The sequence below is a fragment of the Crassostrea angulata genome, chromosome 4 (genome assembly GCF_025612915.1).
Source record: "Crassostrea angulata isolate pt1a10 chromosome 4, ASM2561291v2, whole genome shotgun sequence".
Taxonomy (NCBI): domain Eukaryota; kingdom Metazoa; phylum Mollusca; class Bivalvia; order Ostreida; family Ostreidae; genus Magallana; species Magallana angulata.
Genome location: NC_069114.1, coordinates 33,017,850 through 33,081,466, shown reverse-complemented (window position 1 = coordinate 33,081,466; position 63,617 = coordinate 33,017,850). Strand labels below are relative to the sequence as shown.

The window sequence follows — 63,617 nt, the reverse complement described above, 5'->3', positions numbered from 1 at the left end:
TGAAACAATAAAATATACATGTGTTTATGTCATTAATGATATTTCATGCAAAACATTTATATGAAACCTTTAAAAACTAATGAAAAAAGATGACTTTTTATTAAAAAAACAAACAACAACAAAAATACATTATAATACATCTGTAAAATAAAAATAACTTTATTTTTTCAATACACTTGAGTAAAAAAACTAAAGGCATTAAATAAAGTTTATTTAAAAAATCTTTCAAATGAAATTTGTTGAGGGTATTTATCAAAATTCATTTTTTTTTGTTCATAGAAAATTTTCCATAATGAAGAGATTTATTTTGATCTTTTTACTTACTTAAAAGTATTTTTATGTCATTAATGATATTTCAAGCAAAGTATTTATAAGAAACCTTTAAAAAGTAATGAAGAAAGATGATTTTGTATTTTAAAAAAAAAAACAACAACAAATATACTATTCTTAACAAAAAATATATATGCACCTATTATACCGTCACATCATTGTAAACCCTCCAAAAACTTTCTTATAAATATTTTTTTAGCAAAATGTAGATCGTTAAATAATTGTTCTTAATTATTTTTTTAATCAATCAAAGTAAATGGTTACACTTTCATATCGATGTAACAGAAAAACATCTTTTCGAAAAAGTTCGTAATTGTTTAAACAAACGGACATAGTTTTTAGTCTACACTCACTTTTTATATTCTTCCATCCTCTCTTGAAAAAAAGAGTCAAAGTAAACTTTATATATCAAATCAATACGCGTCAGATTTTACAGTCGAAAAGTTTCACTAAAATAAACATTTTTTTTTTATCTAAGTTCAGTTGACCTTTTATAACTTCATTTGATATCGGTAAAAAAGATTATTTTTCTGTTGAACTCTTTTCCTAAAATGGGCTCTATCAATGGCATAATTCATCCATTCACCTTTCCTATCTTCGTATGGAACTAACAGAGTGTGAACATTATTGTCAATATGAACTTTTTTTTCCATTGATAACTCTCTCTGCCTTGCATTCATCGTGTTTCATATCAGGCGCTCACTGAGCCATAACTGTACGTTTTAATAAAATTTCTAAGTTCCCAGCTGTCGGCAAAATCGTAACCGTTTCGGGTCACTTTTCTAAAATCTCCTTTACCGACTTGTCAAACCAACGTCAAACCAATGACTTTGATTCAATTTTCCACATCAATGAATAAACTAAAAATCTTTTGCGCATGCTCATTATCTTGTATAATTATCAACTCTATAATGAATATATTTCTATGCGAACTCTATAACAATACCTTTCTAAATATAACGATAACAAAAAAGCTGTGTACAGAACCTTTTCTATAAATAGCTATATCATCACCTCTATATTCAATCCTCCAATGAGAACACAACCTCTATAAATTTACTGTTCTAAAAAGTCCCCCTCTATAAGGCCTCAATAGTAACTACGTCATCACCTCTATATTAAATCCTCTAATGAAAACACGGCCTCTATATTGCTACCTTTTTCTAAAAATAGTGATGAAAAATCACCTCTATAATACAACCTCTCTAAAACCACCAATCAGAAACAACCTCTATAATTGCACTGTTCTTAAAATACCCTCTAGGAGACCCTATCAATTACGTCATCACTTAAAACCTCACCTCTTTATCACGGTACATGCTGCCCATCTCTTAAATATATGTATGCATAAAATTAAATATATATAAGCATAAACATAACCAAAAAAGTTACAGTTTGAGCAATGAAAAAAAAAGTAACTAAACATCATCCTCATTTGCTTGTTTTGAGCCTTATCTACATATAAGCTAAAAAGGAGAATTATACTAATACACACTGTTGATAATGAAAAAAAAATATCCTCTTGCAGTTCACATTTGAACAAAAAACACCCTTCATGTCGTCCTGTTTTTTGATTATTAGAGTTGGGTGGACATAGTTTATAATACCAGAAGTTTTAATTAAAGGCGATTTTAAGTGAGGAAAGATATTTGTTGGATTCATTTTGAGTTGACGAAGAAAAGATCAATTTGTGGTGTTTCTAGTAAGTGATATAATTTTATTGCTGCTAAAACAAACCCATCCCATTTTTTATTTAAAGTGTTACCTTTTTCGATTCATCTATATGTATGCATCAAAATAACCAAAAAAGTCACAGTTTGAACAATAAAGTAAAAAGTTACTAAATATCATCCTCATTTGCTTGTTGAGTAAGTGATATAATTTATTGCTGCTAAAACCTTTCCCTTTTTAATTTAAAGTGTTACCTTTTTGATTCATCTCTTAAATATATGTATGCATCAAAATAACCAAAAAAGTCACAGTTTGAGCAATGAAAGAAAAAGTTACAAAATATCCTCATTTGCTTGTTTTGAGCCTTATCTTCGTCAACTCAAAATGAATCCAACAAATATCTTTCCTCACTTAAAATCGCCGTTTATTAAAACTTCTGGTATTATAAACTATTTTCGCCCAACTCTAATACTTAATAAACAGGACGACATGAAGGGTGTTTTCTGTTCAAATGTTAACTGCAAGAGGAATCCAACAAATATCTTTCCTCACTTAAAATCGCCGTTTATTAAAACTTCTGGTATTATAATCAACAGTGTATATTATGTAATTAGTATATTTTTCTTTTTTTAGCTTAAATACTTAATATAAAAAAAAATATGTAGATAAGGCTCCCCACAAGCAAGTGAGGATTATTTTTAATAACTTTTTTTTTCATTGCTAAAACTGTGACTTTTTTTGGTTATTTTGATGCATACATATATTTAAGAAAATATGTTGATAATATATTTTCTGTAATATTGAAATATATCTAATAAAAAAGAGAAATATACTAATATATACTGTTGATAATGAATACAATCCTCTTGCAGTTAACATTTGAACAGAAAACACCCTTCATGTCGTCCTGTTTATTAAGTATTAGAGTTGGGCGGAAATAGTTTATAATACCAGAAGTTTTAATAAACGGCGATTTTAAGTGAGGAAAGATATTTGTTGGATTCATTTTGAGTTGACGAAGAAAAGATAAATTTGTGGTGTCTCTAGTAAGTGATATAATTTTATTGCTGCTTAAACAAACCCTTCCTTTTTTTTCATTTAAAGTGTTACCTTTTTTGATTCATCTCTTAAATATATGTATGCATCAAAATAACCAAAAAAAGTCACAGTTTTAGCAATGAAAAAAAAAGTTATTAAAAATCATCCTCACTTGCTTGTGGGGAGCCTTATCTACATATTTTTTTTTATATTAAGTATTTAAGCTAAAAAAGAAAAATATACTAATTACATAATATACACTGTTGATTATAATACCAGAAGTTTTAATAAACGGCGATTTTAAGTGAGGAAAGATATTTGTTGGATTCCTCTTGCAGTTAACATTTGAACAGAAAACACCCTTCATGTCGTCCTGTTTATTAAGTATTAGAGTTGGGCGAAAATAGTTTATAATACCAGAAGTTTTAATAAACGGCGATTTTAAGTGAGGAAAGATATTTGTTGGATTCATTTTGAGTTGACGAAGAAAAGATAAATTTGTGGTGTCTCTAGTAAGTGATATAATTTTATTGCTGCTTAAACAAACCCTTCCTTTTTTTTCATTTAAAGTGTTACCTTTTTTGATTCATCTCTTAAATATATGTATGCATCAAAATAACCAAAAAAAGTCACAGTTTTAGCAATGAAAAAAAAAATTATTAAAAATCATCCTCACTTGCTTGTGGGGAGCCTTATCTACATATTTTTTTATATTAAAGTATTTAAGCTAAAAAAGAAAAATATACTAATTACATAATATACACTGTTGATAATGAAAAAGAATCCTCTTGGAGTTAACATTTGAACAGAAAACACCCTTTATGTCCTCCATTTATCTTATGCTAAAATGTGTGGAAACCAGTTCCATCTTGGTCCTGCAGCTTTGTTAATTTTTACTCCTTTAAACACTACAAGTTATGATTTGATGAATATTGTCCTTTATTAATGACGAAGATAAACAAATAACTACAAATAAACTACCTTAACTACTAGGGAGATCCCAGATAAACATAAAGAGACTCATTAAGCACCTAATTTCAGACAGGCAGTGGGATCTCCCTAAAGACTAAGTAAGACAGAATTATCATTGATGAATATACACATTTAGAAGATGGGAGATCCCAAGATAACATATATCCAAACTAGTCTACAACAATGGCAGGGGGATCTCCCTGTCATATGAAAAACCAAAATAACGTAAAAATTAAGGTGGCATATACAAAACATTTTGAAACCAAAACAATGTAGAATTTACTGTGACATAAACAAAACATTTAGAAGGATGTAATGGGGATGGTGGAGGGTTAATTTTCACATAAATAAACTCTCTGTTCACATAAAAACGTCCATCAGATACCAGGGTAATAACAAAAGTGGCTTTCTCGTGATTACAATCCTGCAATTTCATCGGTTGTTGACAAGATACAAGCACAAATATTCTAAAAATAGATATGATGGACCCTCAGGTTAAAAATAACTATAAATAACCAGATTCTAAAAATAGATTCTGTGACAAAAATAGATGGTTAAGATACAATGATGCCATAAAACATATTATTTAACAATAATATTACATTTTGTCGTCTTGTTTATTGATAATTAGAGTTGGGTGGAAATAGTTTATAACCCGGAAGTTTTAATAAAAGGCGATTTTAAGTGAGGAAAGATATTTGTTGGATTCATTTTGAGTTGAAGAAGAAAAGATAAATTTGTCGTGTCTCTAGTAAGTGATATAATTTTATTGCTGCTAAAACGAACCCTTCCCGTTGTTTTTTTAAAGCGTTACCTTTTATGACTCATCTCTTAAATAAAATAACCAAAAAAGTCACAATTTGAGCAATGAAGAAAAAAAGTTACTAAATATCATCCTCATTTGCTTGTTGAGTAAGTGATATAATTTATTGCTACTAAAACAAACCCTTTCCTTTTTTTGTTTAAAGTGTTACCTTTTTTGATTCATCTCTCAAATATATGTATGCATAAAAATAACCGAAAAAGTCACAGTTTGAGCAATGAAAGAAAAAGTTACTAAATATCATCCTCATTTGCTTGTTGCATAAAAATAACCAAAAAAGTCACAGTTTGAGCAATGAAAGAAAAAGTTACTAAATATCATCCTCATTTGCTTGTTTTGAGCCTTATCTACATATTTTCTGTAATATTGAAATATGTAAGATAAAAAAGAGAAATATACTAATATACACTGTTGATTTTGAATAAAGTCCTCTTGCAGTTAACATTTCTGTTCTCATCTCTTAAATAAAATAACCAAAAAAGTCACAATTTGAGCAGTCACAATTTGAGCAATGAAGAAAAAAAGTTACTAAATATCATCCTCATTTGCTTGTTGAGTAAGTGATATAATTTATTGCTACTAAAACAAACCCTTTCCTTTTTTTGTTTAAAGTGTTACCTTTTTTGATTCATCTCTCAAATATATGTATGCATAAAAATAACCAAAAAAGTCACAGTTTGAGCAATGAAAGCACAGTTTGAGCAATGAAAGAAAAAGTTACTAAATATCATCCTCATTTGCTTGTTTTGAGCCTTATCTACATATTTTCTGTAATATTGAAATATGTAAGATAAAAAAGAGAAATATACTAATATACACTGTTGATTTTGAATAAAGTCCTCTTGCAGTTAACATTTCAACAGAAAACACCCTTCATGTCGTCCTGTTTTTTGATTATTAGAGTTGTGCGGAAATAGTTTGTTTGAGCAATGAAAGAAAAAGTTACTAAATATCATCCTCATTTGCTTGTTTTGAGCCTTATCTACATATCCTCATTTGCTTGTTGAGTAAGTGATATAATTTATTGCTACTAAAACAAACCCTTTCCTTTTTTTGTTTAAAGTGTTACCTTTTTTGATTCATCTCTCAAATATATGTATGCATAAAAATAACCAAAAAAGTCACAGTTTGAGCAATGAAAGAAGGAGTAAGTGATATAATTTATTGCTACTAAAACAAACCCTTTCCTTTTTTTGTTTAAAGTGTTATCCTCATTTGCTTGTTGAGTAAGTGATATAATTTATTGCTACTAAAACAAACCCTTTCCTTTTTTTGTTTAAAGTGTTACCTTTTTTGATTCATCTCTCAAATATATGTATGCATAAAAATAACCAAAAAAGTCACAGTTTGAGCAATGAAAGAAGGAGTAAGTGATATAATTTATTGCTACTAAAACAAACCCTTTCCTTTTTTTGTTTAAAGTGTTACCTTTTTTGATTCATCTCTCAAATATATGTATGCATAAAAATAACCAAAAAAGTCACAGTTTGAGCAATGAAAGAAGAAGTTACTAAATACCATCCTCATTTGCTTGTTTTGAGCCTTATCTACATATTTTCTGTAATATTGAAATATGTAAGATAAAAAAGAGAAATATACTAATATACACTGTTGATTTTGAATAAAGTCCTCTAAAAGTTACTAAATATCATCCTCATTTGCTTGTTTTGAGCCTTATCTACATATCATTTATTGCTACTAAAACAAACCCTTTCCTTTTTTTGTTTAAAGTGTTACCTTTTTTTGATTCATCTCTCAAATATATGTATGCATAAAAATAACCAAAAAAGTCACAGTTTGAGCAATGAAAGAAGGAGTAAGTGATATAATTTATTGCTACTAAAACAAACCCTTTCCTTTTTTTGTTTAAAGTGTTACCTTTTTTGATTCATCTCTCAAATATATGTATGCATAAAAATAACCAAAAAAGTCACAGTTTGAGCAATGAAAGAAGAAGTTACTAAATACCATCCTCATTTGCTTGTTTTGAGCCTTATCTACATATTTTCTGTAATATTGAAATATGTAAGATAAAAAAGAGAAATATACTAATATACACTGTTGATTTTGAATAAAGTCCTCTAAAAGTTACTAAATATCATCCTCATTTGCTTGTTTTGAGCCTTATCTACATATCCTCATTTGCTTGTTGAGTAAGTGATATAATTTAAAACAAACCCTTTCCTTTTTTTGTTTAAAGTGTTACCTTTTTTGATTCATCTCTCAAATATATGTATGCATAAAAATAACCAAAAAAGTCACAGTTTGAGCAATGAAAGAAGAAGTTACTAAATACCATCCTCATTTGCTTGTTTTGAGCCTTATCTACATATTTTCTGTAATATTGAAATATGTAAGATAAAAAAGAGAAATATACTAATATACACTGTTGATTTTGAATAAAGTCATTTGCTTGTTTTGAGCCTTATCTACATATCCTCATTTGCTTGTTCAGTAAGTGATATAATTTATTGCTACTAAAACAAACCCTTTCCTTTTTTTGTTTAAAGTGTTACCTTTTTTGATTCATCTCTCAAATATATGTATGCATACAAATATATGTATGCATAAAAATAACCAAAAAAGTCACAGTTTGAGCAATGAAAGAAAAAGTTACTAAATACCATCCTCATTTGCTTGTTTTGAGCCTTATCTACATATTTTCTGTAATATTGAAATATGTAAGATAAAAAAGAGAAATATACTAATATACACTGTTGATTTTGAATAAAGTCCTCTTGCAGTTAACATTTCAACAGAAAACACCCTTCATGTCGTCCTGTTTTTTGATTATTAGAGTTGTGCGGAAATAGTTTGTTTGAGCAATGAAAGAAAAAGTTACTAAATATCATCCTCATTTGCTTGTTTTGAGCCTTATCTACATATCCTCATTTGCTTGTTGAGTAAGTGATATAATTTATTGCTACTAAAACAAACCCTTTCCTTTTTTTGTTTAAAGTGTTACCTTTTTTGATTCATCTCTCAAATATATGTATGCATAAAAATAACCAAAAAAGTCACAGTTTGAGCAATGAAAGAAAAAGTTACTAAATATCATCCTCATTTGCTTGTTTTGAGCCTTATCTACATATCCTCATTTGCTTGTTGAGTAAGTGATATAATTTATTGCTACTAAAACAAACCCTTTCCTTTTTTTGTTTAAAGTGTTACCTTTTTTGATTCATCTCTCAAATATATGTATGCATAAAAATAACCAAAAAAGTCACAGTTTGAGCAATGAAAGAAAAAGTTACTAAATATCATCCTCATTTGCTTGTTTTGAGCCTTATCTACATATTTTCTGTAATATTGAAATATGTAAGATAAAAAAGAGAAATATGCTTGTTTTGAGCCTTATCTACATATCCTCATTTGCTTGTTGAGTAAGTGATATAATTTATTGCTACTAAAACAAACCCTTTCCTTTTTTTGTTTAAAGTGTTACCTTTTTTGATTCATCTCTCAAATATATGTATGCATAAAAATAACCAAAAAAGTCACAGTTTGAGCAATGAAAGAAAAAGTTACTAAATATCATCCTCATTTGCTTGTTTTGAGCCTTATCTACATATTTTCTGTAATATTGAAATATGTAAGATAAAAAATATCCTCATTTGCTTGTTGAGTAAGTGATATAATTTATTGCTATGCTTGTTTTGAGCCTTATCTACTTATCTACATATTTTCTGTAATATTGAAATATGTAAGATAAAAAAGAGAAATATGCTTGTTTTGAGCCTTATCTACATATCCTCATTTGCTTGTTGAGTAAGTGATATAATTTATTGCTACTAAAACAAACCCTTTCCTTTTTTTGTTTAAAGTGTTACCTTTTTTGATTCATCTCTCAAATATATGTATGCATAAAAATAACCAAAAAAGTCACAGTTTGAGCAATGAAAGAAAAAGTTACTAAATATCATCCTCATTTGCTTGTTTTGAGCCTTATCTACATATTTTCTGTAATATTGAAATATGTAAGATAAAAAATATCCTCATTTGCTTGTTGAGTAAGTGATATAATTTATTGCTATGCTTGTTTTGAGCCTTATCTACATATCCTCATTTGCTTGTTGAGTAAGTGATATAATTTATTGCTACTAAAACAAACCCTTTCCTTTTTTTGTTTAAAGTGTTACCTTTTTTGATTCATCTCTCAAATATATGTATGCATAAAAATAACCAAAAAAGTCACAGTTTGAGCAATGAAAGAAAAAGTTACTAAATATCATCCTCATTTGCTTGTTTTGAGCCTTATCTACATATTTTCTGTAATATTGAAATATGTAAGATAAAAAATATCCTCATTTGCTTGTTGAGTAAGTGATATAATTTATTGCTACTAAAACAAACCCTTTCCTTTTTTTGTTTAAAGTGTTACCTTTTTTGATTCATCTCTCAAATATATGTATGCATAAAAATAACCAAAAAAGTCACAGTTTGAGCAATGAAAGAAAAAGTTACTAAATATCATCCTCATTTGCTTGTTTTGAGCCTTATCTACATATTTTCTGTAATATTGAAATATGTAAGATAAAAAAGAGAAATATACTAATATACACTGTTGATTTTAAATAAAGTCCTCTTGCAGTTAACATTTCAACAGAAAACACCCTTCATGTCGTCCTGTTTTTTGATTATTAGAGTTGTGCGGAAATAGTTTATAATACCAGAATTTTTAATAAAAGGCGATTTTAAGTGAGGAAAGATATTTGTTGGATTCATTTTGAGTTGAGGAAGAAAAGAAAAATGTGTAGTGTCTTTAGTAAGTCATATTATTTTCTTCTTGCTAAAACAAACCCATCCCATTTTCTATTTAAAGTGTTACCTTTTTTGATTCATCTCTTAAATATATGTATTACCTTTTTTGATTCATCTCTTAAATATATGTATGCATCAAAATAACCAAAAAAGTCACAGTTTGAGCAATGAAAGAAAAAGTTACAAAATATCCTCATTTGCTTGTTTTGAGCCTTATCAACATATTTTCTGTAATATTGAAATATATCAGATAAAAAAGAGAAATATACTAATATATACTGTTGATAATGAATAGAATCCTCTTGCAGTTAACATTTCAACAGAAAACACCCTTCATGTCGTCCTGTTTATTAAGTATTAGAGTTGGGCGGAAATAGTTTATAATACCAGAAGTTTTAATAAACGGCGATTTTAAGTGAGGAAAGATATTTGTTGGATTCATTTTGAGTTGAGGAAGAAAAGAAAAATGTGTAGTGTCTTTAGTAAGTCATATTATTTTCTTCTTGCTAAAACAAACCCATCCCATTTTCTATTTAAAGTGTATACTGTTGATAATGAATAGAATCCTCTTGCAGTTAACATTTGAAGTTTTAATAAACGGCGATTTTAAGTGAGGAAAGATATTTGTTGGATTCATTTTGAGTTGAGGAAGAAAAGAAAAATGTGTAGTGTCTTTAGTAAGTCATATTATTTTCTTCTTGCTAAAACAAACCCATCCCATTTTCTATTTAAAGTGTTACCTTTTTTGATTCATCTCTTAAATATATGTATGCATCAAAATAACCAAAAAAGTCACAGTTTGAGCAATGAAAGAAAAATGCATCAAAATAACCAAAAAAGTCACAGTTTGAGCAATGAAAGAAAAAGTTACAAAATATCCTCATTTGCTTGTTTTGAGCCTTATCAACATATTTTCTGTAATATTGAAATATATCAGATAAAAAAACGGCGATTTTAAGTGAGGAAAGATATTTGTTGGATTCATTTTGAGTTGAGGAAGAAAAGAAAAATGTGTAGTGTCTTTAGTAAGTCATATTATTTTCTTCTTGCTAAAACAAACCCATCCCATTTTCTATTTAAAGTGTTACCTTTTTTGATTCATCTCTTAAATATATGTATGCATCAAAATAACCAAAAAAGTCACAGTTTGAGCAATGAAAGAAAAAGTTACAAAATATCCTCATTTGCTTGTTTTGAGCCTTATCAACATATTTTCTGTAGTGTCTTTAGTAAGTCATATTATTTTCTTCTTGCTAAAACAAACCCATCCCATTTTCTATTTAAAGTGTTACCTTTTTTGATTCATCTCTTAAATATATGTATGCATCAAAATAACCAAAAAAGTCACAGTTTGAGCAATGAAAGAAAAAGTTACAAAATATCCTCATTTGCTTGTTTTGAGCCTTATCAACATATTTTCTGTAATATTGAAATATATCAGATAAAAAAAGAGAAATATACTAATATATACTGTTGAAAGATATTTGTTGGATTCATTTTGAGTTGAGGAAGAAAAGAAAAATGTGTAGTGTCTTTAGTAAGTCATATTATTTTCTTCTTGCTAAAACAAACCCATCCCATTTTCTATTTAAAGTGTTACCTTTTTTGATTCATCTCTTAAATATATGTATGCATCAAAATAACCAAAAAAGTCACAGTTTGAGCAATGAAAGAAAAAGTTACAAAATATCCTCATTTGCTTGTTTTGAGCCTTATCAACATATTTTCTGTAATATTGAAATATATCAGATAAAAAAAGAGAAATATACTAATATATACTGTTGATAGTTAACATTTGAAGTTTTAATAAACGGCTAACATTTGAAGTTTTAATAAACGGCGATTTTAAGTGAGGAAAGATATTTGTTGGATTCATTTTGAGTTGAGGAAGAAAAGAAAAATGTGTAGTGTCTTTAGTAAGTCATATTATTTTCTTCTTGCTAAAACAAACCCATCCCATTTTCTATTTAAAGTGTTACCTTTTTTGATTCATCTCTTAAATATATGTATGCATCAAAATAACCAAAAAAGTCACAGTTTGAGCAATGAAAGAAAAAGTTACAAAATATCCTCATTTGCTTGTTTTGAGCCTTATCAACATAATGTGTAGTGTCTTTAGTAAGTCATATTATTTTCTTCTTGCTAAAACAAACCCATCCCATTTTCTATTTAAAGTGTTACCTTTTTTGATTCATCTCTTAAATATATGTATGCATCAAAATAACCAAAAAAGTCACAGTTTGAGCAATGAAAGAAAAAGTTACAAAATATCCTCATTTGCTTGTTTTGAGCCTTATCAACATATTTTCTGTAATATTGAAATATATCAGATAAAAAAAGAGAAATATACTAATATATACTGTTGATAGTTAACATTTGAAAAAGTTACAAAATATCCTCATTTGCTTGTTTTGAGCCTTATCAACATAATGTGTAGTGTCTTTAGTAAGTCATATTATTTTCTTCTTGCTAAAACAAACCCATCCCATTTTCTATTTAAAGTGTTACCTTTTTTGATTCATCTCTTAAATATATGTATGCATCAAAATAACCAAAAAAGTCACAGTTTGAGCAATGAAAGAAAAAGTTACAAAATATCCTCATTTGCTTGTTTTGAGCCTTATCAACATATTTTCTGTAATATTGAAATATATCAGATAAAAAAAGAGAAATATACTAATATATACTGTTGATAGTTAACATTTGAAGTTTTAATAAACGGCGATTTTAAGTGAGGAAAGATATTTGTTGGATTCATTTTGAGTTGAGGAAGAAAAGAAAAATGTGTAGTGTCTTTAGTAAGTCATATTATTTTCTTCTTGCTAAAACAAACCCATCCCATTTTCTATTTAAAGTGTTACCTTTTTTGATTCATCTCTTAAATATATGTATGCATCAAAATAACCAAAAAAGTCACAGTTTGAGCAATGAAAGAAAAAGTTACAAAATATCCTCATTTGCTTGTTTTGAGCCTTATCAACATAAACAAACCCATCCCATTTTCTATTTAAAGTGTTACCTTTTTTGATTCATCTCTTAAATATATGTATGCATCAAAATAACCAAAAAAGTCACAGTTTGAGCAATGAAAGAAAAAGTTACAAAATATCCTCATTTGCTTGTTTTGAGCCTTATCAACATATTTTCTGTAATATTGAAATATATCAGATAAAAAAAGAGAAATATACTAATATATACTGTTGATAATGAATAGAATCCTCTTGCAGTTAACATTTGAACAGAAAACAAAAGTCACAGTTTGAGCAATGAAAGAAAAAGTTACAAAATATCCTCATTTGCTTGTTTTGAGCCTTATCAACATAAACAAACCCATCCCATTTTCTATTTAAAGTGTTACCTTTTTTGATTCATCTCTTAAATATATGTATGCATCAAAATAACCAAAAAAGTCACAGTTTGAGCAATGAAAGAAAAAGTTACAAAATATCCTCATTTGCTTGTTTTGAGCCTTATCAACATATTTTCTGTAATATTGAAATATATCAGATAAAAAAAGAGAAATATACTAATATATACTGTTGATAATGAATAGAATCCTCTTGCAGTTAACATTTGAACAGAAAACACCCTTCATGTCGTCCTGTGAGCCTTATCAACAGAATCCTCTTGCAGTTAACATTTGAACAGAAAACAAAAGTCACAGTTTGAGCAATGAAAGAAAAAGTTACAAAATATCCTCATTTGCTTGTTTTGAGCCTTATCAACATAAACAAACCCATCCCATTTTCTATTTAAAGTGTTACCTTTTTTGATTCATCTCTTAAATATATGTATGCATCAAAATAACCAAAAAAGTCACAGTTTGAGCAATGAAAGAAAAAGTTACAAAATATCCTCATTTGCTTGTTTTGAGCCTTATCAACATATTTTCTGTAATATTGAAATATATCAGATAAAAAAAGAGAAATATACTAATATATACTGTTGATAATGAATAGAATCCTCTTGCAGTTAACATTTGAACAGAAAACACCCTTCATGTCGTCCTGTGAGCCTTATCAACATATTTTCTGTAATATTGAAATATATCAGATAAAAAAGAGAAATATACTAATATATACTGTTGATAATGAATAGAATCCTCTTGCAGTTAACATTTGAACAGAAAACACCCTTCATGTCGTCCTGTTTATTAAGTATTAGAGTTGGGCGGAAATAGTTTATAATACCAGAAGTTTTAATAAACGGCGATTTTAAGTGAGGAAAGATATTTGTTGGATTCATTTTGAGTTGAGGAAGAAAAGAAAAATGTGTAGTGTCTTTAGTAAGTCATATTATTTTCTTCTTGCTAAAACAAACCCATCCCATTTTCTATTTAAAGTGTTACCTTTTTTAAATATATGTATGCATCAAAATAACCAAAGAAGTCACAGTTTGAGCAATGAAAGAAAAAGTTACAAAATATCCTCATTTGCTTGTTTTGAGCCTTATCAACATATTTTCTGTAATATTGAAATATATCAGATAAAAAAGAGAAATATACTAATATATACTGTTGATAATGAATAGAATCCTCTTGCAGTTAACATTTGAACAGAAAACACCCTTCATGTCGTCCTGTTTATTAAGTATTAGAGTTGGGCGGAAATAGTTTATAATACCAGAAGTTTTAATAAACGGCGATTTTAAGTGAGGAAAGATATTTGTTGGATTCATTTTGAGTTGACGAAAAAAAGATAATTTTGTGGTGTCTCTAGTAAGTGATATAATTTTATTGCTGCTTAAACAAACCCTTCCTTTTTTTTCATTTAAAGTGTTACCTTTTTTGATTCATCTCTTAAATATATGTATGCATCAAAATAACCAAAAAAAGTCACAGTTTTAGCAATGAAAAAAAAAGTTATTAAAATTTCTTTTTTAGCTTAAATACTTTAATATAAAAAAAATATGTAGATAAAGCTCCCCACAAGCAAGTGAGGATGATTTTTAATAACTTTTTTTTTCATTGCTAAAACTGTGACTTTTTTTGGTTATTTAGATGCATACATATATTTAAGAGATGAATCAAAAAAGGTAACACTTTAAATGAAAAAAAAGGAAGGGTTTGTTTAAGCAGCAATAAAATTATATCACTTACTAGAGACACCACAAAAAGTCACAGTTTTAGCAATGAAAAAAAAAGTTATTAAAATTTCTTTTTTAGCTTAAATACTTTAATATAAAAAAAATATGTAGATAAAGCTCCCCACAAGCAAGTGAGGATGATTTTTAATAACTTTTTTTTTCATTGCTAAAACTGTGACTTTTTTTTGTTATTTTGATGCATACATATATTTAAGAGATGAATCAAAAAAGGTAACACTTTAAATGAAAAAAAAGGAAGGGTTTGTTTAAGCAGCAATAAAATTATATCACTTACTAGAGACACCACATAATATACACTGTTGATAATGAAAAAGAATCCTCTTGGAGTTAACATTTGAACAGAAAACATCACTTACTAGAGACACCACAAAAAGTCACAGTTTTAGCAATGAAAAAAAAAGTTATTAAAATTTCTTTTTTAGCTTAAATACTTTAATATAAAAAAAATATGTAGATAAAGCTCCCCACAAGCAAGTGAGGATGATTTTTAATAACTTTTTTTTTCATTGCTAAAACTGTGACTTTTTTTTGTTATTTTGATGCATACATATATTTAAGAGATGAATCAAAAAAGGTAACACTTTAAATGAAAAAAAAGGAAGGGTTTGTTTAAGCAGCAATAAAATTATATCACTTACTAGAGACACCACATAATATACACTGTTGATAATGAAAAAGAATCCTCTTGGAGTTAACATTTGAACAGAAAACATCCTTTATGTCCTCCATTTATCTTATGCTAAAATGTGTGGAAACCAGTTCCATCTTGGTCCTGCAGCTTTGTTAATTTTTTTACTCCTTTAAACACTACAAGCTATGATTTGCTGAATATTGTCATTTATTAATGACGAATAAATGAAAAAAAAGGAAGGGTTTGTTTAAGCAGCAATAAAATTATATCACTTACTAGAGACACCACAAAAAGTCACAGTTTTAGCAATGAAAAAAAAAGTTATTAAAATTTCTTTTTTAGCTTAAATACTTTAATATAAAAAAAATATGTAGATAAAGCTCCCCACAAGCAAGTGAGGATGATTTTTAATAACTTTTTTTTTCATTGCTAAAACTGTGACTTTTTTTGGTTATTTTGATGCATACATATATTTAAGAGATGAATCAAAAAAGGTAACACTTTAAATGAAAAAAATACTTTAATATAAAAAAAATATGTAGATAAAGCTCCCCACAAGCAAGTGAGGATGATTTTTAATAACTTTTTTTTTCATTGCTAAAACTGTGACTTTTTTTGGTTATTTTGATGCATACATATATTTAAGAGATGAATCAAAAAAGGTAACACTTTAAATGAAAAAAAAGGAAGGGTTTGTTTAAGCAGCAATAAAATTATATCACTTACTAGAGACACCACATAATATACACTGTTGATAATGAAAAAGAATCCTCTTGGAGTTAACATTTGAACAGAAAACACCCTTTATGTCCTCCATTTATCTTATGCTAAAATGTGTGGAAACCAGTTCCATCTTGGTCCTGCAGCTTTGTTAATTTTTACTCCTTTAAACACTACAAGCTATGATTTGCTGAATATTGTCATTTATTAATGACGAAGATAAACAAATAACTACAAATAAACGACCTTAACTACTAGAGAGATCCCAGATAAACATAAAGAGACTTATTAAGCACCTAATTTCAGACAGGCAGTGGGATCTCCCTAAAGACTAAGTAAGACAGAATTATCATTGATGAATACACATTTAGAAGAAGATCTCTTAAATAAAATAACCAAAAAAGTCACAGTTTGAGCAATGAAGAAAAAAGTTACTAAAAATCATCCTCATTTGCTTGTTGAGTAAGTGATATAATTTATTGCTACTAAAACAAACCCTTTCCGTTTTTTTATTTAAAGTGTTACCTTTTTTGATTCATCTCTTAAATATCTGTATGCAGAAAAATAACCAAAAAAGTAAGTTTTAGCAATATAAAAAAAACTCCAAAATTTTAATGTTGGACTTGTTTAAAGTTATTTTCTGTCTTGATTTGATGGAATGAGGGAAGAGCAAAAAATAAAAAGAGAATCTTGTAATTGACAACCTCTTTATTCAGTAGCGTATACCTGTAGCGGGTATAGGTATATATGTTTATCATTTTTTAACAAAATTAGATCGACTTAAACTCCATAATCTCTCCCTTTTTACTCGCACATCTCTCTTTCTCACTCACACATCACATAAAAACGATTCTCATAAACTCAATTATGGCATGAATATAAGAAGTTCCAGGTATTGGAATTTCTTATTGAAATCTTTTACTTTTTGAAAAAATAACATTTACAGATCTACTTAAGCCATACATGTCCTTTTAGAACATCTTGGCAACATCACCCACTATAAAATTAATGTCCCTCTACATACCTTAATTTCCCCGGGAGAGCAATAACACTGGAACATTCAATTATTTACATAACAAAAAAGATAAGTTACGCAGTGCCACATCATTGAGAAAAAATTTCCCCAAAAACCACCAATGAGAATCATTTGCAGTAACAAAATTTTCTGAGATCAGGATAAAGTTTTGAGACACATGAAGACTGGTTTCCATAGCGATCTAATCTGCTAATGTCATGGAACACTTCATAAGTGGAGTCTTTGAGATTCTTTGTTATCATCCCTTCATATTGTGCATAGTTAGGAACAGTTTCCATGGTGATCTGGTAATGGGCGACATCCACTCTTACCTCAGCACTGAAGTTTGAAACTCTTTGATCACTGTCCAATGTTTTCAAAAACTTCAAAACCTAGAAGTATGAAAAGCAGATAAGTTAACGACTGACTCTTCTGCATCATGGATTTTTACTAAGTAAAAACATTTTTGTCTAAAACTGCAATAGTGTGTGCAAACAAATTGAATAATGCACATTAGCACATTATGAAAATTTTTTTAGCATATGAGAATACATTTTTTGAAAAATAATGATTAATGCTAAATACATTGGCATTTTTTAAAACTTCTTGCCTAAATGTCTGCGAGTATATTTAATATCTCAAACTTTGGAATTATATACATGTAAATACGTAAATCTTACAGGCAGTAAACTGTATACAGCAAAAAAAGTAATGCAACAATACATGTCCTTGAACGGCAAATGCACCTACTCACCTTTTCATTTGGACTTATTAAATTGGCGGAAACTATTTTGAGAATTGAAAGCTCTTGGCAAATATTTCTCAGTGGTTGGGTCAACTGATTGATATGTTGCAGAAGTTCATAAGCCATAGTCTGAATATTCTTGCTATTTGTATCTTCTTCACTTTCCACCAAACAGGAACACCACTGCAAGTCAATATGAGCAGACGCACAATTCCGATTGGCTGGAATTTCTCTAAGGAGACTTATTCCTCTGGATGAAATCACCGGTTTATGTAAGCGTGATAAATCAAGAATGTCTTTAAGAGATTCATAAATATCAAAAGGAGTGGTCAATCTATCAGCATTTTTTGAAAGTTGTTTTATCAACTCGGGATGTTTTAGTTTGAACTTATGGGGAAAATGAAGGCTAACAAATGGCAGTCTCTCCTCTATTTTCCCTTGCACCGTCCTTCGTACTCTTCCATACCTAGCACCATGATCTCCCATAACAATCAGAAGAGTATTGTCAAGAAAACCTAATTTGCTGAACTTTTCTAAAGTATTTACGAAATCCACATCCAAATATTCTCCGGGATTATTGTTCCAGTGAGTCAGTTCAGCAAGGAAGGTTAAAGAGAACTTTGGAACATTCGGGTACTTTACATAAAAGTCTTTCAAATATTCTAACAAAAATCTGTGATGTGGCGTAGCACCAGTACAGTATTTATTGCTCCTTTCTCTAAGCTCCGAATCCCACAGAGCCAACCAGAATGGTCTCATGTAGTGATCTGAAGGCGACTCCTTGAAACCATTAAAGCGTAGATTAAAAGCGCTTATGGAGGGTTCATCTTCTGCAAACAAGGTGACGTAACCATTCTCCTTGAAATCATTCCAGATCATTGGATAAATATCAACATATTCAGACTCCTCTTGACTTCTTCTGACTTCAGGTAACTCCAGTTCTGTTTTGCCTTGAAAAGGTGTGAAAATCACATGATAATTCTGCTATCAAATCAATATCATGCTCAGAGTATTATTACCAGTAATAGTTCTGCTTATGAAATTGCAACCTGTTATAAAGTATAACTGAGCCCAAAAATAATTGAGACAATGTATTCTCAAATATGTCTATGCATGTTTCAAAGTAAACTTTTTAAGTCTATCAATTAAATATAACGTGATAAACAAACTACCAAAACTAATATATTTTATCAAATGTGTCAAATGTGATTACATAATACCTGTTAAAATTGGTATTAAGGCTGCTAATGTAGCATCGCCAACAATATTATAACCATTTAGAATGGTTGAAGCCAAATTCTTCTTAAGGTAGCCATAAGTTTTGGGTAGTTTTCTCCGGAAGGACATGTGTGACATGGAATCTAGCATTATCATCATCACATTCATTTGGTCAGAAGTTGGCTTCTGAGATGCTGCTCTCTCCAAAACATCATCGCGAGGATAAACCTGCACCAAAAATTGATCAAAGTCCACGAGATACTCATTGAAAATGCTGCCTTCATATTCCATGGGGTCATCATTAATATACAAACTGTCGTTACTGGGGTAATCTTCAACTTCATTATCCTCTGCATGAATGAGATTGTAAGTTGAATTTAGAATACATTTCACATGAACAAAATCATGCTTTATAAGCATATTGAATGGCCCGTTTTCTTTAATAATTCCCTCGGTATAGGTGTAAAAAGAATCAGTTACTCTCTCTATCCCTCTTATTTCACATGCTCTCAATGTTGGTTTATCATCAATTTTTCCCTTTTTTGTTTTAAATTCGTACAGGTCAAGAGTGTTGTGTTCTGGGTAGAGAACACTTTTATTAATGGTAAGAACGTTGTTCTCAAAATAAAACAGGTTGGTTCCATTGCATACCAGGGGTTTCTTCATGGGTTGAATGGCATGTTCAATAGCACTGCTGTAAAGAGGAAGCCGAGGTATTTTACACACATCACTGTAGATTTCTTTCTGACCATCGTTAGACATGAACAACCTGGAATATGAACCTCTCCCTGAGGAACCACTTCTGCTAACTGTCTCTTTCAGGGTGGAATGGATATAACTGACAGTCAATGCGATGACAACTATAGTACTTATAATCACTACTTTACATTTTAGCTTGTATCGACACCTAAAGAGTGCCATTATTTTTCAAAGACCAATCCAAAAGGAAGCAATTAACCCCTTTCCTATTGATCTAAACTCTATCAAGATACCAAAGACAGCTATAGGTACTGTATCCATTTTGGACTCATCGTTGCTTGTCATGTCTCATGGCTGGGCATTATAATGCAATTTTTTTTACAAGTAAGACTAACGTTACATGCACAGGCATTGTAAATGAACTTGTATCTCTTGAATGCTATAAGTCCATTTTTTTTTTTAATATCATCCATGTTTTTTCATGCATTCTTGAAGCACGTAAATCACTTTCGCCATGTTCCTGACGAAAGAAACTGGCATAAATGCTCCATGATGGAATTCTTTCCCGGTTTACACCGGTTTAGACAGTTAATGGTACTGTGGCTACAGTTCGGACTATACAGGGTCACACACAAGGTAATCGGTGCAGTGATGAACTTTTGGTATGTAAACAAAACATTCGAAGAGAGTTGCGTCGGTGCATTCCCGCAAAACTGAGTCCGTGCGCTATCGCTGCGCGCATGCGATGTCGGTCGGTTATCGAGCGGTGAAGTTGTAAATAAGTTGCACATCAACGACAGCAACTTGCAATTTGTGAACTGAATGTCTCCTATATTGTATGTCCACATAATTAATATCTTGCAAGATGCAGAAGTGCGACACTGTAGAAATGAAAATTGACTTTAGGTTAATTTGGTACTGTCTGACTTACACTGAAACTAATGGAGATGATGTATAGGCCGGGCCTATGATATCGCGGTAGTTAAATCATTTTGTCAAATAATCTATCAATACGGAAATATTTTTTGAAACTAATGTAATTGTGAGTTCCTCTATTATATACCTCAGTGATGTTCAGCGTGTCTCTGTTTACTGTATGTCTAAAAATATCCCGACCTCAAATGTCAATATCAGCGCGTGCTACTATACGTAAACAGAAATACCGCGATACCATAGAACCCGCGATATGATAGGAAACAAGTATATGTCACAGATAGCAGAGCAGATAGGATACCCCTGTGCTCCTGTCCTAAATGCCTGTAATGTATACAAAGAAATTATGTATCTCTCACTATGATGCTTGTTGGGTTTTTTTTATCATTGCGGCGACATCAAAAACACCAAATGGAATGTCTATCACAATTTATAAAACGTTTTTAAATAATAAAAGAATAAATGAGCAAGACTGGTGCATGTATGATTTCTGTGTTTTATTATAAACATACTGATGACATTTACATACCAAACATTCTTTTGATATCGATTTGCAGCCAACATTAATCTTTAATACATCTACATATTTCATTATAATATTAATTAATATACATGTACATCTCTATATATCTACATGATTATGTATAATTCAATCTAATTAAGTTTTTTAATTAGTCTATAGATTAGGGTTAAACACCAAAGAGCATTCTGAGGTCATCCAAGGTCAACTTTGAACTCACTCCTCCAGACCTATAAAGAGAAATTATGAACATATAAATGCAGGGTTGTCTCTAATAATTGAAGTAGAAGGAGGAAATAAAAAAGTAGAAGGGGGTCTTGCTTATAGCTACATTGTGTTTGAAATGGAAAAATAGTCGGGTAATTAAAGCAATATAGGTGGGAAAATTCCCCGCCTCCCGGGTCTTATTGACAACCCTGTAAATGTATGAGATGACAATTTAATATAAAACCAGTGGAGCTTGTCACAAATGTATCTGCTATGGATTTCTGAGCCATTAGATTGAACTGGCTTGGTTTTTTCAGGGTTTTTTAGGGGGTGGCAAATTTTACCATCATAAAGATTTTAAAATGCATTCAGTGCTTAAAAATTGTACAATTTGAAAACTAAATTTGAACCCTTAGATCTTTTATACAATAACCATTATAAAATGTCTAATTATTAACATTGTAATTAATTATAAATCATGCAAAGATTTGTATTTTCTAGTGTCTGTTCCTTGTAAGAGGTTTGTTATAAGCCATTAAATATGTAATATGGTTGAGGTTTAATACTTTACTACACACATACCCAGTTAGGACACTTTTTGCCAACTCTTGTTTTTTCTGCTGAAGTGCTACAATTCTTTCTTCAATTGTATCCTTACATAAAAACCTGTTCAGGAAATAATGAATATAAGAATATGTATGTATCAAATGATCAAATGAAAAAGAAAATTTGCTCTATGTAATATTTGACTAATTTAACAAAAAATATTGTTCATTTGACAAACCATATTCAAAACACAGTAATCTGAACTATCATTGCTACATTATAAAACCATTGCTACATTATAGAATTATATCATAGATAAACATTGGGCCTGAAAAGGTGTACCTGTGTATAAATACATCCTTTGTTTGGCCCACTCTGTAGATCCTGTCACAAGCCTGATCCTCCAATGAGGGATTCCTACAAAGATTTAAATCACTATCATATTCCATACAACTTCCAAGTGTTTCAAAATTTAATATCTTTACTTGATATTTTTCCTTTAAAATGCAATGAAAGAATAAAACCTTGTAAAAGTACAGTCTATCGGAAATTCAGTCACTTAATTTGATAAATTCATATTCATTTTTCTCGGAAAAATCTAGGTAAACTATCAAATCATACACAAACCAACAGAGTTAGGGACACATTAATTCATGTCAGAGAGAAGGATTGTATAGGACAAAGAATAAATATCTTAGATATACACCTAACATATCTCTCTCTCTCTCTCTCTCTCTCTCTCTCTCTCTCTCTCTGTGTTTCCACAGTTCACACAAACTTTAATATATATCTGATACTAAAACAAGCTGCTTCACTTAACCATACAGGGAAACAAATGAAGATTACCAGTGTTGATCTATAAGAAACAAATGATTCCCTCCAATCAGATTGAGGCCTACTCCCCCAGCTTTCAGAGACACCAGCATGACCTCTGGTCCATGGATATTCGTATTGAAGTCTTCCACAGCCTCCATCCGTTTCTTTGCTGACACTGAGCCCTGGATGATGGTGTACTTGATTCCTGCTTTTCGTAAGTGATGAGCTAGGATATCCAACATCTTGGTCCACTGGGAAACCACAACACTGCAAGTGTAAAATTAACATTAAATGAAACTCACTGATGTTTGAAACAGATATGTAAAAAATAGTTTGTGTACATTTTTCAAAATTTAAGATAAATGTTTGTGAATAGTTTGTTTAATGAATGGTTTTGTTCACAAAATTTGGGTTTGCTGATGTTATTCATTCACAAATTACCAAGCATTGGCCAATACCTTTTCTGTTTCTGCGGTAGTTCTCTAATTTCATAGAGTTTATCCATCACAGCTTTTAACTGCAATAAATAGACAGATTTGTTACCAAAAAATTAAACATCAATGAAATGTTTATTAGGCATTATGAAGTGAAAATTTGTCAGACTAATGATAAGTACCTTGGTACTCATGACTTGTGTGTGAAATATTGGGGAATCCCTGGTCAGCTTTTCCTTCTCCTCAGTGGATCCCCCCTCCCCCAACATAAGGTCCTTCATTTGATCAACGATGTTTAGCTCTAATCCCTCAGTGGCTGTTGTCTCCTCATCAAAAGCCTTAAGATAATCAATATACAAGCAATATTGGTGTAAACAATGCTTCATGCCAAAGTTCATGTACTTATAAGTTCATGTTCATTACTTTATGTAAAAGTTGTTTGCTACTGTTGTTTGCATTATAATTATCAACTTCAAACACTTTTGGTAAATTTAGGGAATCAAGAATGAGGGTGTAAACATCTAACAACAAAAAATATAGCATGGATCAAACAATGAATCTTAAATTTCTTAACATATGACATGCCATAAGAGATAAATACACTAAAAGTTTCTTTTTGTTTAAAATGTTTACATGTAACAAACTAGTAAATTAAATTAAATCAAGCTAATTCCAGTTCTTACTTCCTTCATCAGACTCAAGTGACAGCAGCACTGTCTGAGTCTCAGCAACATGACCAGGATCATCTGACCGCTGGAACGGCCCGAGTCTCCCCCAGGAAGCACTGTACCAGGGCCGCTACCTGGTGTGTCCCCCTCTGTACGGTCCCTGAATGGATTGATGGAGGGCTGGGGACCAGTAGTTCTCCCTAACTCTTTATCCTCGTGCCTTCTCAAGTAGTCTTTCATCACGGACCTTTAAAAGAATGCACATTACATAAAAATAGACACAGTGCATGACTGTCTATCTATCTGTTAGATTTGTCTTAATATCAGGTTATTTTTCACAGTAAAGCCTAGATTTAATGAACAATATACATGTACAACCACTACTTGGAACTTTAATCTTCAACACATATTATAGTGAATAGTTTTCAAATTATGGCATAAATTAAAAACATTTACCTAGATTGGGAAAACAACTTTTCATACACCATTTTTTCGTCTTCAGAAAGTTCAATCTCATGAACAGTGGATGATTTTAATGGCAAGGAAACCTATTGAATTACAAAAGAAAAATTTGCATAAGTGTGATAACAGAACATTGACAGACAAGAATCAAATTATCCATCAACAAGACTTAGACCAGATAAAATTACTCTATCTGAAATATGTATGAAGTTTTACATGTTTTATGCCCGATGTTAAACTGAGCGAACATCTTACCAGAGGTTTGCCAGCACTATCTATCTGAGTTTTTGTTCGGCGCAGCAACAAGCTCTTGATAAGAACATTCAGTCTGTTATTTCCACCAGCTGAAATAACACAGAGAGAATTCTCCACAAGGCAATAAAATCTTATGTGCTGTTTATTTGGATCTGGCTGTTGCAATACATGAACGGTCTTTCGAAAGTTTATTTCACACTGTCATTCAGTATTCAAAAATGAGTAATGTACATAGTTTTGATGAACTCTACCAAGAGAGAATTTCTGGACAGATTTAAATACAAGAACATGTACAGAGAGCACATGGAATATTGTAGAGCAATATAAACCTATGCTAATATCAAACTCACCTTTGCTTTTTTCAACTTGTCGCTTCCACACTTGGTATTCATCAAAGGGAGAACAGCGCAGAAACCTGCAATGATTTTATCAATATTAATTATTTACACGTAAATTCACTGAGAAAATAAATTTTGCAAAAAGGAATTAACATGTAACCATAAAAAAATGACAAAAATGACAAAAATGACTGACAACAGTCCTTTTACCTAAGTAGGGAGTAGACATCCAGCAATTCATTCTGTATAGGAGTACCCGTCATGGCCCAGCGAAATCGAGCACGCAATCGACAGCAAGCCATGGCTGACAGACTTTTCCTGTTTTTAATGTTATGAGCCTCGTCTAGGATGATCCTCTCCCACACAATGCGGAGTAAGGTGGCATCTGCCTTCTCAGATTCTGCACCATCATCCTAAAAACAGAAACAAGAAAAAAATAGGTAATCACAGATTACAAAGCTCACCGAGACGAGACATCACCCTTATGAGACTTCACCTTTATGAGACCACCTTTATCATATTAAATGAAAATCATACTTTATGATCTTGGATATTCATGGATTCTGTTTTGACACAATATCGTATATCATATGTTAAAAAACTGTATGATAATCATATGTTCATATGTTAATCAATATAATAATATAAAATTAAATATTGCATCCTATCATATTTACAACATATATCATATAATACAATAAAAAACCATAATAAACAATGATGAGATATGATATTGTAACGTATGATATGACATTGTTATACGTTATTGTATTTGATCACATAATACAATATCATAATATATAAAACAATTAGTATTATATTTAATATCATATTACATAATACATCATAACATTGAAACATATGATATTATATTGTCTAATATAGTATGATATTGTATGATACTGTATCATTTTTGAAACATAATATGATATTGTATCATATGATACAATATAATTTGATACAACATTGTATCATATCAAATGATACAATATTATGTAATAAAGTAAAATATTTAATACAACATTATATTATACATATTGTATCATATGATACAATAATATATTTTACAATATCATACAATACATTTCATGTGATGTGATAATATATCATATTATAAACCAATATCATATTATACAATATCATATGATACAATATTATATAATATTACAGTATCATATTTTACAATTTCATGTGATATAATTCTATATCACAGAAACTAATATCATATTATACAATATCGTATGATACAATATTATAGAATATACAATATTGTATCATAGGATACAATATTATATTTTACAATATCTTATGTAAAAGTATCATGTGATAAAATGATAAATTAATAATACAATATAATATTATACAATATTGTATCATAATATACAATACTATACATAACGATATCATATTACAATATCATAACATAAAATATAAAAAAAATTAATACATTATCATATCGTATCATATTAATAACTTTTTATAATATTACATATGATATTATATTGTATCAAATTAAACAATTTTGTTGTATACCATACAATACTATATCATAGGAATTATGTTATATCATTTATCAACAAACACATCTATCTATCGAGCAGGTTTGAGTGAGGTAGGAGATTTCTTTAGCATCCTTGATAATGGAGGTCAGGCTCTGCATCTGAAGTAACCTCTGCGTTTCATTTATTATATAGTTAAATCAACTATGCAAGCTATCATCTATAAATCATGTGACCTTTCCCAAAAAAACTTAAACCTCATCCAGCATCCGAAACCTATGGCTCAGATTCAGCATTCAAGCCTGTCAGGTGCATCGCTATACATAAGACGCATCTCCATGCAAGTTTGGTGAAGTTCAGACCAGTAATAACTAAGATATTAACATCAGAGGGCACTAGCAATTAAAACCTTAACCTGCTCCAGCATACGCAACCTATGGCTCAGATTCAACATCCATGCCTGTCAGGTGCATCTGTATCATAAGACACACCATCCATTCAAGTTTGGTGAAGTTAGGACCTGTAATAACTAAGATATATTTTTTAGCATCCTTGATAATGGAGATCAAGCTCTGCATCTGAAGCTTCCTCTGTGATTCATTCATATTACAGTTTAATCAACTACGGGTATGCAAGTTTGAACTATTAAACATGTGACCTGTTCCAAAAAACTTAACCATATCCAGCATCTGAAACCTATGGCTCAGACTCAGCATTCAAGCCCGTCAGGTGCATCAGTATCATAAGATGCACCATCCATGGAAATCTGGTGTAGTTAGGACAAGTAACAACTAAGATATAATCATCAGAGGGCACCTGTTTCAAAAACTGTAACCAGCTCTAAAAACTTTAACCTCCTCCAGCATCCGAAACCTATGGCTCAGATTCATCATTCAAGCCTGTCTGGTGCATCAGTATCATAAGACGCACCATCCATGGAAGTCTGGTGAAGTTAGGACAAGTAGTAACTAAGATATAATCATCAGAGGGCACCTGCAACAAAAACTTTAACCAGCTCTAAAAACCTTAACCTCCTTCAGCATCTGTAACCTATAGCTCAGATTCAGCATCCAAGCCTGCCTGGTACATCAGTATCATAAGACACACCATCAATGCAAGTTTGGTGAAGTACGGACCAGCAGTAACTTAGACATTGCTATCAAAGGGCACCTGCAACAAAAACTGTAACCTGCTCCAAAAACCTTAACCTCCTCCTGCATCCGAAACCTATAGCTCAGATTCAGCACTCCAGCCTGTCGGGTGCATCAGTATCATAAGACACACCATCCATGCAAGTTTGGTGAAGTTAGGACCTGCAGTAACTTAGATATTGCTATCAAAGGGCACCTGCAACAAAAACTTTAACCTGGTCCAACAACCTTAACCTCCTCCAGCATCTGAAATTTAGGACTCAGATTCAGCATCCAAGTCTTTCAAGTCAATAAGTAGGTCCAGATGCATCATCCATGCAAGTTTGGTGAAGATAGGACAAGTAATAGCTTAGATACAGGACCTGCAACAAAAACTTTAACCAGGTCCGGACGCCGACGGTATAGCATAAGCTACCCCTGACTTCGTCTCGGTGAGCTAAAAATTGTTTACTAATCTCAGCCGTTTTACCTAGTCATCAGAGTTTTAATGTTTCGAAAAGAACTGGATATTTTTTTTATAGTTTTCAGAGAGCTGTTGATGATGAGCGACATTACTTGTTTCTCTTCCATGTTCTTTTCGTCATCCTTGGCCGGAGCATTAGCATCCACATTTACTGTCCTAACCTCCTTACCAACAAGAGAGTAGGTGGTAAGGACAATGTCGTTATCTGCCAGCCTGTTAAAATTTATATCTCAGATATAAGAGTCATCCAAGTGGGTAACTGGGTATTTAAAATAAAGCAAGTACAAGTACATGTGTATGTGTGCATCTTACTGACTTCTGTACTTTAGTTCATGTACACATAAGTGTATATTCATGTGAATGTATCTTGAATGTATCTTGAACATTCATTGTCTTCTTGCAAATTTTATATCAAGTATATGCTAATAGTCACATTTCTTCTCATACCTGAGAATATCTTTCTCTCGGCCCTGTCCATGGTACATTAAGACCTGGAGCTTTTTCCCTTTGACCCGCCTCTCAATCTCTTTGTGCCAGTGATGAATGAGGGAGGCTGGGCAGATAATCAAGGTGGCCCGGGACTTAATGACTGTAAAAGCAGGTGTAATGCAGGTATAAAAAATAATCATATAAAATGGGTTTTTTTTAATAGAACTTTCACATAACATTATTTGTTAATAAATTGAAGAAATTTTACTGCATGTAATTTCTTTTAATTAAAGTCTCTGCAGACACCTGAGAAATACCTTTTTGAAGTGTAAGTACCAAAGGTTAAATGACTAATACCATAAATGGGATGCTTCTCTTTCATATGAATAAATACATCAGGTTCTGACTTTAATAACACATAATGATATTGATATATTGCCACTGGGATTTGAAGCAGGGTCCTCTGGCAAAATAATACAATACTCTAAGCTAAACGGTTAATCCACCTGCCACAGCTAGTAGAAATGACATATACCTGACTCTACCACACATAATGGTCAATACTTGTTGTGTCATACCCTTTTGGAGCTGCTTCTCTCTGCCTCGCCATTCATCTTCCTCCTCCTCGTCCGCCTTTGGTTTCAGTTGTTTCTGTTTCAGCACCAGTGAAATCATGGTCAGAGTCTTCCCCAGTCCCATGTCATCAGCTGTAGGCAACAAAAGAAGGGAATAAACTACAGGTACAGGGTGTATAAACCTATGTCATCATTGTTGTATCCCACGAAATTACCGGTGCAATGGAAATAAATCTTGTTGGTTCTGATGATGCTACATATGTATCATCAGCTCTCAGAAAATTTTTGAACAAATATAATCATCTGTAAAATACATTTTTTACTGTGGAATAAAATTTTGTAAAAGTTTGGTTTTAAATGTAAAGATCAAGAGATACTTATCAGTACATGTACATTAATATTTCAAAAAACATTGTTTAACATCTATAGAATGCAAATCATTTCTTAAAATTACAAAAAGTACCAGCCCAGTAATGATATAGGTGTGCATGTATTTTGTGATTTAAAAGTAGTTATCATCAATAAAGAAACTTCACCTAGTATTCCCCCGGGTGGGTGCTGCCCCTCCCTCCATGTGAGCCAAGCCAGAGCTTGTCTTTGATGGGTCATTAGGGTCACCTTGAGACCTTTAGGGTCCTCAATCTCAGTGCTAGAATCAGGGCATGTCTCCAGCTGTCTAAATGCAGGTAAATAATTAAATTATAAACCAATTCAACATTTGGAAGAAAATATCACTCCTCATCTTTAATAGTAAAGAATGCATGTAATATTGCTTTGTGAGAGTGGTTACTTACTTATGTAACTTTTCAATGGCTTCCTTAGTTACGCTCCCCACCTCCCTCAGCCTGGCAGCGGTCATACGACCTCCATACAAGGTCATGGCTTGTGGGTTAGCTGTAAAACATATAACACTGATAATTAGCTTTCCAGCCTAAGAATATCCATAGAGAACCCCAGAAATTCAATGAAAAAATGATGACATATAATATAAAAAATTGTTCATACTTTGAAGCACTTTAGTAATGACTAGTATGAGTTTAGTCAAATAACTAAACATTGATTTAAAGCAAAATAATTGGTATGTTGTGTTATGCAATGAAAGAGTGACTTTTAGCTTCATTCATTGTAGGCTTGACAAAAATAAGAGCATCTTCATTACCTGCATACAGCTGTTGCAGTATATGTGGGGGTATGTTGGTGGCATGAGGCAGTATACTGGTCTGCTTCAGCCCCTGGGGGTTGTGGGGAACATGACCACCAGTGGGTCCTGATTTCTGTGCAGCCTGAGCTCCTATTAATTTTTTAAGAAAAAAAATACAACAAAAAACCTAATACTGTTTTCATTATTACAGTAGAATCTTGAGAATTTTACTGTTGCTCAGTTACCTTTCTAAGAATAAAAATCTTTGAAATAGATAAAATCACACTGAGATCTACATGTATTTGAGAGACCTGGCTGAACAATGTGAACCAGTTTCTGCTGCCCATCAGCCCCTGCTGCGTACACCTTGATCACCTGTGGCTGCTGGCCCTGAGTCTGTTGACCAGGGACCACTCTGATGGTTTGGGCTTGGCCAGAGCCATCAGCTGATGGCACTTTGATGACCTGTGGCTGAACACTTTGTGCTGTAGGTTTTGGTAGTATACTGACAGGTTCTGGAATAAAACAGATGCAGTTAAGAATGAATACATGTACATGTAATTCATACTTTTTCATAGCATGAACTCTTGATATTAAAAGTAATAACAAAGGATAAATCCTTAATAATGCACATAAAGGATAAATCCTTAATAATGCACATAAAGGATAAATCCTTAATAATGCACATAAAGGATGAATCCTTAATAATGCATATAAAGGATAAATCCTTAATAATGCACATAAAGGATGAATCCTTAATAATGCACATAAACGATAAATCCTTAATAATGCACATATGGACTTCAAGATTTCAAAATTATCAAAATATATCAAATCATCTTTCAAACAAAGCATTTTAAGCGTTTCTAAATATTTCTTTAAATGACAATGAAACAATTACCTTTCACTTTAGATCTAGGTTTTAGGTCAGCGATTCTTTTATTGAGTTTTGTCACAGCTCGTTCTATATCATCTACCTGTTTGCGAAGTTTTTCACCTTTGTCAGGTAAACTGGACATTTTCACAGTGGCTATCACATGCTAATAAAAACAAAACACATAATTCATTAATCAGTACATGTTTCCTGCACAATGATTTAATTCTAATCATAAAAAAATGTTTATACATTACAGCATGGAATATGTTTGTTTTTCTTACTACATCTGTATTGGTAAAATGCATAAACTCTATAAATTAACGATTACCAGCTACTTGAGTATCTACCTTTTGTCTGTTCAACTGTTGAAGCAGTGCATTTCTAGAGTCTATGTCACTCTGTAACTGCCATTCTTCTGCACCTGTTAGGGGCTGAATACTCTTGTTTGCCTGTATCTGATTGGCCGAAAGTAGATCTTGAGATGTAGGCAAAGTATGGGCAGGTGGCTGGTACCTGGTTTGCTTGTCTTCTGGTCTATTAGTTGTCCCCGCTACTACTCTGGGATTCTCTCCCTCATCATCACTTGTCAGGTCCACGATTTCCACGGGACTCTTTGGGCTGGACCCTTCTTGTTCACCGGACTTGATGCGGATTCTCTGAAGCAGTGGAAGTTCTGGGGAGGAATCCGTCTGGGAACCTGTTTGTGGGCTCTTCTTCTTAATTCTACCAATACCCTCATATTTGTGTCTGTGATCTGGGGTCTTCTTATCTCCCTTGCCAAGGTTCAACTCAGACTCTGATTTGCTTGCAGTGTTCAAAGGACTTTTGTCAAGGTCTGAGTCTGACGTTAGTGAAACAGAGGTATTTTTGGAACGTGGGGAGTCAAAGCTATCGATACTCTCTGATTCAGAAGTTGATGAAAGATTACGATACTTTTCTTCCTTCTGTTTTGAGTCTGACTGACTTGTCTTCTTTAACTTTAATTTGTTTTCTTGTTGAGGTTTGGCCCTTGTCTGTTCTTCCCCTGACTCTTGTATTCCTTTATCAATACTCAGATTGGCCAGTCCCTCTGAGATGCCTCTATCTGTTTGCTTCTCAGAGACTGGGTCTTGAGATTCAATGGAAGACTTTTTGTCTGTTTCCATGTTTTTTGTCTTTATAGACGGAATTTCAGAATCTGTTACTGCCTTTTTGCTTTGTACTGATGACTTTCTTTCCTGGTAATTATAATCTGCCAGAGGTTTGCCAGACACCTGTGCATAAATAAAATCTTCATAATGTGAAAGTTTATTGCTAAGTTGGTAATATTATGAATGGGCATATAATATATACAGTATAATCATACATGGTAGATTCCTTATTTTACGTGAGTACTTAATTTTGATATTTAAATTTCAACAGTTGTGTATCAAATGGCAAGAATATAAAACTGAGAATGCCAAATTTTAGTCATTATGATATTTTCCTTTAATTAATATCTACACAAAAAATAAAAGCAAGATTTAAAAATCTGCGATATGTACTTCTTGCCATTTAAATGTTGATATCCATTTCTATATTGAGTTTATTCTTGAATATCATTAAGATATAATATATTAACTGTAGATTATTGATTGTGTTTCAGATCACCTTCTTTTGAGTAAAATATCCACACCAATTTTCATGAGAGTCTTTCTTGCGACATCTGTAATACTGCCTAATATGAAAAAAAATCACACTTAAATTATAACTGCATTTTTGACACATATCATCATGACCAAGTACAGGAATTTACTTACTTTAGAAATATACTTCAAATATCTTTAAATTTGTCACTAACCTTTTTTCACTAGTTTTCTTTGAGCAAAATATAGACTGTAGATCTACGGTAGAATGATGTCTTGGACACTCAAGTTTTTGTGCACTGGAAAATACATGTATGCATAAGGGACGTATATTCTAACGTATATATACTAATGTATATACTGACGTCTGACATATATATATACTATACCCCAGGCCTCTAATTTCTATCAATAAGCTGCCAAATGTTGGAGAAGAGAAAGACATATACCATATCTATATTTATTGATCAAAATTCAGATGCATGTGACTGTACCTAGTATATACGTCACTGTATGCATGGACAAAATCAACTTGATTTAACTTCTAAATTATAGTAAAAATCATTTGATTTACACATGTAACATCATGGTCTTTTGATAAAAATAAAGCCAGACAGAAATTAATTTAACATTTTAAAACAAAAGTATGAAATGGCATCTAGAATTTGAAAAGAATAAAATAAAAATTCCTACTCAGATTTCTTCACAAAGCCACATGAAGCAGGCTGACCGCAGACATAAAAACTAACACCATGGGATGGTCCATCCTTCAGACCAGTCTTTAAAAAACACAGCTCATCTAAAAATTAAAACTATAATTCATTATGCTATAACCAGGGACATATATTACTAGTATATTCATCCCTGCTAGAATTATAAAAAGAAATTCAATATTCTAAAATTTGCATACTGTAACGTTAATTCATTAAAAAGGTTACTATCGGTTTCGCTTTCGTTTCGGAGTTTGTGATTTATCTTTAAAATGGTTGGTTTAAAGTTGTCGACACGTAGCCTATATCTTATTGTAATGGCAATATTTGATTATCACTAACTGTGCTTTTCACATTTGATTTCCTCCATGGTTTTTATTTGTTTTCGTTTCACTTTCAAATTAAATGTCGCGCGAGAAATCACGAGACGGGATCGACTAATCAAATTTTTAGTAAGAAAACGGCTCGACGATTGCTAGCCAATCAAAAATAACGTTAAAGATTATTCATGGGAAACCAAAACATGATGAAATGACAGACAACGTGGAATCCTGGATTAGCGGATAGTGGATAGTTTCTGTTGAAACTAAATAGTGACATCATGCGAGACACACTCAAAGAAAATACCAAACAGTAAGTTTTAATTGTATATACAACATTTAAGAGGTACAAAGATACGGAAGATATTTTTAAATTATTGATTTTTCCAATATAACATGAAGGACATCAAGTTTTACATGATCTCTGTATGTCTCTGGACCGTACAATATGGTGGAACTTCTGTAATCATACAATATATTTTTATTAGAGTTGTGATATGTAAATACCTTGCAACAAGTTTCGTGAAGTAATTTTAAATATATTAAGATTAAATAATATGTTTTACGGTGTAACCGTTGGGACGAGCGCAGAAGAAACCACACATCTGTCATTATTGTTAAATGCAACCCGTGGACTTGCCCTAACCAAAAAACTTTGGCTTTGTCTCGAAAACTTTTACCACTGCAAGGAAACCGAAGTTACAAAACTCTAATTCCAATGGTCCATTCCTAACAAACTGCCACTGAGCATTAATAAAATGTTAAACAAACTAATTAAAATATTTTTTATAAACACAAAGCCGTTTGTTTCTTTTTATGTAAATACAATTATTTTTTATCATTACTTTACCTTTAAATAATGATCATTAAAATCAGTAAACAATAAATTGTGTGTCTGTGTTATTTCTCATTCTATTGTTATTATTATTCCTTGCTGTTACCTGTGTTTTAATTACTAGTATTTTCCTCTGTGACATCAATTTTTTTTTGTACGCTCTATAAGTGTTGTAGACATGTGCCCTCACTCACTATAGTGTATGATATCCAATATTTTTGAAAGGTTTGACCACATATGCAACTATAACAAATACATGTAGATATTTTAACAGTTCGGTTGTTTTCCTTTTATTTATTCATTACAAAATGACGTGGCTGCACATAGATCTACATGTAATAATGATCGGACTTTTCTTTTTTAATTTTTGTCACCTACCTAACGTATGCATATATGATTGGATCAATATGACAGTAAATGTAGCATGGAACTTGCATGTGTATTTACTAAGCAAAACAAATTATCAAAACAAAACTAATCAGCCAAAGAGTCACCGTTAACACTAATACTGAGTACTTCCTACACGTTACAGCTGCTTGATCCACCTCTAAATGTATTGCGGGAAATTAAAGCGCGAGATCACTGTGACGTCATATTTAACTTTCTTTTGAGCTCGACAGTTTTCGTAAATTGTCGGACAAATTCGGGAAAGGAAATGCATGCATGACGTCATATGTCGATAGGTACAGGTATTTTTACGTAAGCATATGTGTTGTTTACTTTAATGTTTTATATTTAAATGAATATGATGTATGCGATTTAGAGGTAAGAATTTTCCTTAGAAGCGCTTCCTGTTCGACCATGTTGCTATGTACCGCAAAGGATCACTGGGATAGTAGAACTTTTTCACGTGGCCTCATAAAAATTTCTTTGAACAATGTGCAGATTTCAACTCGAATTTCCTCCGTTCGTACACGTTGTCTATAGAGCTCGCTACGCGAGCGGCGCTTCGCGCCGCCTCGCTGCGCTCGCTATTAATTGTTAAAAATGTAAATACTTATGTAACATATAGAAGTTTTGATTCTTTTATTATATTGAGTGGCTTTGTATCTTAATTTATGAAATTCTATAGTTATATAGGCATTTCTAACGTTAAACAGAATGCATTGAGATATTAAAGGATCAAAGATAAATTTATCAGCAGTTGTGTAAATCGACGACATGCATATATATTATTCTCTTTTAAGAAGTGGACAGGCATAGCCTACATCCACTTCTCAAAAGAGAATAATATATATATATGGATGTAAGCTATGCCTGTCCACTTCTCAAAAGAGAATAGCATGTATATATGTACATCCATGTGTGAGTGGTACTTTAATTCATAAATTAACTGATTAATGAATATCTATTTTAGACCATTGCATTTTTCAAAGTGATTCTGAATAACCCTTTGGCACCCAATTTTCATTTTTGTACTATACAAATAACTTATACCTGGAGGCCCAGATATGACATGATGGCAGAATAAGTAATGCGTACTTCCAGACTTAAGTCTTGAAAACACTTGTTTATGAAAATCTAAAATATAGTTCTTTTCTTGAGTGTTATCCTTGATCAATATCTTGTATATTTAGTAGGGATGTCAACCAGACCAGCATTCGAGTACTTGACTATATCTATAGGTCACAATGATCGACTAAAATTTTCTTAATAGTCAATTGTTCGATTAATTTACTAGTCTCTTCAAGTAAAATTGACATCCCTTATACTTAGTGTTACATTAAAATTCAATCTATATTTAAAAAAGTCTTTTGTATTTCGGAAGGTTTGCAACAGCTGAAGAAGAGGTGACATATGAATCCAGTGGACCTCAAGTTAAGCCCCATCAGTGGGTGGAGGCTAGAAATACCAATGGGAAGTTGCATAAACTTAAAAGTGTTCTCTTGGTAAGTGGATATAGGAATTAATGCTGAATTGTATATGCCATTTTGCTTAAACTGAAAATTTTCATACATTAGGCAGCTTTTACATAGGCTTTAAACACAGAAGCTTATTGTTTCATACAAAGGCTTATTTACTTTAAACAATAAACAAAAAGATAAATTGGTCAGAATTAATCCTTTAAGCCAATTTTTTATTTCGTACATGATTTGAAAACATTAAATTTTGAATTAGAATTATTGATAAAGGGTATATCACATAATGTGTTGTTTGCATGACTGCGATTTGTGTCGGTGGAAACTTGTTTGATACATTCTGAAGTCTTTTTGCATGTTGTTAATTGTACATATTGCAGATATTTGAATTGTAAGTATGAGGCAATTCTTCTTCCAAATGAAGTAATATATAACAGATATACAATATTATTGCTATACTAATTCTCCTTCCACCAGGGAGTTTATAGTATTGGTACACAGTGGCACGAAAAAAGTGTAGTATTTTAGTCCTTAATATGATATTTAGTCTAGAAATCCCAGGGTTGTCTCTAAGACCCGGGAGGCGGGGAATTCCCCCAACTATAATGCCTTAATTACCCGGCTATTTTTGCATTTCAAACACAATGTAGCTATAAGCAAAACACCCAGACCCCCTTCTACTTTTTCATTTCCTCCTTCTACTTTAATTTTTAGAGACAACACTGAAATCCTATCTTACTTTAATTACAATTACATGTACAAGATCATGTAGAAATAATTCAGAAAAATAGATTTCTGATATGCTTACAGCAAGGTTTTTTAAATACAGAGCTTGGCAATTTGAAGAGGCAATGGTATATTCTCACTCTCAGTTGCCTTTTCTCATCCTCCATTGTGAGCAAGTGCTTTCTTTTCTGCTTAGGCCAAAATTAAGAATTGATTTGTTTGATGTACTCTGACCGACCCATCAGAATTTCCCCTACCCAATAATCTTTTTCAGCTTTTTTAATTTGATAATTGATTGTCCATGTCATATTAAAAATACATTTAGGTTATGTTTTTGTATCAATAGATATTATATCTGTTTAGCTTTCGCATTATAGAAAAAAAAAAGAACAGTTAGATTATCAATGTGGAAGAAAATTAAACCAAAAAAAAAAAAAAAGAGCTACTTGAAATATTTGAGTCGGAGTACATCAAACATTTATAAATACTAGCCTGAATATAATGTGTAAGCAAGCTATAGTGATCTATATTTGCCAAAGTCCATCTCTTCCTTCTACTTTTGTAATCTGGAATTGATCTTTATCTTTGGCTGTCAGTTGCAGATAGATTGAAAGATGCATGCATTTTCTTCTATACTAAGAGAATCAATATGTTTGTACATATACATAAAGTATTAATGCACCACCCCATGCACCCCCATAAAAAAAATCTGTTCATCTTGAAATTTTGATGGAAAAAAGACTTACTTTATGATTTTATATAAATTGCTTTCTAATATCTATTTTAATACATGTAGTTAATATATGGTGTAGAAATTTGTTTTTTTTTATGACAAACATAATAATTCTACCTACTGTACTTATATATAACATTATAGAGCAAATTAACCTTATTCTCACATTTACATACTAGTACATGTATATGAAAAAAAAATTTAAAGTAATATGGCTTCTCTACTTTTCTGTAACAATATGAAAATGTGTTTGAAATGAAATGGAAATTCATAATTTTTACATTTGTTTATTAAAAAAATATAAGATCATAGATAAAGTGCTAACCACCCCCTCCCTTTTTTGCCTATTAAGATTTTTATGTCAGTTTGCCTTTCTCCCCACTTTAAAAAAAAAAAATCTTCATTCCTGCACTGTAAGAGTAAATATGCATATTCTGTAATGTTAATTCTAATTCAAGGTAATATGTTTGTTCATGAATGTAGCCTAATCATTGAAGTAAGGTCATATTTCATACATGTACATACATTGCACCGAGATGAACAAACAAACCAACACAGAGTTGTGTATTGACATGGGATAAATTGATAAAAGATCATTGACTTAACTGACACATGCATTTCAATAATTTAATTTTGAACTAGGAATTATAAACAAGGTACACTTTCAGAGAGCACCTGAATTCTCATGTGACCCCCAAAATATCAATATTTCTAATCAGAAATTATGAAATGTGTATATATACATTTATTCAACAAATTCTTCAACTTTCTTTTCTTGATATTAAAAATTGCTTAAAATGGCTTTGTTAGATAAGTAAATGCTGGTTAAAGTAAATAGGTTAAAGCTTCAGTTTAGTGTAATTTCCATTCAAAAGCAACAACAGCTTTTACATTGTTCAATAATTCTTCAAATGCATTTTATTGTCAAATATTTGCATATCCATTGTCCTTTCCCTCCAAAAGCCCAATATGAGGAGCTGCAAATATTTTTCTATACCGGTAATCGCAATTGTTCTGTCTGTATCCGCAATATTTATTTCTTAAATATTGTCAAAATCTGTAAAGATGATTATGTTTTGAAACTGATGTACTTATTCATCAAAATTGATTTTAATATGTCCTCAAGGCGCCTCATACCATTATTAAGTCATTCCAGACTAATATAGGTTTAATTGGGCATACACATTTCTCTTCCATAGCAACCAAATCAAGTACCAGCAGTCAACAATTATAACATAAACATAAGTGGACTATCAACCCTTTGTCATCACTACTGTCTACTATGTAACACTGAACTGGGTTACTGAAAATGGAAGGTGTTTATTTACTCGTGTGACAGTTTTCATCAGCTGTGAGCTTGATGATGTACTTTAAACTTTGACCAACATCAATCTTACCCCTCAAAATAGTACACTACATGACTGAATTTCAATCTACAGCTGCTAGTTTATATATGGGTAGTAGCCATTCATTGCTGGCCATCCTTTTATCACAGAAGATAAGATAATATATCCTGTAGATAATGAGCTGATCTTTTCATCACTTCTTTGTGCTTAAGGAGATGGTATTAATAATGGATTATGACCAAACTTGGTGAGATAAGTCAAAAGATGGTGTCTTTAATTTGGGACTAGATATTATGTAAAAGGTGTTGATCATGGAGGAGTCGGTTCAGAGTTCTGTCCCCTATAAACAGCTAGAGGCTGGGTCTAAAACAAATGCTTTAAAGGTAGGTCTTTTTGTCAATGGTGACTTTTTAAAGATCTTATCTTCAAGGAGAAAGTAAATTGAAATCATGTTTGTTGCCAAATTGCTATACATGCTTGTGAAAGTCATAAGAAGGTTGTTTTCTGTTGAGTATAGAATGTGAATAAAGAGAAAATTCAAATGAGCATGAGATATGATATTAATGAAAGTGTTACATTTTAACATGTATTATAAAACTCATTATTTGATTGAGAATGTCATAGGCTATCAATATACCCCGGTACTAAGCTTCATATTCTAAACATTTCTTGAAAATTAATTTCTTGTTGTAAAAATGTTTTAAGTCTTTCCTAAAATGTCAGTGCATTTAAAATATTATCCTCTGTGTACCCCAAAAAAAGAAAATTTTGAAGTGCATTTTCAAGATAAAATCAAAATGCATTTTTAAGCAGGTCGAAAATTGATATATTCTATTAAAAATGCTTCAGGAGTGGAAGAAGTCGAGGATCATTGAGAAGTTTGTGTATGTGGTGGCTGTAATAACCATTATATTCCTCACCCATGCAACTGTCTACGCCCAATGGCTGCTACCATACTACTATGCTGTCAGTACCCCCATCTTGATTCTAATACGGGTCATCATGTATTGGTAAGTGATAGAAAATCAAAAGAATTGTTATTGAATAACAACAAAAAAAAGTTTCCTGCAAAACAAGATTACTAGTATCTAATGAATAGATTCTCTGCATATCAGTAAACAAATGCAGGAAAAATTATCAATGTAGAAGTTATATACTGATATACTGTACCTTAAATCACTGTAAACCTTACATACCTGAATTGCATATCCCAAAATGTGCGATTTTATTTTCCAGGAAAAACAAATGGCAGTATTTCCTGTTGGACTTCTGCTACTATGCCAATATTTTGTGGTACAGTTTTATCTGGTGGGTGTCACTGCATCTTTTCATTTTAAAAAAGCATTTAATGATAATTGTTACACTTGTTAATAAATTTGTATACCGGGCACATACTGTAAAAGCACATATTTTTGTTGGGTTAAAATTTCGTTGTTTTAAACCGATGGGGAAATACAATTTCTTTGACATTTAATTTTGTCATATCGTAATCGCAAAAATGTATGCGTATCAACTCTGTACTTGTATTTATTAATACTTGGGTTGAAAATAAATCATGGATTTTATTTCATTGATTTTTACTGCCAATGAAAATAAAGAAATTAAATACTCAAGAAATATTTCTGCTTCTACAGTAAAATGATTTTGTGTTTTTAGGGTTCCATACAATGAGAAGTTTTTTGCGGTGGTTTTTGCCCTGTCCAACGGCCCCCTGATCTGGGCAATGGTGGTGTACAGGAACTCCCTGGTTTTTCACAGCACAGACAAGGTCACCTCTGCCTACATTCATATACTGCCTGCCCTGCTGTCGTTTGGGTGAGAGTAAAATTTGGCTATGTTCTGCTGTTAAAGTTTAATCACTCAGTTTGACCTAATTATGAGGTTCTAATTTGATGGAATTGTATAATAATTATGCAATGTAACTGTGCTTTCCAGATGACCTTTTATATCAAGTACACTAAATTGATGTGTTTATGCACACAGTAATAACATAATATTTAGTCAAATGAATTTTTGTTCTTGGTTTAGAATCCGTTGGTACAGAGAAGAAGTATCCAAGTACTGGTTTGATGAATTTGTACCAGAAATGCTGGAGTTGTCCCCCATTTGGTTGCTGGTTGTTCCCTTTGCCTGTTTTCTGTTGCACAGTGTATGTAGCCAATTTCCTCTAATAAATATCAAATGACTTTGAACTAGAATCAATAACCTCTAGGAAATATATAAACTGAAGCTCATTGTTTACATGTTTCAGATGACATGAAGTTAATAAGAAAAAAGATTTTAAAAATTTAATCTGTTTGTAGGGAATTTACTTCCTAGTAATTCACATTGTTGCAAAACCCAGTGAGGAGTATGTGACAAGTTTTAACTACCTCGGAAAGAAGCAGGACAGTTGCTTGTATAAAACATTCAATGTTTGTGGCGAAAGGTAAATGTTGTGAATTTAAACAATTAAAATCCAAATTTCCTTATGTTAAAATTTGAAGATGAAAATAATTACATGTACCCGATTTTGCTTGACAGGAATTTGAATGTATTATGTAAGCATTTTTGTTTTATTTTGTTCAAGATGCCGTCCCCTGATGTTTTACGTCTTCAACTGGTTGTTCTGCATTGTGAGCCTGGCTGGTGTGTTTATCTGGTACCACTTTTACACTGCCCACTGTATATTCCTTGGTGTCATGTCCACTGTGCTGATCATGAATGGAGGCAATTACTACATAGATGTGTTTAGTAAACGAGGATTCGTGGAGGATGAATGTGAATAGAACTGTTGCTAGGTGTCAACAACTCTTAACCTGATGTAATTTATTTCTTCATCATCATCATCATCATTATCATCATCATCATCACAGTATTTTAGTATCGAATGACAGTAGACTATACAAGATTGCTGTATGCTTTGTATCATTGTTGATTGTTACAGTGGTTGAGCATTACACCATTTATCTGTTTAGAGTTTGTTATCTTTAGTGTATTATTTAAAAATCAAGGCATTTTTACATGGAATAGTTTCTTTCTGACTATTAATCTAGGTTGTTGAATTTTTGTTATGAAGTTTATTGAGTGAAAAGTATTATTTTGCACACTATGTGTGTGGTGCATATTCACTGACATTGAAGATATAGAAAATGATAATGATATACATAAAACATGTACTTAATTTGACATTGTAAATTAGTGCAATACTAGTATACTATAATCATTATTCATCACTTTGTTGACACACATTTTTTATATAAGAGTTCAGCTCTGCAGGTTCAGTATGTCTAATATCTTATTGTAAATCTGTCTATCCTTCCAATATCTCGTGTATGGAATATATTTTAGCCCTTTTGCCCAATATTTCTCATACTTTTAAGCCCATATCTGCTCATACTTTATCAATGGAATGCTTATGGGTGTTAACGGACCCTAAATTTAGTGATTATATGTCCAGGGTCAATGTCATAGCAAATTGCTTTGTAAAATTCTTGCCCTAAGCATATTGTTTCTTCTTTTGGCTACATCTGGCTTTATCAAGTGTTAGGTCAAGGTCAAAGCAGATCATTGTATTGAGCATATTTTCTTTCTTTTTAGTCCTGTCCTGGTTTATATTTTAACCAAAGAGTGCTTCAAACAATGACCTTAACATGGAAAATAAATGGTCTTTTCCATATGCATATATTGCCATTTTAATTCTAGAGTCCTTTGTAAAAGAGGGTCAATTAGATATGGCCACCTTACTTACAGTTCAAACAATCAAGTTTTATATAGTCACAAGAATGAATACATGCAATATTTTATGATAAGGCACATGTTCATGTATAGTTTAAGTCTTTGTGTATTTTTGCATTCCAATTCTCATTGTCTTACCCCTGCTTGCCAAAGATTTTTAGTCGAATTTTGTAATTTTTGCCAAAAATTCATTTGGCAATGCACGTTTTAGTATGGTATTTATTTTTTCTTTAAAGTAAGTTTTTTTTCTATTGCCTGTATAGTATCATTTAATCTTTGGGGTTTTTTTAATTTCAAATATATAGTATTTTTTTAACATATGTTCTATTTAACAGAGAAATTGACATGAATAAATTTTTAAGAGTTTTATAAAGTACATTGTACAATACTAAATGTTATAATTTAATTATTGGTACACTTTTAAAAACAGGTTAAAAACAAAAAATGATACTGTTAAATGACTTTACTTTTTGATTAACTGTTGTATTTATATAAAATAAAGTTGAATTTATATTTACTTGTGTTTGTGTATTTCTCTTCTCATGTCTCTTTATAAATGAATTATTATATACAGATATAAATCCAATTACTTGTGCATTGTGCAATCATTTTTCTTTGGTCAGTATCAGCTGACCCTTTGTTATCTGCATTTGTCCTCCAACATACATCGTCCACCTTTGGAAAACTTAAACTACAACGCCAGTCGTGAACATTCGTATGTGTTTGTGTATAGCATCAGGTTTCAATGAAATATACTCAGGTGACCAGTATGGCCTGTAGGCCTCGTGTCGAAAAAGTATTTGCAATCTCAACATTTATTTATTATTGTTCATATTCAATATTTATGATAGCATACATAATTGTGACATATACTAAGTATATACGTCCCTGGTCGCGAAAAAAGCTAACGACCTTAAGTTTTACGAAAAATAATCGTACGACCTGTTGAATTTCTATAAAAATAAAAGGTGAAGGTCGTTGAAGAAAAAAGGCGATTGGGATGAGCTAAGCCAATATAGTTATAATACGGTTATAGAGTAAGATTTCTTAACTTAAATCTTTGGAATTAAGCAGATCCTACACTATTCAAGCTTGAGTTTTTTATCATGCATTAGAAAAATTACTTTAACCTTCACTTGATTTGTCAAGTCGACATTATCTGCAGTCGCCATTTGTTGTGAGTTGGGTCATGAGAAAATGAGGTGCATTGCACTATATGCAATAATAATAAGTTTGGATAAAGATAGAAATCAATTTCTTTAACTTGCATCTTGCCAAAATCGCAAACCATACTATTGAAGTGGTCAGGCTTTCTGCCTTCATCAGGTCCAGCACAATCTCCAGATTTAGCTATATAGCTTGAATAAGCTAAACAGCTTTATTAAGCTATTCAGAGTAGCTTCATTTAGCTATTTTGTCATACATTTTTCTTCATTTTTAATTTTATCAGTATGTATAAAAAATCGCACTTTAGTCCAGTGATAGTTTTCAACTTTGAACTGTTCTGTGAACAATGCATGTAAAAATTACTCATCAATTTGCGCCTTCTTAAGAGACTTTGCACTAAAAGTTTGGGGGCAACTAATTCATGACCACACAGTTACTTCTTGAATGAAATATAAAGGAGGTCAGTTATGGTAAACAAGATAATTGATTGGTAATAATTTATCACAATGAGAAGAAATCATACTTATCCACGCCCCATTGCACACAAAGTGGCAAACAGTTACCCAAACAATGGAAATATATTTTTTGCTTATAAGTGTTTAAAAGCTGCAGTGTTAAAACTATCTATAATTGTGGTCAAGTTTATAATGGTCAGTTGTGAAAATATGAGTAGCAAGTTAATTGCGATTTTTTGTCCATTTCTTCCAATAAATATTTTCTTCAAAAACTGCACATAAATAGCTTTATCAAGCTATTTTGAATAGCTTTATAAAGCTATATAGCTTTTTCAAGCTATATAGCTAAATCAAGAGATTGTGCTGGACCTGTTCATCACTGTTCATGTACACTAGTCCGAAATATCTGACGTTTTTCTAACTTTTTTAACGATTTTGATATTTACTTGCCAGGAAAACATCAGAACCGGCGCCATTACGAAAACTAGAAAACTTCGTCCGAAATTTCCAGTTTTCGTAATGGCGCCGGTTCTGACATTTTCCTGGCAAGTAAATATCAAAGTCGTAAAAAAGCCAGAAAAACGTCAGATATTTCGGACTACATGTACACCTGTACATACTTTGCCTGTCCATTTATCTATATAGAATATCTGAACTAGATTGATGAAACCTTGAATTGTTCAGGACTTGATTTGTTATTAAAAGTCCTACATAATTTTTCTATGTTTATGAAAAGATATTTTTTGATTTCAGAAAGTTCAGAAGAATGTCAAACTCATTCAATCAAGGTAATACTAATTATTTTTAACAGTAATAGAGATAGGTACACCCTAATACATTATTTCCTAATTTCATTTGTATAACAACAAAAAAAAAGAAAACCAAAAAACATGATTTGATGTTATTTGTAAATATACTGCGATCTTCCTTATACATGTTTTAGTCAGTTTCTAGAATTGTTTCCTATAGATGATATGATTAAATGTGAATTTGAAGGACATTGTATGGAGATGCATATATCCTTTTATGTTATGTCCTGTTTTAATGCTGTTGTAGGTTTAATTGGTCCACAGATCCCTCCTGGAAGAATGGACCCCATGCACAACAATGCACCACTACAGTTTAACACAAACAAAGGGAAGCCCCCCATGGCACTGGAGGGAGATCCAGGTATTGCTGAATACATTAGAAATTAAATAAACAAAGACATTGCATGGAAATAGGAAATGTTTTTTATAAAGAGGGTCATTTTAAATTTATTTCAGACCAAGTGAGTAGTACAGGGGGTGGAGACATGATGGGTCAGGGATTCTTTGGCAGTGGAAATGCAGGGGGAGGAGGCCTCATGGGGAGCATGATGCAGGGTCCCATGATGGGGACTGACCCAAGCATGATGATGATGTTTAACCAGGTCAGTGGAACTTCCATGGTATTTTCCATGACACTTTTAGTGAAATATTATGTCAAGCCTTTATAAATGTGACAGAACTGCTTTCACCAGTTGATGTGTTGGTTTGTTTTCAGTATGGTGGTTGGGGACCAATGGGTCCTAACAATCAGGACATGTTGATGCAGTTCATGCCTAAAGAAATAATCACCCTGAAAACCTGTGTGTTATACCCACCTCCACCAAGTAAGTAGTAGAGTGAAATGAAGGCCAAAGTAAGTCAGAGTAAAAAAACAAAAAACAAACCAAGACTGTGTCCGAGTATACATGTATATACCATTTCCACTCTTCTTGACCCTTGGAAAAAATCTGGATAAAATGTTCTTTTCATGATGTATTCGTTATTTCATTTATCTTACATGATTTTACAGTTTAAAAGCAATTGTTTACTCTTTGGATTTTGTTTTGTGACAGATGCCCCTCCCCCCACCACTAGAGAGAGACCCCCGGGATGTAGAACAGCCTTTGTGGGAGGATTACCAGAGAATGTAACAGAGGAAATCATTGGGGAGGCCTTTGCAAACTTTGGAATGATTGTCAGTATCAGGAAGGGGAAGAAAAATTTCTGCCACATTCGATATGAACTTGAGGAAAGCGTGGACAGATCTTTATTTCTATCAGGTCATTACTAGTTTCAAGTAACCCATTTAAAGGTTGTGTATTGTTAAATAGCTTGCTTTTAGTATACGAATCACATTATTTCATTACATATATTTCGACACAATGATTTTATGACTTGAAATGTCTTGCACTATCAATTCCATGTTTCAATCTCATTCTTTTTAGTTGAGAAAAAAAATGTTCTTAATACATCTTTTCTGATTCATGGTGCTTGCATTGTATAATCCCTTCTTATACTGCTTGAATTAGATAAGAAATCCTTTTACATATCTATTATAAGGCTTTAACATGTCACCTCATGAGATCTTTCTATTTCTGTGAGCAGGTTACAGAATGAAGATAGAGGACAAAGATGATAAACCAAACACAGGGCGGCTCCATGTGGACTATGCCCAGGCCCGAGACGATCAGTACGAGTATGAGTGTAAGCAGAGGATGCTGGCCAGGGAGATGAGGCATCGGCAGAGACTGGAGGAGGACCGTCTCCACCCCCCAAGTCCTCCCCCCATTGTCCACTACAGTGACCACGAGGCCTATGTACTCATGGAGCAACTAAAATGTAGGCATCTCTTATCATGTTTTACTAATTAAAATAAGTCAGAAACTATACAACATGTAAACCGTAATTGTTTCTCAGAAGCAAAACCAGGTTCCAGGGCCATGAACCTAAACAAGCTCTCTGGTATTAGACCCACTTTTCCATAACAGTAAATTCTGTTAAACAGGTCCCAAGAACACAAAACTTATACAAGCTCTCTTGATCTGTCTTACATTTCTACAATATATTCCTTTGTAAAAATGAGACTGTTTTATGGCCCCCTGAGTTAGGTGCTGTAGTCTTTTAAATTTTGAATCCTTTAGTTTGAAGTTGGATGAATTGAAATTTTTTTTATTTCAGCTGATGACGAGTTTATGAAAGCCTCACAGATTCTTATGACATGGTTGGAAAGGGGGGATCTAACAAAACGAAATGTCACTAATTTCTACAGCATGATTCAATGCACAAACTCCCAGGTTCGACGATTGCTGTCGGAAAAACAAAACCAAGAGGAGGCTCTGCAAAAAATGAAAGAAAATTTCCGAAATATTTTTGAAGGAATTCTACACCAATGTAAGCATTTTATTTTTTCTGTAAAAAAAGATCAGACTTTGAGTGAGAGGAATTTTGCTTATGGAAATGGTAAAAGTCGTATAAAGTTCACACCATATGAGAAGATGAAATTCGTTTGGTATGTATATGATATCAGCAAGATAAGGTAATGTTAATTTGTGCAAATGATTAAATAATCAAATTTTCATGTACATGTATATGCTTAGAGACTAAAAACTGCATTCTACGTATTCTTCATTGCTGTTGCTGCTTTGGTTTTCTCTAAAAAGATTTGATTTTTAGATACTTTGTGATTTAATTGTTGATTCATTTGTCAGATTAGTTTAGTAACATTCAAAATTAAAGAAAGATAGAAAATTTCATGCATATGAGCAGTAATAATCAACTGTGTCATTTAGAATTCTTATTTAGAGAAAATCAGAAGTAAAATATGCATAACGATGATCATCTATGGTAAGATGACAGTAGATTTAGTTGTATTCATATCTGCCACAGTGATCTTAGTATTCAAGTTTATCACAAACTACAAGTACTTAATTTTCTATTTATTCTTAAAAATTATTTGTGGCATTTATGATCTTCTTTATATACTGTATTGGAATCAATGGAACTTGTGTGGAATATGTTAAATATGCACCATTTTGTAAAGTTTGAAACAAATTCCCCCAAAATTAACAATGTATACATGAAATGAAATTCCACACAGATTCCAGGAAAGAGTGGCATTCTATAAACATTGGATTCCTTTTCTTTGGTGAGAACAAGCTCAACTACAGCAGGAAAAAATAAACTGGTTACCCTGGACACCAGTTTATTCCCAACAAAGCCCCTGCTGTAATTCATTTGTGTAATATTTATTGTGTAAGTAACCTGAATGTTTTATTCCTGTTCCAAGTCGATCAGATTGAGAAAGTCTTTAGCAGCTCACGCAAACAGCGCAACTGGGATCATTTTAGTAAGGCTCAACGCAAGAACTTAGAGCTCTGGTTCAAGCAGGCTCAGGTAGGCTTTCTTGTTGACAGGTAGGGTATCTCCTTTACTTAGCACGGTCCTTGTAAGAATCAACTCTTTTTTCTGTGCTTTTGACATATTTACAGTGGACTTTGGGTAAAATCCAAAGAATTAAGAATTCGATTCAGAGTTGGGGTCAATTACTTTGAAAAGTAATTAATTACTTTCAAATACATCGACAATTTTATCAATTACTTGCAATTACAATTACATTGATTTTTTAAAATGTAATTAATTACTCTCAATTACTTTGATAAATGTAATTAATTACATTTCAATTACTTTAGTTTTATTTTTTAAATTTTGAGAACATATATATTAACGACATTATACATGGCTTTATGTACGGTTATGTTTTTAAAGGTCGTATAGTTCAGTTCAGATCAGATTTCTTGAAAATTTTCTTTAACATTAAATTCATTAAGTACCATTGAGTTCATTTTTGGTTCTTAATAATATTTTCTCAATAGTGAATTAATCTTTATTCACATATGAAAACTATGTTTATTCAAAAAGTACAACTTTCAGCAGTACAACATATCAGTATATAAATAATAATTGCTATAATTCACAAGAATGAGATATTTTTATTCCCTTGAGTCTAAAATCAATTGGGGTTCTTGGGTATTGGAGGAGTTCACAACTCCACAAAATAAGATCATTACCTATTGCTCTGGGCAGTGTGTCATGCTGTATAAACATAAGAAACATTATGGGAATTTAATTATTGTATAAACAAAAGTCCATGCCAAACATGTATAAAATCTACATGTATTTATCATTATAAGACACCTTTTTTATATTTTAAACTTGGAAAAAAGTAATTGAGATGTAATTGAAAAGTAATTGAAAATACACAATATTTTTGGAATGTATTTAAATACATTCAATTACTTGTAATTGAAGACAGACTCAATTACCAATTACTTTCAGTTACTTTGAAAAATGTAATTAATTACACTCAATTACAAATACTTTTTTCAATTACCCCATCCCTGCTTCGATTAAATCCGGTTCTGTTTTATACCAGGTATTGTATGTAGTGTTGCAATGTTAGCCCAGTCAGTTACCATTTATTGTTTTGATACATTTCATCACGTATCTTATCTCAGTGCTCTCAAAGTCCACTGTTTTAACTGTCTAACTGCTATACTTTGATAAAAGTATTTCTATCATTCATTTTTTTTAAATACAAAATCAAACAGTATTTTGACAGTAGTGTAGTCAAATTCTTGCAAGGATTGGTTTTATTTAGCAACAATGGGTTCCGATTATTCCTGAATGAAAAGAGGTATAGAGATGTGGAACTTCCAACTAAGATGATTTTAACTTTTGTGTAAACATGAGGTATAAAATGTATACTTTTCTAAACCTCCACAGCAGTTCAAAGTAATATACCAGTACATGCATTCGGGTTTAGCTATGTTGTGTGAAGTAGTTTAGTTTGTAATTTTAACTAGAAAGTCAAGAAATTGTCAGGGTTTGGTTCCTATTTTTTCTGCACTTCAGAGCTTTTTTCGAAAAAAAAAAATAATACAACTTTCTATAATGAGAAAATGTTATTTTACTTGAACTGTGAATCACTAACAAATGCAATGTACTTGTGGTGATAAAATTGAGAAATTTACATGTTTTACATGTAGAATAGGAAAAAGGTAAAAGTAGAGAGTTTCTTCCCTTGATAATGAGTAATTTACAATCTTTGAAATCCTGAGATAAATACATGTACAACACTAACATGATTAAGTCCAAGATAATATGACATCTCAAATTCATTTAAGATTTTGAAGGTAAGTTATGAATCAGTTCAGAAAATGAAGATGCTCAAGGGTTTGATTTATATGACAATCAACAAACCCTTGCTCCATCTGTCAAATGACAATGAAGGGAGATGGAAAAGAAGGATTGGATTTGACAATGATATCATATTTTCCATGTGGAATATCAGCTCACATTATAAGAGTATTTATTATAAAAGAAGTGATACAAGGAGAGTGTTGATGCCCTCTGCTCAAAATGAAAGTTGCATAAGCATGGCTTATTTATTTTATGCAACCAGGAGATCAAGCAGAACCAACTAGAGGAGTTCCTCAGCACGCGGATGGATGACGACATGGAAATGTCAGACGAGGAGCCATCAGAACCGAAAAAGAAAAAGCCAGATGAACCGTTTAATCCTCAACAGCTGCAGGAATTCTGTGAGTATTTTATGCTAGTAACATTCATGGTGGCACTGTGATTTCTGTAATGAATGACTGTAAACACATGTGTATCAAAAATATATGCATTGCAGAACACACTTGTATTCATATTTAGTGTATATTTGAATAAGATTTTTTTTAAAATATGAAACACAACATAACTAGAGAAGAGAATTGATCTGGAAAGACTGTTAAAATTACAGTACTTATAATTTTACTCGATTATATAGTGGCAAGAGGCACAATGAGGGAAGAAAACGATTCCCTGAAATGTCAGATTGAGGCTTACAAGAATGAGCTGGAGATGATGAAGGCAGAAAAAGTCAATGGTTTATCAGAGAAAGACAGTCAACTGAAAATCCTACAGCAAGCCATGCAGGGCATGCAACAGGTAGGGGGGCATTCAGAGTGGGGGTACATGAAAATCCTACAGCAAGCCGTGCAGGGCATGCAACAGGTAGGGGGGGCACTCAGACTGGGGGTACATGAAAATCCAACAGCAAGCCATGCAGGGCATGCAACAGGTAGGGGGGCACTCAGAGTGGGGGTACATGAAAATCCTACAGCAAGCCATGCAGGGCATGCAACAGGTAGGGGGCATTCAGAGTGGGGGTACATGAAAATCCTACAGCAAGCCATGCAGCATGCAACAGGTAGGGGGGCATTCAGAGTGGGGGTACATGAAAATTCTACAGCAAGCCATGCAGGGCATGCAACAGGTAGGGGGGCATTCAGAGTGGGGGTACATGAAAATCCTACAGCAAGCCATGCAGCATGCAACAGGTAGGGGGGCACTCAGAGTGAGGGTACATGAAAATCGTAAAGCAAACCATGCAGGGCATGCAACAAGTAGGGGGGGGGCACTAAGAGTGGGGGTACATGAAAATCCTACAGCAAGCCATGCAGGGCATGTAACAGGTAGGGGGGGCACTCAGAGTGAGGGTACATGAAAATCCTACAGCAAGCCATGCAGGGCATGCAAAAGATAGGGGGCACTCAGAGTGGGGGTACATTATATAATGGATATTTGCTTAATGTTTTTATGGTGATTGAACAGAAAGTAAGAATTGATGATTAAGCAGATTTTAGGAAATAGCAGCCTAGAGGGTTGTATGGCAATATAATGTTGGATTATTTTCTTTATTTATGGCAGCAACTGATTCAAGCCAAAATGGAGTGTAAGCAGTTTGAGAATGAGTTGAAAGCAGTAAAGCAGTCTCAACTTGAAGAGAAGAAGGCAGAGAAATCTAGTGAAGGCTCAGAGGATAAGGTATTTCTGAGGAAAAACTTTTGATAATATATGTGAGGATTTCTGTTGGAAGTCCTGTTCACTTCGACAAAGATATTTAAGATAACGCTTGTTTGAGATACAGCACCAGAATTCAACAATATCTTTAAACGATGTTGGATTTGGCCTCGATTTTGAACACACTTCATCATTGTTTATCTATGTTTAACATTTATAATTTTGATTGCAGGAAGAAGGAACAACATCAGAAGAAAAACAGAGTTCTAGTAAAGAAACGTCTGTGTCCACAGTCAGCAGTACAGGACTAACTCTGACAGAGAAAGAGACAAAACTCATAGGTAAGCTTAACGAGATCAAACTCGCAGAAAAGCTGATATCTCATCAAATGGCTGAAATCTTGTAGCTGTTTACTCATTTTGTAGATGTAATCTTACAAAACATGATTTCATCTGATTTTGAAATTTTTATTATCTGTATTAATGTTGCAAGCTAATTTTAGAAGGCTAATAATATCCCAGCAAAAGCCTGTTGGTGGTGGGTTTATGCTACAAATATTTTCATTTTAAATATGCATTTGAAAAATGTTGTTTCCCCCCTTACATTTTAATGCATAGTGCTATTGAAAATACTTCTAGCTTTAAGGGATATTAAGTCTATCAGCTATTTTGACTCTGTTGAATTCTTGGTTTATTTTACAGGTTTAGTATCCTGTTTCCTACATGTCCACCCTAATGGAGCCAGTGTGGACTACATTTGGTCCTATCTATCCCAGCTGAATGTCAGCACTCGAACCAGTGAACTAGAGGAACTCTTATTGCGTCTCCCCATGTTGTTTAAACTGAACATGAGTGGTGTGGGAGCAGGGATAGAGAAGAAATGGCAGTTTGTTGCCTATTCCAACACAGCATTCATCCCATTTAGCTTTAATAGCTAACACTAATGGATCTTGTGACTAGCTGAGATATTTTAATACCAATGTCAAGCTTTATAGCTAATTTGTTTTAGCTTCTTGCCAGTGCATTCAACATTGATCCATCATTCTGTCTACATTTTGTTTCATTAGCTGTTCATTGCATTGTTTTTGAGGCTATTTTGTTTTTGTTATCAGTACTTCAATTCACTTTTGTCGATATTGAAATAAAAAACATTTTATTGCGATATACAAAGTTATTTTTCTCTATGAGAAGGTAGACTCTTCTGGGCCCTCCTCTGTAACATAATTGGGAATCTTTTAAACATCGTAAATTTATAGTCATATACAGGGTATTTTTTCCTTGCACACTGCTTTTTGCATTAAAGGACTATATATGACATGGGCCTGGCCCCGTAAAATGAACATCATCATTTTACTGTAATTCTTTGTTTTCTTTGTACACATATATATGTGATGTTTTTACATTATGTTCATTTTTATTCAAGTGCCCACAATTAAGAAATATAATCTTAAAGACAACCTTTTCCCGCCATTTTTAGCTCACCTGAGTTTTACATAGGAATATTTAGAGTAAATCTTTTAAAAGTCTCCTTCTCAAAAACTAATCAGCCAGGAAAGCTGAAACTTGTGTGGAAGCATCCTCAGGTAGTGTAGATTCAAAGTTGTTAAAATCATGACCCCCGGGTGTAGGGTGGGGCCACAATGGGGGTCAAAGTTTTACATAGGAATATATAGAGTTAATCTTTAAAAATCTTCTCCTCAGAAACTAATCAGCCAGGAAAGCTGAAACTTGTGTGGAAGCATCCTCAGGTAGTGTAGATTCAAAGTTGTGAAAATCATGATCCCTTGGGGTGGGTGGGCCACAAGGGGGGGGGTCGAAGTTTTACATAGGAATATATAGAGTAAATCTTTAAAAATCTTCTTTCCAGAAACTAATCAGCTAGGAAAGCTGAAACTTGTGTGGAAGCATCCTCAGGTAGTGTAGATTCAAAGTTGTGAAAATCATGACCCCCGGGGGTAGGGTAAGGCCACAATGGGGGTCGAAGTTTTACATAGGAATATATAGAGTAAATCTTTTAAAATCTTCTTCTCAAAAACTAATCAGCCAGGAAAGCTGAAACTTGTGTGGAAGTATCCTCAGGTAGTGTAGATTCAAAGTTGTGAAAATCATGACCCCAGGGGGTAAGGTGGGGTCACAATGGGGGTCGAAGTTTTACAAAGGAATATATTGAGTAAATCTTTAAAAATCTTCTCCTCAAAAACTAATCAGCCAGGAAAGCTGAAACTTGTATGGTAGCATCCTCAGGTAGTGTAGATTCAAAGTTGTGAAAATCATGACCCCCGGGGGTAGGGTGGGGCCACAATGGGGGTCGAAGCTTTACATAGGAATATATAGAGTAAATCTTTTAAAATCTTCTTCTCAAAAACTAATCAGCCAGGAAAGCTGAACCTTGTGTGGAAGTATCCTCAGGTAGTGTAGATTCAAAGTTGTGAAAATCATGACCCCCGGGGGTAGGGTGGGGCCACAATGGGGGTCGAAGTTTTACATAGGAATATTTAGAGTACAATATGTAAATCTTTTAAAAGTCTTCTTCTCAAAAACTAATCAGCCAGGAAAGCTGAAACTTGTGTGGAAGCATCCTCAGGTAGTGTAGATTCAAAGTTGTGAAAATCATGACCCCCGGGGGAAGGGTGGGGCCACAATGGGGGTCGAAGTTTTACAAAGGAATATATAGAGTAAATCTTTAAAAATCTTCTTCTCAGAAACTAATCACCCAGGAAAGCTGAAACTTGTGTGGAAGTATCCTCAGGTAGTGTAGATTCAAAGTTGTGAAAATCATGACCCCAGGGGGTAGGGTGGGGCCACAATGGGGGTCAAAGTTTTACATAGGAATATTTAGAGTAAATCTTTTAAAAGTCTCCTTCTCAAAAACTAATCAGCCAGGAAAGCTGAAACTTGTGTGGAAGCATCCTCAGGTAGTGTAGATTCAAAGTTGTGAAAATCATGACCCCCGGGTGTAGGGTGGGGCCACAATGGGGGTCAAAGTTTTACATAGGAATATATAGACTAAATCTTTAAAAATCTTCTTCTCAGAAACTAATCAGCCAGGAAAGCTGAAACTTGTGTGGAAGCATCCTCACGTAGTGTAGATTCAAAGTTGTGAAAATCATAATCCCAGGGGGTGGGTGGGCCACAAGTGGGGGGGGGGGAGTCGAAGTTTTACATAGGAATATATAGAGTAAATCTTTAAAAATCTTCCTTCCAGAAACTAATCAGCTAGGAAAGCTGAAACTTGTGCGGAAGCATCCTCAGGTAGTGTAGATTCAAAGTTGTTGAAATCATGATCCCTGGGGGTAGGGTGGGGCACAATGGAGGGTCAAAGTTTTACATAGGAATATATAGAGTAAATATTTAAAAATCTTCTTCTCAGAAACTAATCAGCCAGGAAAGCTGAAACTTGTGTGGAAGTATCCTCAGGTAGTGTAGATTCAAAGTTGTGAAAATCATGATCCCAGGGGGTAGGGTGGGGCCACATTGGGGGATGTTAATGTTTTACATAGGAATATATAGAGTAAATCTTTTAAAATCTTCTCAGAAACTAATCAGCCAGATGATTCTTTATAATTGTTGCCTCCAGGACAATTCTTCGGCCTCACTAAAAGGTTCAGAGTTTGATGTAGCTTTATATCCCATATATAAACAATTATTAAGGATCTTTTTGAGAACTGCAATACTCATAATATGATATGACTATAAAGTCAGCCTGTTAGAAAAGGGACTAATGATTATAAACATAAGAATATCCAGGGGGAAAAATGGATTTTATTTATACAGGATCTACATGTATGTATTATTGTACATTGTCCAGATTGTTTGTATTATGACTCCATTAAGCTGATTTTATCATACCTATTGTTCCCCAGGTGAGCGATGTGGCCCATGGCTCTTGTTGCATTTTGTTTTCAAGCAGTTTTTTTTTCAGAAAACATAGAGCGCATGCTTGAACAAACAAAATATTTTCATCAGAGATGTAACTAGCCAAGACTAATAACTGACAAGAAAAAATTTCCTTGTTCAAGCATGTGCTCTATATTTCCCATTCGTAAAAAGATATCTTTTATATCAACTCTTCTAAAAAATAACATAACAATTTATTGTTCCCGAAACACTTTAAAACATAGGTAATCATAGATTACTAAGCTCACCGAGACGGAGCATCACCCTTATGAGACATCACCTTCATAAGACCACCTTTATCATTTTATATGAAAATCATACTATATGATCTTGGATATTCATGGATTCTGTTTTGACAAAATATCGTATATCATCTGATAAATTTTTTTTTGATAATCATATGTTAATATGTTAATCAATACAATGATATAAAATTAAATATTGCATCATGTCATATTTCTAATATAATATATATCATATAATAAATAAAATACCGTAATAAACAATAATGAGATTTGATATTGTAACGTATGATATGACATTGTATTGTGTTATACCTTATTGTATTTGATCACATAATACAATATCATAAAATATAATACAATATAGTATCATATTACAATATCATATTACATAATACATCATAACACTGAAACATGATATTATATTGTATAATATAGAATGATATTGTATTGAATGACACTGAGACATATTTGATACATTATATGATATTATATCATATAATACAATATAATTTGATTCCAACATTGTATCTTATCAAATGATACAATATTATGTGATATGGTAAAATATTATAAAATACATTATTATATTATACATATTGCATCATATGACACAATAAAATGTATTACAATATCATATAATACAATTTCATGTGATATGATAATATATCATATAAACCAATATCATATAATACAATATCGTATGATACAATATTATATAATATTACAATATCATATAATACAATTTCATGTGATATAATTCTATATTACTGAAACCAATATCATATTATACAATATTGTATGATACAATATTATAGAATATACAATATTGTATCATAGGATACAATATAATATTTTGCAATATCTTATGTAATTGTATCATGTGATAAAATAATAAATTAAAAATACAATATATTATTATACAATATTGTATCATAATATACAATACTATACATAACAATATCATGATACATAATCATATCATAAAATATCAAAAAAATTGATACAATATCATATCGTATCGTATAACTTTTTATAATATAACATATGATATCATATTGTATCATATCAAACAATATTGTTTCATATCATACAATACTTTATCATAGGAATCATGTTATATCATTTATCAACAAACACATCTATCTATCGAGCTGGTTTGAGTGAGGTAAGAGATTTCTTTAGCATCCTTGATAATGGAGATCAGGCTCTGCTTCTGAAGCAACCTCTGCATTTAATTTATAATAAAGTTAAATCAACTATGCAAGCTATCATCTATAAAACATGTGACCTGTTCCAAAAAACTAAACCTCATCCAGCATCCGAAACCTATGGCTCAGTTTCAGCATTCAAGCCCATCTGGTGCATTTGTATCATAAGACGCATCATCCATGCAATTTTGGTGAAGTTTGGACCAGTAATAACTAAGATATCATCATCAGAGGGCACTAGCAATTAAAACCTTAACTTCCTCCAGCATCCGCAACCTATGGCTCAGATTCAGCATCCATGCCTGTCAGGTGCATCTGTATCATAAGACACACCATCCATTCAAGTTTGGTGAAGTTAGGACCAGTAATAACTAAGATTTATTTTTTAGCATCCTTGATAATGGAGATCAAGCTCTGCATCTGAAGCTACCTCTTCGATTCATTCATATTACAGTTAAATCAACTATGCAAGTTTGAAATAGTACTATCATCTATTAAACATGTGACCTGTTCCTAAAAACTTAACTTTATCCAGCATCCGAAACCAGACTATGCATTCAAGCCTATCAGGTGCATCAGTATCATAAGACACACCATCCATGGAAGTCTGGCGAAGTAAGGACAAGTAATAACTAAGATATCATCATCAGAGGGCACCTGTTTCAAAAACTTTATCTAACCAGCTCTTAAAACCTTAACCTCCTCCAGCATCCAAAACCTATTGCTCAGATTCAGCATTCAAGCTTGTCAGGTGCATCAGTATCATAAGACGCACCATCCATACAAGTTTGGTGAAGTTAGGACCAGTAGTAACTAAGATATAATCATCAGAGGGTACCGGTACCTGCAACAAAAACTTAACCAGCTCTAAAAACCTTAACCTCTTCCAGCATCCGAAACCTATTGCTCAGATTCAGCATTCAAGCTTGTCAGGTGCATCAGTATCATAAGACGCACCATCCATACAAGTTTGGTGAAGTTAGGACCAGTAGTTACTAAGATTAATCATCAGAGGGCACCTGCAACAAAAACTTTAACCAGCTCTAAAAACCTTAACCTCTTCCAGCATCCGAAACCTATTGCTCAGATTCAGCATTCAAGCTTGTCAGGTGCATCAGTATCATAAGACGCATCATCCATACAAGTTTGGTGAAGTTAGGACCAGTAGTAACTTAGATATTGCTATTAATGGGCACCCGCAACAAAAACTTTAACCTGCTCCAAAAACCTTAACCTCCTCCAGCATCCGAAACCTATAGCTCAGATTCAGCACTCAAGCCTATCTGGTGCATCAGTATCATAAGGCACACCATCCATGCAAGTTTGGTGAAGACCAGACCAGCAGTAACTAAGATACTGCTATCAAAGGGCACCTGCAACAAAAACTCTAACCTGGTCCAACAACCTTAACCTCCTCCAGCATCTGAAATTTAGGACCCAGATTCAGCATCCAAGTCTTTCAAGTCCATAAGTACCGGTAGGTCCAGATGCATCATCCATGCAAGTTTGGTGAAGATAGGACAAGTAATAGCTTAGATACAGGACCTGCAACAAAAACTTTAACCAGGTCCGGACGCCGACGCCGAGGGTATAGCATAAGCTCTCCTTGACTTCGTCTCGGTGAGCTAAAAATGGCGAATTATGGGGGCCAAATTTAACTCCTATCATATATAGTTCTTTTCTTGTCAATTAAAGATGAACACCGCTTGTAAATAGGCACTCTTACACCAGGCATGGGGTAATCGTAATTAATTGTAATTATTTATCTTTTTCAGGTAATCGACAGTAATCTGTAATCGAAGAAATTTTTTATTACTTGTAATCATAATTTAATCGATTACAACTAAAAAGATTAGTGTAATTATAATAACTTCTTTGATTACCGTACTCTTTCCATAAACATATTGAGATGCACATATTGTTTAAAAAATACTCTTCAAGTGTTGTATATAATATTATTCATATACAATTCATAGCTCGTTTAAGGTGTGCAACTGTGTGAGACTCGCACAGGTATATAAACCCAGATTGTACACATTAAACGAGGGATGGTAAGCTTTTAAAGTTAATGAACAACAAGTCTGCATTCCTCAGCATTCCATACACTTGCTAGCAGGAGCAGTAAATGACATTACAATCTATAGATAACAAAAAACATCTTCAATTTGATAAATTTATTTGATAGAATATATTTTATATGTATATATATATTTATATAATAATTACTTATGTCCCATCATCACATAATGATTATAACTTGAAACAAAAACCATTGTGAAGTAGCTACTCAACCAAAAAATGAAATGTATCCCCCATGAAATTCATTCTGCTTTCTTTCCAAGAACTTCAAGTGACAAAAAATTGAAAGAAAAAAGGTTGTTTCTACACAATGCATGCTAACCTACCATAATGAATAAAGCAAAAGGCAAATGCCTAAATGTATGCACTATAACAGTATGTGAATGAAGATAATTAATATCATAAGACAACCAAATACATGGACTTATATACACAATACAAAGTGACCAGATCAACTTTGCTTCAGAAGTTAATTATATTGCACTTGTGCCATACTGGCCAGAAACCAAAAAATTTGCAGTTCCTTTTTCTATTCAATATGTAGTAATACACATTCTCAAACCAGATTAATAAATAACAATAACTTAACAAGTGTCGGACATTTTTAATCTGTCCTACCATGTTCCCACCCATTGTGCCTTTTTAGTAAAAAGTGCAGTCAGTCTCATTGAACCAAAATTAGATGCAAAGTACCCTAGTGAAAAGGTAAATTAAAAAAAATGGAGCTAATAGATAGATTAACAGGTGTATAAAAAAGGGGGGGGGGGGGTCTACAGAATAGAGATAATGGTGATCCCTTTAATCTAAGGAAAAAAATGTAGAATTGTAACAAATGACAAGGTGAATTGAAAAAATAAACTCAAGTTCACCTAAAGTAAAAAAATATTTCTTTATGATTAGTTTTGTGATTTCTGTAATGTTTATTGCCTTCTAGTGATAAGATAAAGTTTTAGTTTTGATCTGTACCTGACCAGTAACAGCTAGAAAACAGCAGAGTAGGAAATGACACCAATACCCTGAATCAGTGGAAACTTCAAACCCGTCACTTATAATGAAAAAAAATGGACTGAACACAAAAGAAAATTTGTCATGCTTATGAAAAATACAACCTGTTCAAAAAATAACAATATAACAACAAAGTAATTCAACAATTTCTTTTGAGTCACAATACAGGGCATGTTAGAGACATCAAATGGCAAGGGCAGGCAACTCCATGTATTGGACAATCCATCTTCCAAAATATTCAGCAAGCTAAATTTCCCATTCCCTTAAAACAAACTCTATTATCTGATCTGTAAACGGCTGATAAAATAAAAAAATTTTAAAAAAGAGGATGAGAAATAATCAAGAGATGCCTATGTCTCCTTTTCTAATGAAGGAATAATCAGATTTCAAGGCAAAATGGATTCTGATCTGTGTGATCTAGACTACGAAGCAAGGTCACTTGAAGTCCTACAGTGACGTCGGCATACACAACCATCCTACGGTGACATGCATTTTCTTTTCTACTGGTGACTTGTTACATGTGATGTCTATAATTATGATTCTACCTTATTTTTTGACAATATGGAGAGAGTATCGATATAAATATGTATTTTAATGCACTGTGCATTCTATTTATCTGCGTTTCCTTTTAAAATTGACACCTCTTGTCTTAATTGATTCACATGAAATAATCACTGTTAAGTAGGAATAATATATGTGCATAATATTTTTGCCAACTACATGTAGTACCGGTAATAAAAGACTGAGGACAGGGAATATTAAGCAGTGGTGGTAACATTTATCACAAATACTGTAGGCTAACTCTGATTGTTCAATATTGAATGACTGCATATGCCATAAATTACATTAAAATGAAGGTGAAATCAATCCCCATGTTTTCTGAATCAAAACAATTTAAATACATTTAAACAGATGGCAATAGTATGCAAATTAAATACACATATATATAGAAATCCCGAACCTGGCCATTATTGTGGACTGGTCATTTGATTGCTTACCACAGAATATACATGTCAAGAATATAACACAGCAACGTCTGACTAGTGAGGGTTTTTAACAAATAAAAAAAAAAATATTACCAGTAACTAGTGCACAGTGCAAGTCAAAATTACATACTACACATACATGTTTCACAGACTAACAGGTCAAATGTCAAAATCTTTGCCCACCATTTGGGTCCTTTGTTTTTCTCATTCAAATACTTGTCATAGCTGTTGACACAGTTCAATATTTAAACAGGATTGCAGCTCGATAGGTATTAACAACACTGATTTCATTCAGCTGAATTTCAAACCCATATTGGGAGAACGAATGAATAAAATCTTCTTCTTTTTCTTGTTATTATAAAAATGCAATCCAGTTGTAATGCACTGTAGTATATCTTAGTTACATGGCTTGAAATAGTGAGGGAGAATAATATTCAAAGAAAACAAAGAAAAAAATGCATCTACTATAGACATATACTGGTTACACATAATAACCATTTGGCACATTTATATTGAAGCTGTGTTAACAAATGCAACAGCTACAACCAGGACTACACACTGAATAATGCAGGCCAAGGGCAAAGAAAGAGACAACAAAATTCAAAAAGACTTCAATGAATGAGGCACATTTAACATATATCATGCCCCATTACTATACACCGTATCATGTATCTGTAAATCTGTTGCTTTCATTGGTTAGATGGACACTGGTCAGACATTTAATTCTGTGGGTCTCTTGTTAATGGATTTGAATGGGAATATGTCTGCCACCATGATGAATAATGGGAAAGAAAGATGTCTGAAGGGGATACGATAAACAATTATAACAAGATGTACACACAGATAAGAAATCCTCAAAGAAGCTTCTACATACACCAGCTCTTGAACTGTTCTTAACACAGAGATATTTGATAAGGATACTATCCCCATGACTAAACAGAGAAAACCGAGTCCCTTCTCTTTCTGATTTTGGCAATAAAATAAATAAAATATATGAGAAGCAGTGTTACCACATAATTAACATTGGTCATCTAACACAAAGTCATGGAAGCTGTGAAAATATATCTTTATACATATATAATATGTACACAACATTCTAATGGACAATAAAATATTGGAGAATGTACAAATCTTCAAAAATAAGATTTCTTATTATTTCCTATTGTTAAAACCAAGAGACATCACAAATAAGCCTGATTTAAAGGAGAAAAAGCTGTGAACATTGATCCAATTAGACTGCAGTACTCTGCAAAGACATCAAGCATGCCCAACAATTTCACTAGCAATATTGATAAAGAATCTTTAAAATTTCAAGATAACATGTAAATGCTGTTTCTAAATCAAACAACTCTGAACAGAAGAAAAATATCACAATCATAAATCTACATGGATTTACTGCTGCACATCGATTATCTCCCCTTGTTTTGGCCGGCCACCAGCCAGTCTCGCTGAATCAGATCTCGATCATAATAATGCGTGGAAACACCCACTGAAGCAGATCTTGTGGCACTCCCATGAAGCGATATGCAGGTCAGTTCATTTGAATCCATGGAAATTTCCCCCATCTCTTCAAACTGGTAGAAAAACATCTGGTTCTCTCATCTGGGAATCGAACTGGATCTGTATTTAATGATTTGCTGAGCAATGATAGCAACAAGGACAGCAAATACGACAAAGCCCATTAAAATGATCATGGCCCACTGTTGGTCCGTTAGCGGTTTGGACTCGACCAGTTTGGACTCCTGTTTAACGTCTGCTTCCTGTGGACTGACAGGCTCGTGACCTTGTGTTGTAAAGGACACTACTGGGCTGAAGGCCCCCACTACTTCCGAGCCGTCCTCACAGATTCTTATTGCACATACACGCAGGTGATAGTCTGATTTAGGAGACAAGTTTTCCACCTGGAAACATGTGTCTTCTCCTCTGTATATCTGTAGGATGCAAGATGAAATAAAATCTTTCATGATTATCTACAACAAAATTTGATACATTTTTCACCCATGACCAATGAATTTTCATGGGTATAAAGATCTTGATGCTTGAGGC

At 32.5% G+C, this 63,617-nt stretch overlaps 5 protein-coding genes across 14 annotated transcripts in view; 2 read left to right on the top strand and 3 right to left on the bottom strand.

The window, feature by feature from the left end:
• Window positions 1-16,742: 16,742 nt before the first annotated feature.
• On the bottom strand, window positions 16,743-19,951 carry LOC128180071 (uncharacterized). Its single transcript, XM_052847884.1, has 3 exons — window positions 19,033-19,951; window positions 17,822-18,762; window positions 16,743-17,459 (listed from the first exon to the last, which is right to left on the bottom strand). Exons 1-3 carry the CDS (start codon window positions 19,949-19,951, stop codon window positions 17,196-17,198), a joined length of 2,124 nt encoding a protein of 707 aa, XP_052703844.1. The 3' UTR covers window positions 16,743-17,195.
• Window positions 19,952-21,138: 1,187 nt separating this feature from the next.
• Window positions 21,139-33,799, bottom strand: LOC128180070 (transcription termination factor 2-like). The gene is made up of 24 exons (XM_052847883.1): window positions 33,700-33,799; window positions 33,341-33,446; window positions 32,863-32,946; window positions 32,673-32,739; window positions 31,391-32,296; window positions 31,068-31,206; window positions 30,478-30,681; window positions 30,185-30,316; window positions 29,820-29,919; window positions 29,562-29,701; window positions 29,029-29,157; window positions 28,469-28,610; window positions 28,114-28,234; window positions 25,119-25,321; window positions 24,921-24,985; window positions 24,571-24,659; window positions 24,310-24,401; window positions 23,869-24,100; window positions 23,368-23,523; window positions 23,210-23,268; window positions 22,782-23,018; window positions 22,278-22,352; window positions 21,972-22,055; window positions 21,139-21,412 (listed from the first exon to the last, which is right to left on the bottom strand). The coding sequence occupies exons 1-24, from the start codon at window positions 33,725-33,727 to the stop codon at window positions 21,352-21,354; spliced, it is 3,651 nt and encodes a 1,216-aa protein (XP_052703843.1). The 5' UTR covers window positions 33,728-33,799; the 3' UTR covers window positions 21,139-21,351.
• A 64-nt stretch (window positions 33,800-33,863) lies between these two features.
• LOC128180072 (uncharacterized) lies at window positions 33,864-43,400 on the top strand. Of its 2 annotated transcripts, XM_052847885.1 has the most exons (8): window positions 33,864-33,990; window positions 36,281-36,401; window positions 40,026-40,186; window positions 40,413-40,484; window positions 40,833-40,991; window positions 41,205-41,325; window positions 41,480-41,604; window positions 41,746-43,400. In XM_052847885.1, exons 1-8 carry the CDS (start codon window positions 33,959-33,961, stop codon window positions 41,942-41,944), a joined length of 990 nt encoding a protein of 329 aa, XP_052703845.1. In that variant the 5' UTR covers window positions 33,864-33,958; the 3' UTR covers window positions 41,945-43,400. The 2 variants fall into 2 exon arrangements, with proteins under 2 accessions (XP_052703845.1, XP_052703846.1); XM_052847886.1 differs by lacking the exons at window positions 33,864-33,990; window positions 36,281-36,401 and adding an exon at window positions 38,280-39,559.
• Window positions 43,401-43,850: 450 nt separating this feature from the next.
• On the top strand, window positions 43,851-53,313 carry LOC128181292 (ecto-NOX disulfide-thiol exchanger 2-like). Its single transcript, XM_052849646.1, has 14 exons — window positions 43,851-43,930; window positions 45,269-45,303; window positions 45,572-45,685; window positions 45,781-45,926; window positions 46,040-46,148; window positions 46,377-46,583; window positions 46,909-47,142; window positions 47,482-47,694; window positions 48,590-48,696; window positions 50,765-50,903; window positions 51,137-51,297; window positions 52,060-52,176; window positions 52,385-52,493; window positions 52,854-53,313. Exons 2-14 carry the CDS (start codon window positions 45,282-45,284, stop codon window positions 53,087-53,089), a joined length of 1,914 nt encoding a protein of 637 aa, XP_052705606.1. The 5' UTR covers window positions 43,851-43,930; window positions 45,269-45,281; the 3' UTR covers window positions 53,090-53,313.
• A 6,347-nt stretch (window positions 53,314-59,660) lies between these two features.
• The window catches only part of LOC128179511 (fibronectin type-III domain-containing protein 3a-like), a 41,651-nt gene continuing 37,694 nt past the window's right edge, over window positions 59,661-63,617 (bottom strand). For all 9 annotated transcript variants that reach the window (XM_052846940.1, XM_052846941.1, XM_052846942.1 and 6 more), the window contains one exon: window positions 59,661-63,502. In XM_052846940.1, coding sequence (XP_052702900.1) covers window positions 63,170-63,502 — 333 coding nt within the window. In that variant the 3' untranslated portion in view covers window positions 59,661-63,169. The remainder of the gene's footprint in view (window positions 63,503-63,617) is intronic.

What these genes read in the sequence shown, in the direction of transcription:
- LOC128180071 (XM_052847884.1), bottom strand. Translation starts at nt 19,951, where the DNA reads ATGGCACTCTTTAGGTGTCGATACAAGCTAAAATGTAAAGTAGTGATT. An exon ending in CTTAATACCAATTTTAACAG is followed by an intron (nt 18,763 to 19,032) that starts GTATTATGTAAT and finishes CACCTTTTCAAG; the next exon opens with GCAAAACAGAACTGGAGTTA. An exon ending in TAATAAGTCCAAATGAAAAG is followed by an intron (nt 17,460 to 17,821) that starts GTGAGTAGGTGC and finishes TCATACTTCTAG; the next exon opens with GTTTTGAAGTTTTTGAAAAC.
- LOC128180072 (XM_052847885.1), top strand. Translation starts at nt 33,959, where the DNA reads ATGCGAGACACACTCAAAGAAAATACCAAACA. An exon ending in AACTTAAAAGTGTTCTCTTG is followed by an intron (nt 36,402 to 40,025) that starts GTAAGTGGATAT and finishes AAAATGCTTCAG; the next exon opens with GAGTGGAAGAAGTCGAGGAT. An exon ending in TTCAATGTTTGTGGCGAAAG is followed by an intron (nt 41,605 to 41,745) that starts GTAAATGTTGTG and finishes ATTTTGTTCAAG; the next exon opens with ATGCCGTCCCCTGATGTTTT.
- LOC128181292 (XM_052849646.1), top strand. Translation starts at nt 45,282, where the DNA reads ATGTCAAACTCATTCAATCAAG. An exon ending in GGCACTGGAGGGAGATCCAG is followed by an intron (nt 45,686 to 45,780) that starts GTATTGCTGAAT and finishes AATTTATTTCAG; the next exon opens with ACCAAGTGAGTAGTACAGGG. An exon ending in CAGATCTTTATTTCTATCAG is followed by an intron (nt 46,584 to 46,908) that starts GTCATTACTAGT and finishes TTCTGTGAGCAG; the next exon opens with GTTACAGAATGAAGATAGAG.
- LOC128180070 (XM_052847883.1), bottom strand. Translation starts at nt 33,727, where the DNA reads ATGGAGGAAATCAAATGTGAAAAGCACA. An exon ending in GGCTTTGTGAAGAAATCTGA is followed by an intron (nt 32,947 to 33,340) that starts GTAGGAATTTTT and finishes TGTATTTTCCAG; the next exon opens with TGCACAAAAACTTGAGTGTC. An exon ending in AGAACATGGAAGAGAAACAA is followed by an intron (nt 25,322 to 28,113) that starts GTAATGTCGCTC and finishes TTCTGTTTTTAG; the next exon opens with GATGATGGTGCAGAATCTGA.